Source organism: Brachycentrus maculatus, unplaced genomic scaffold, assembly GCF_059751285.1.
Source record: "Brachycentrus maculatus isolate JH-2025_06_01 unplaced genomic scaffold, ASM5975128v1 h1tg000115l, whole genome shotgun sequence".
NCBI classification, from domain to species: Eukaryota; Metazoa; Arthropoda; class Insecta; order Trichoptera; family Brachycentridae; genus Brachycentrus; species Brachycentrus maculatus.
Window position 1 is genome coordinate 1,167,815 of NW_028280868.1, and position 72,089 is coordinate 1,239,903.

The following is a 72,089-nucleotide window of genomic DNA, read 5'->3' on the forward strand; positions in this document are numbered from 1 at the left end:
GATACTCTAGAAAGAAAAACAAAAAGTTTTCGGATGTTACAAAATTATTATGTAAAGATTATGTATTGTACATATTCATAAGTGCAACGCGAGGGAAGAAATGCACCAGTGCATGTAATTTCTATTTCACGCAACTGCTGTAACCAAATTGCCAGAAGGCTTCACGAACCCCTAATCCTTGGGAAGCGTCTTGTAAATTCAATTTTCTTTTTCAGGATTCCAATCTTCTTTCTTTCAAAGGATCCAATCTTTGGAAACTGCATCCCGGGAATGTTGTAAATGTCATGTTGCATTAATTTATATTACCTGTACAACAATATTGGTACAAACATAGTTCTTATAATTGGTATTAAACTTTCTTTAGAGAGCTTCTTTTTATATAATAGATTTCCCTTCAAAGGTTACTACTTCCTCATTTATCAACTGACTGGTTCTTATTTTTAAAAGCTTCTAAAGAAAACTTACTGCTTACAATTTGTTAAGGTTTTTTGATGAAACTCTTTTTATTTCATAATAATTAATTATATAATATAAAAAAATATATAAAATACATCACAGGCATCCACACTAATTAAAAATTAACCTTTTTATTTTATTTATAACTAATCACGTTGCATTTCCAAATCTTTCGTTGAGTTTTAATAAATGTTATGAGTTCTATAAATATGGCATGTAATATGTTTTATACACATACATATGTTTGAAAATATTTTTTTCCGTATATTCCTCTAAATTAGTAATTTATTGCAGTAGTCCTTAATTGAAAATGTAAAAATTTTTGACGGAAAAATCTGAAACTCACCCCATTTTTAAGTACTTAATGCACTTAAAAATGTTTGCACTTCAATGAATCGAAATATTCGTTAGTTAAAAATATACGTACTTCAATGAACGAATATTCGTTCTTACAGTTCTCCCTTAGACATAAAAATTAGTAAATAAAGATTTTGTAGGCTGGATCGATGTTCTCATATCTCGATAGTCATCTAACAATAATGTTGAGTATACCAAAACTCATGTTCCAATACATTTAAATAAATAATGGTATTTAAAAAAATATTGTCAAAATATTGTGTTGAACAATCTTCACATAAAATTGAGAATTGTTGTCACATTTTGAAGGCTAGAAAATCTATACGTTCTGTGTTAATACCTTTTGTAACAGAGTTATTCTTTTTATAAAATCTAAATTGAGTTAGTTAATGAGAGGGTTGGCTGAAAAGTAAGCAAGGTTTCTTGTTTCAAATAAAAGAAAACATCAATTTATAAATCGTACATTTTATTAATAATACAAATCTTAACCACAGGAAGGATGATACAGTTTAAATACTATTTCTTAACTTCTAAACTTAGCCTAGTCAGGGATATGCTCGGGAATATAATAAATCAATAACGATCACACTTTTAGTAACTGATTATGTACAAGAGAATATAAGGTATCAAATAGTATATTACTGTATTATATTATGTTACATATTATTTTAGGCTTTTAGCTCGAAAAATATGGATATGAAATGTTAAGCGTTGTCATAAATGGCATTTTTTTTGTTATCTGATATTATAAATAATTTTGTAATATTTAAAATTATTTTCTGATCATCATTAAAAAATCAAATTTATGTATTTAAATCTAACTCCACGAAAATACAAACATCAAATCTTTTTTTTTAAATTAACATTTTTTTTCTTGATATTCAGAGATAAATAAATTTCAGTGATGAATTTCGTTGAAAATTAGAAATTTGTGAAATTACACATTAGTTACCTTAAAAAAAATTATATTAACTATACGGTATAGAAAATTAATAATAGTAACCAGTTAAAATTTTCACCTATTTTACCATTTACTTTTTTGGGCTCTTTGATTTTAATCAAATATCTTGGCTATTTTTGCATCTTTTTTTTCGATATTAAAAATTAATCATATCTATTTTTATTTATTTACATATGTTACATGTGTAAAACATTTCAACGCCCACTCATGAGTCTTTGATATGGTTATCACGTACCCTAAAAATTAAATCTGGTATAAATATTAGAACAATATATTATTATATACACAATATTTTACAAACAATTAAGCTCAACTAATTTTTTGGCGATTATTATTTTTTTCGTAATCATTTTAAACTATCGGATGGAAATATAAATTCTTTTTTCGTTGAAAAAATCGTTACAGTAAAATCTTAACACAAAAATCTAATACAATTCGCAATTAGAATCATTTAAGTAAAAAAGTTAAGTAATATTTGTTTAGTGTTATTATATAATACATTTGTACATTTTTTAACCTACTTAAAAAATATTGACTTGCTTGGATAACTCACATATATTTATGTACAAAGGTAAATTGTGTTTAAAAAAAGTAAAACAAACACTTCATGTAAATCTCGATGACTTGTTTAGAACACTTTTCAACGCAAACGTTTGATTATTTTAGCTGAAAATATCGTTTGTTTTTCACAATTGAGTTCCTTTTCAATTTTTACCATAATTAATATTTTTTATTCACAAATTATTTCCCGGTTCGCTTCGCGTTGACGTGTGATATTCAGTTTCCCTATTTTTCGCTTTGAACGATGCAAAAGCTCGCGCTCCACTCGAGTCATTAGGGGATGTTCTTAAATTAGTGGGGCGAGAATATTGATGATTCATCACCGACATTGGAGGAACGTTTCCCAAACAAAATTGTTCTCCGTCATCATCGAGGTAGGTGTTGCAGCGTCCGGTAGGAAGACCAAAGGTGGGGTTCTCCTGCATTCTAAAATTACTGTGATATGTTTCATTTCTCAGTGAATCGTCTCCGTCATTTGGCTTATTATCATACTTGGATAACTTTTGCTGTCGGTGGCTTCTTCTTTCTGTTCCAAAGCGGTTTTGAGATAGAGTGTACGTCTGATCTTTAGCAGAATTACACGGCTTGACTCCGCAGGAGTAATTGTCAGTTTGCAAGGAAAGATTGGACTTGTCGCTTATTCGCGGACCGTTTGGAATCTTGGAGTTCTGCTGCGAGAAATACGATTCTGAGAAAAGGTTTCTATTGAAGTACCCTCCGTTACTCGCTGGATAAATTTCTTCATCTGGGTCGTCATTCGAATTGTTGGAAACGTTACTTTTAGCGTAGCGATTTGTCCATTCCTATAAGAAAATGATCAAATCAATATACAATATTCTTTCAATATCTTATTATCAATAAACTTCATATCTACGAAACAAAATACTGACCATGGAATTGCTGTTATTTCCCGGACTAGGAACTAAAGTGACTGAAGCGTATGCTGCTGGTGAGTTTGGAGTTACGCATCCATCTTTCCTGAATGATATCATGGATGCATCAACTTCGGCGTAGTCTGGCATATTTCCATTAATCTTGTCGTACTCGGGTAGAGGTATTTGGCCATACTCCGGTTCCTTGTTCCCTCTTGTCCAGGAATTGGACTCCTTATCCCTCCATGATTCAGGCCTGCTCTTCACCCACAGGAGAGAATCTGTTTTGACATTTCCATTTTGCTTATATCCTGTCGCCATCGGGTGCGGAAGACCCATCGCTGACTTAATACTCATATGGTTCACGAGGTTTTTGCTCCCTGACTTTGGATCTAGAATAAAAATGTTGTTTTTAATATTCGTCTATTACTTATACGTTATTTGAAATACGTTTTTAAACATCTATATATAAGTATTTACCGTATAAATTGGGCAAAGGATTTTCTTTCATCATCAAGTGTCTTCTTCGAACTAACAGCATTGCCATGAAGAGAAGGATCATTGTGATGAATATGGATCCAAGTGCAGCCCAAAACCAAGTTTCCGTCAAGAAATCATCAGAAACTATTGTTTGTACATCTTGTCTCAAATTCCTATAAATAAAAAAATTAAATATGTTTTGTCGTTGTTGTAACTAATAAATGCGGAAATAAATAATTTTGGAAATTACAAATATTTTCATTTGAAGTATCAAAATTTACCTGTTCGGATCAAGAAGCCTGGTTGACGGATCAAAGCCATGAGTTGGCACGTAAGGCAGTTGTAACGTTGCGTGATGAGTGTATGGTCCGATTCCTCTAACAGTCGCAGCCGCGAGTTGCAACCAGTACGCTGATCCGGGATTCAGCCCATTAACTCTAGCGTTGTTTCCAACTACGGATACATTCTGAACAATACCCGAATCGTTTCCCGCTTCCTTAACTATAATCTGGTAGCACTGGATCACTCCATTGTGAGTTCCTATAGGAGGTGGTTTCCATTTCAATATAACGGATGAACTGTTGATAAGGGACGCTTCCAAATCAGTAGGTGCGGCATCAGGAACTAAAAAAATGACAAACATATGTATATTATAAAAGCAAATCAATTGAAATAACTTAATTGAAAGTGTTATGATAAATGTGTTGGTAATTTTAGATTACCTGCTTCCAAAGTTCTAACAACGCGAGTATTGGATGGTTTTCCCTCATTTCCTTTATAAAACGGAGTTACGAAAAACTCGTACTTCGTAAATTTTAATAAGCCATTTACTTCATAACTTGTAGTCCCCGAGTTAAACAAGGTCACCATTTTATATTCTGTCGATGAAACATTAAAGCCATCAAGAGACCTAAAATATATGTTAAGTCCATCCAGTTTGGGCCCGTTTACAATCTGCAATAAAGTAAGTTAGTTATGAGGGATGTTTGAAATAGCAATTTCGAATTAAATAGATTAAATAAATTTAAAATCACATATAAGTAAAATAAAAATAGACCATTCTTACCTTCCAAACAAGTTTTACAGACGTAGATTCCGTTGCGATGGCTTCTAAAAGTTTAACATTATCGTTTGATTTTAAATTATTACGAAACTTTGCTAATTTGGCAGTTTCAGCATTAGTGTTTCCGAAGTCATCGTCTTTATGGAAAATAATTGTGTCAGAAAACTCACTAGGAGGAGAGAATCCGTGAGAGTTTTCAGCACGAATGTAAAATATGCAATTAATATCGCTATCTATGAATCGTTGCGTGTATGAAGTTTCTCGGAGGCGACGCGCTACTACGATCCATTTAGCTTCAAATCTTCCCTTGTCTGTATTGTCCCTTCCGAACATTTCTACTTGGTATCCCAGTAAAGATGATGATCCAATCTTATTATTCTGCGACCATGATATCGTAACACTCTTACTCGATTTACTCACTACGGTCGGTTTAGTCGGAGGCCCCGGAAGGGAGGATAATTCGGGACCTCGGAAAAAATTGACGCTAGGATTTGTTGGCGCATCGACCAGTAGCGAAGCTGTCCAAGTAGACTTCCCCGTTTTAGATGACGCAATACAGGTATACACACCACTATCGTCATTATTCAGATCTTTTATAACTATTCCGGTATCAGATACGTTGACTCTATCATCTGCTACAATTGGCATTCCTTTGTAGTGCCAAGTAATCACCGGTTCTGGATTTCCTCCACCGCTGCACGGTAAAAGTGCCGTCGATTTATGGGGAAGCGTTTGGTTAGAAGGACCCATAATAATCACAGGAGGAGGTCTTTCATTCTCTGTCGTTACAAACAATCTCGCACTTTCTAGCGCTGATCCTGCTAAATTAACGGCCGAACAGGTTATGGAAAGATACGAGTCAGCTTTGGAGACATTTTTTAGAACCAATTTTACGGTTCCATTAATAATATTGGAAGCAGAAAACCGTTTTAATGATGTTCCTGGTAATATTAGAGATGAATTTCCTTCTAAAGACCAAAATATGCTTGGATTTGGTGTACCCTTCACATTACACTCAAAAACTGCATCTTCTCCTTCTTCTATTATTTGTTGCTCTGGATGGATTTTTACCGAAGGCAATTCTATAAATTTAAATGTGATTAAAATGAGAATTAATTTAAAATGCAGCTTTATTAAAAAACCTCATATGATATATCTCTTACCTTGAACGGTGAGTGATCCCCACGCAGATATAGTTCCGACGGTATTATCAGCTTCACAAATATAATCCCCTTCGTCTTCAACGGTTACTGATTCTAACTGTAAACTTCTATCTTCTAGTACATGAACTCTGCCGAGAGGCATATTGCCACCGTCTGCTGTTCTTCTCCATAGAACATCTGGAAACGGATCACCTCCCACGCGGCACTCAAATATTACCGTTTTCCCAGAAAAAACGGTCAGATCCTTCGGCCCAGAAATAAGATATGGTTTGACTAAAAAGCAAATTATATATTGACATATTTTATCCATTCGTTTCATAGTTTAAAATGCTAAACGTATTAGTTTCAGTACTTACTATATACTCTCAACTTTGCGATCGCTGATTCTCTGACTCCTACAACATTTTTTGCAATACATTGATATCGTCCATCATCAGACGTTCTTAAATCTTGAATGACTAAATTACCACCGTCTACAATATTAATCCTAGAAATATAAAATAATAAGATATAATTTTTTTTTTTTTAATTGAAGAAAAATTCTGTCATTTCATCTTGTTGTATACCTTTCATTGTTTTCTAGATCAATCTCTTCGCCATTTTTCTTCCAAATGACGGTCGGATCTGGCGTTCCTCGTGGAGGTTGGCACTCCATTAAAGCGCTATCACCAGCTGCTCCACGTGTATCGGCTGGTTCTAACCGGAAGTCTTCTCGAAGAACTAGATAAGACGATACACAATTCAGAAATGCTACAAATTATCAATTCTATGTTGTCTGTGAATCAAACATTAGATATTTAAATGTTATTGTAAATGTATCCACCTCCGTAGTGTAATGGTAAGCGTGTTTAGCTACCGTGCTGGAGGACCCAGGCTCGATTCCCAGGGGGGTCAAATAAATATAAGTGATGTTTTCACTCTTATATTTATTTAATATTACAATGGACAGGTGCCGGAAGCGGAGGGCTGATCACCTTTCCTTCATGTGTTAACAATCAAGATAACACTGCATTTAAATGATGCAGTGCCCTTTGCACCATTATGTGCGGATAAGGGTTAGAATAAGAACAAGTAAATATTTCAAAAGGATATTTTACATACCAGCTACAGTAAGAGTTGCGTTTCTGCTTCGCGCGGTTCCCAGGTGGTTGGATGCCTCGCACCAGTAGACTCCCTGGTCCGTGTCCCTCCTCGCGTGAGTGGCCCTCAGGAAGAAGAGCCCCCCGGCGGGGAGGAGCACCCGCCGCGAGCCCCCTGTACCCCCGTTGGCTAAGGGCGCGCCGTCCTTGTACCAGCTTATTGCCGGAACGGGGTCGCCATCGGCCCGACACTCGAGGGTGGCGGGCTGGTGCCTGATGACCATGGTGTCTTTAGGCTCCTCGACCATGTGGGGTGGTGATTCGGTACTCCCTGTAACAAAATGAAGATAAAAAAAATTAAAATATTTATTGTAGTGTAAATTGATACATGAATTAGATTTCTACTGTAATAACGTAATTTTAAAAGACCTGTTTCGTCTTACGATTGGAATATCACACACTTACACTCTCCTTATCATTCATCTTTTACAAATAGTAATAATTTTTCTTTAATGACCTCATGAAGGAATGATTTTCGCAAACCAGTAGTCACGATTAAGTGTTTTTTAAGTGGTATTACATTTTCTACTTAACAAGATGAATATTGAGAAGAGTGTTATATGTATTACCATACTACAAAGTTATCAATACTTTTTATAAACAAAATAAATCAGTGTTTAAAAAAACAGAAGTACCTACCTATTTAAAATTTAATCAAACTAGTAAATTTAATTGAATCCATCCTAACAGATTATTAATTAGTGTAGTGAGTGCATATTTTCAAAGGTTGTAAGTTCAGAACGTGCGTATCCTTAATACTATTCATTCACATACATGGTTTTATATATAATATGCGGTTTACACACTTTCGTAGAATATAAAAATCTACAGCCTTAGAACGTACTTTAGACACTCAACTTATCCTTTTACATGGAGCCATGTGGGGTGTGGGTGAGGGTGTGCAGCAGGATAGGTGAAGAGGGTAGAAAATTTATAGAGGGTACTTAAAATTTTAACACTTCGAAACTCACACACACTCAAATTGCGCACTTTTATTTTGCCCAGACGCTTTTTTCCGCTGATCTTTACACGTGTGTTCGTTTAAAAGTCTACAGTTAATACTATTTGAAATGACGACAATAAAATATGACATTTTAATAAGCGTTATGGATGTATTTTGGGGGATATAGAAATAAATATTTATTTGGAGATTTATATTCATTCGTGCTAAACCACAATGAATAAAGATTAAAGGAGAAATTTGATAGTGAATGTGGATCAGATAAAATTCAGAATTCACGATCAGATTAAGGCAACGCTTAAGGTTTAAAATGTCAACAATTTGGGGAATCCAATTATTTCTGAAAAAGTAGGGAAATTTTATTTTGATTTTAGGCAGAAAATAAATTTCAAGTCCTCGCTAATATTTTTTTGGGTAAAATTTGTTGACAGAAAAGAAATGAACCGACCGTCATCCCCTTTTTTAAATAAGGTAAATAAATTCCCTTTATGATTTAATTAAGAAAACCCCCACTTTGGATGAAAAACATTCCGCGAACTCTTGTACGAAAGTCACCACTCGACTGAAAACTTCCCCTCTCCATTTCTATGAGAGAATAAGGCTCTGAAAGTTTTCTTTTTATATGAGATCAGTTCTTATTGCGGTATGAATATAAAACGTAGCGGGTTGTTCCGAAATATTTGGGGTGGTTTAAAAACAGGGTCGGGCATGAAATCGCGGGAATGAAAAGACACTGGCAACATTAATATATACCATATGTAATGTTTTAAGTTTTTACTGTTTTGTATCATAAATATTTTCTTTAGTAGACATTTTTTAAATATAAGGCGATGGTTATTCACCTTAAATAAAACAGTTGAAGTAAACTGTATTATCGGATATCTTGTATGATTTATGTATTATACTTCTAAGTTTTTTTCTCTAAAATCATTGACACATTATAATAAGTTTACTGAACATTCCCAATCAGGACGATTTGCGAGTGTTTATTAAACTAATTATTACTGAAAACTCGCAAATATGAGATATTTTTATGCTCTTGATCTCCAATTATATTGCAGGAAGTATATGATTAAAGAATACTGACCACTTCTCTTCATCGCAAACGATCTTGTGAGGTATACTTTTTTCTATGATTTTGTATTGAATGTTATCTTTACAGGTTTTGGAACTATTCAAATATTTATTTAGCAAAGAAAAAAGTCTCATTACGAATTGCGCCGTCATTTGTTAAAAATATGATGGCGCATAATGATAATGGAGCTGTCCATTTGACATTACTTACTTTATATTACAAAGAAGCTCATTTAACCTCACGGGATATCTTAGCAGTGTTAATGCGATACAAACTAATAAGAGTACGGCTATACTATCTCGAGCGCCCTATCCATTGCTGCCATTTTCTTTTTTCTACCTTGACATTCGTTATATGAATTCCTCAAAATATATTCTACTCCTCTTTCAGATCGGTTAGCAAGACTGATAACCTTACCCTCTATTTATCATCGAGTTAACATGTCAATCGATGCGGTGCTTTATGCACCATTTAAGTGCGGAGAAATCTCAAAGAAGAAAAAGCAAAATAATGTTTGTTTATTGTTTAAAATTGCACTCATATTAGACCACTAATTGCGTTTTATTTCAAACAACTAGTTTTAAAAACTATAGATGTTTTCATCGACAGGTGATCACAAGAACTGTGGTTTTCGAAACTACTCGAATGAAACAAAACTCAAATAGTGATCTAGTACAAGTGTTTCATTTTAAATAATCGACATATTATTCCACAATATTAATGCCAAATCTATAAATAATATCATGTTTACAACATTTTGAGTGTGCTCACATACTTTTTCACAGATCTGGATTATCTCCTCTTAGGAGATTGTTTTCTTGACATTTTTGACATCCCCATATAGATGAAGAAGAATACGGAAATCCCGAACATCCATATTTTTTTTCAATTACATATGTTAAGATGTCAAAAAATGTAAAATATAATGTGTTTTTTTAATTTTTTTTTTGAATTAACGTTTTTAGGATTTCTTGAAATTGAGGTACATTCAAAAAAGTTTTAATGCTTTTTTAATCGGTGAAATTACGTTTATCTTGTATTTTAATACATACTTAAATTTGACTTTTTTTACTAGCGCACTCGGTGCGTATCTGCCTTCGCGAGGGGTGAGACACATCTGGTCGGGTTTTTATGAAAGAGGGAAGGTTAAGGAGCGGTCGCGGGAGGGGTGAGAGGGGGGGGGGAAATAACAAGAAACTTGACTTTTAGTGGACACATTACTCGGGTGAATCCCATTCGGCGGAGGGCCCGAGGATTTGCAAGCGATCTTCCCAAATATTCCCCAGGGCGGAAGTTTTCGCCGGGATATTTTGATTTTATTTGGGGATTTTTAGACGATACACTTTATTTTAGTATGCTGTTCACATTTTGTACTCAGCATTGAGGAATTTAAAAAATAATAAAAAAAAAGCGATGTATAGAGTTGGCAAAAGAAGGAGCAAAGTAGACAGAATGCAGTCGAAATGCGATCGCTCAAACAAATGTGTGTCAAAAAACGATGTATGATAGATGTTTTAATGGTGAAATAAGGAAAGAATACAAGGCTAAGATAAGCGTTATCGATAGCGAAGCGTTGAGATAGTATGCACACGTGGAAGGAATGAGTAAGAAAAAACGGAAAAAAATTATCATGTGAATGTAGTTGGGAAAAGAAGCTGAGAAAGACCGAGTATAACTTGGCACGATCAGGTATGTCAAATACTTAAATTCAGCAGGGTCAGGAATCAAAATAATCGGTGAGTATGTATAAGGAGATGTATGAATGTGGAAGAGGCGAAGAATGCTTGCAAAGACAGAGAGGTATGGGGTTCTATTCTTTTTGCCTACCCCTGCGGGGAAGTAGCATGGTAGTTAGTTATTAATTAAAAAATGTTTGTAAAGAAAGGCATTTCCTTTCTGAATTTTTTGTTACTTGAGAAAAAGAACCACCTTTTGATGAAATATAAAAACGCGAATATTCCTGAAACAAATTTTAGAAAGAATTCCATAATTGGCCTTCTTTTTTTAGAGAGATATTGATTTTGTTGAAATTGAAACGGTTCGAAGCTCATTGAATATTTATTAGAAATACCGAGGATGTCTCCATCACTGGTATTTACATTTTATTACAGACAAGAAATAAATTCAAAATAAATTATTCAAAAGCTTATCTGACTAGTCGAATACGTAAATTAGTAAATAAAGGTTTTTTTTTTAAATAAAATATAAAGAATTGTGCAGGACTTCCAATACAAGAATTTCATCCCTAAATTCATAAAATAAGGGCCGGTTAAGGCTGAAGATACTGAGCATGGTGTCTTAAGACGTCAGGGGAAGGGGGATGAAATATAGCGGGAAGAAAAGTATGGAGAAGTAAGGAGAAGTATAGGGAGGCTTGAGAAGAACGATACAATGTCACCAACAACCCCAAGACGACGGTTTAAGTGGAGAGTAAAGTTATGGGATATTTTGTAAGAGATGCAGTATAATGTACGCACGGCTTTATAGAGCTTTAGAATGCATTACACACCACAATATGAGGCTCCGTTTTGTGCTTGTATTACAATATTTTCTTCATTTTCTCATCATATTGTGTTGGTACATAAGATAATCTGAGAAGATTGCAGTGAATCCGGTACATGGCTCCTGTATGCCATCGAGGTATTACGATAGTAAATGAACACCATTATCCATATTATTTTTTGACATCTCAACTTAAGATGAAAAAGAATATGGAAGTCTGAAAGTATGAAAAATAACAAGTATTTGGACACACTCAAAATGTTGTAATATTAGTTAAATTAATTTGGAGTTTTGTGAATCACTTATCGACCTAACTAACGAGGTATCGAACGAGCGTGTTCTGTTAACTGTTGAGAACATCTCAATCAGACTTCACGCGTTGTTACTCGAAAGTGCCACATTCCGACCACTTGACGGTACGTACTCCCATCGCGGTGCATTCCTCCGAATCCTTCCCACTGCGACTCTGCCAACCCTCCTTGCCATCCAGTATTAAGAGGGCGTGCTAAAACAGGATTTACGAGACGTGCTCTAATGTAGTTTTAAAGTTGTTTAGACGATTTTGCTGCAGAGTAATTTCCTCTAAAACTTTATTTTAATGGCATCCTATTCTTAAACGTCACTGCATGCTTAAGAAATACAAAACTTTGCTGATGCCGAATTGAGATAGGCACAAAATGAACGTAAAGGCATCGAGCCATTGTCAAACTAAAGTGGTCTCATATTAAAACTTCATGATCGATTTGCTTGAAAGGGAAGAGTTTGAAGAATCTGAAATGTGATTAAGGAGTTGTCATATCTCAAAAGATAATTACGATAAAAACTTATTAAAATGTTCAGTATGCAATTTTCATATGCATTACATTTGATATAGTATTTGGGCCAAACAATTGTATTTTTTTGTAATACTTTTTTATTATCAATAATTTAGTGTTTTTTAAGAGTACCGTTCGTGCTTTTACTATGTAACCAAATATGTATTTCGATTTCATACTATTTTAGTAAGCTTAAGCAACTCATTGTTTAAAATATGTATCAAATTGTGGTAGAGTGGGTTCACCACCCAGAAATTCAGAGAAAAATAATCACAAAACCACGGTACCAAAACCCGACACAAAAAAATACTACACAAATATTCTAGAATAGTCGTTAGCGCATTTGTTTTCAATACTGGAGATCCTAGATTCGATTCCTAGGGGGTCCAAATAAATATTTGGGATTTTTCACTGATGCGTTTACATTAAATCTTTCGGGACTGCTACCTGTGAAGCAAAGGACTGTTGAGCAAGAAGTATAAGTAAGTCTCTTTTCTACCGAACGTTTTTATGACTAAGATTGAATTAATTATATAATAATGTTTAAAATAATTATAGTTTTAAATATCAAAATTACTTTTGATTAAAATCGTTCTTAAGGAGGTTTTTCATGAATTCGGAGTTGTACAAATCGCCTTTCATTATTATATTATTATTGGGACACTATTTTAACTTTAATAAATGACGTAGCACATGAGTGTATCCCAAATTTGTATAAAATTCTAGTTGTTTATTACTTTCAACTTCACAATCTAGATAAGTCGTGGTTTTCGTTTTGTAGAGTCATTCCATTTGTTTTTCGTAATATTTTTTATGTAGACGATTAAAAGGGAAGGTAATTGAATTACGTTGACTGAAAACGATAGTTTCCTTTGTTTCACGATAAGTAATACTGTCGCGGGTGCATCACGCAACACTCGGGACGTGTTAATAAATCATCGGATTTAAATACAAGAACGCGGTCTTCTGGCGTTCTTGCAGAATAATTACCGAAGGGAGGAAGAGGGGAGCCTCCGACATTCCAGAAAGACAACGTTTAAAAAGAACACGCAACAGGAAACAACAATGAAGGTAGGCACGAATCGATAAATTCTTGGGGGGATGCACCAGGTTTTACCGCACTTAAAATCAAATTTATGGACTCATTGAAGTGATCCCTTAGGGCTGGAGACATAACCCACATCGGATACTTACTTCACTTGCATCGTTAAGTCTTAAATCATTTTTGGGTGGTATCAATAAATGGGTAACATAAATAACAATGATACTGGGGGGGTGTAAGAGTGAAATTACGTTATGGAATTTTTCTATTTATTGTTTCGGCATTAAATTTATTCTTTAATCATGGAATTTTTCTTTTTTGTTACAACTATATACTTATTACAATATATAATATTTTTTACAATTATTTCCGTTTATTTATGTTTAAATTAAAAAATCTCTACGTTATCGGAGGGCATGTATCACTAGATGTGTAGATAGAAGCTAGGAGTGTGTGTCAGGACAGAAAAGTGTAGCGTTCCATCCTCACTACCTACCTCTGCAGATAAACGGCGTGATAGTTGTAGTAATAGGAGTAATTAAAATACACCTTTGTAAATTTCTGTATAGCATTGAAAGCTGGACTATCACCCAAGCTACCACAAAGAAGATTAAAAAAGTATTGAAAATGTGGTCTTGTGCAGTAATGCTCAAAATATCGTAGATTGAAGATATAGAGTATACACAGAAGAGTTATACACTCTGTAAAAATGAAAACTAAAGTACCATATATTGCCATTTTATAGGTGGAAAGTAATTTAAAGTAATACAAGGCAAAGTTGAAGATAAACGCAGCATAAGAAGAATAAGGCTTATATACTGGCTTAAAACGTTAGAGTTGTTTCTTTGTAGCACTGTTTAGAGCGGCTGCAGACAAAGTAAAATTTGCCATGGTAATTGCCAACCTCTAGCGTGGGACTGCATAATAAGATGATGAAGGATATATCTACATTTTGTAAAAGTATATGAAGTTTGTTTTAGTATTTTATTTTCTTTAGTTAATTAAAGGAATGTTTAAGCAACTTGTTTGATTCGAATTTACCAGCGCCAAGCTGAAAATGAAAGTTTAGAACTTTTGTAAACTTTCATGATACTGTCGTCATTATTCGTAATATGAGTATCAAGAATAAGTTCGTGGAGGATGCCGACAAAGGTCACCACGTTTAACCCCTATCCATACACAATGACGACATGTTGACTTGTAATGTAATTATATAAAGGCGAGATTATCAGTACTGCGACTCACGTGCAGTATATTTTAAAGGAGATAAAGTACAGATATGTATGAAGGAATTGTAAGTGAAGGACATCACTGCTTCAATAATTTTTACATATTTTTTTTTGAATTGGTAAAAATGTAGGTTTATAACCACTCACCGATACTTAAGTCTACCAGTTTCGAGATGTTCCTGTCTTTTCATCAGGAAAAACACTACACCAGCATACAAACAACACTATAAGTCACTACCATAGCACTATTCACATACTTTTATCTTGTATTATCTTAGAATTTATTTTTAGGGTAATTTTGAAGGATTTCAAGAAGTTTATCTTTAAAATCCCTCCAAATAACCCAACAAATTAATTCGAAGATGGTAGCTGTAAGTATGTGAACAGTGCTATGGTAGTGACGTGAAAAGTTTTGTTTGCATGCTGTTGTAGTGATTATCCTGATGAAGAGACAGATAGATTAAAATCTCAGTTATTCTGAGATTTTAAATATATATTTATATTTTTATATTTATATTTATTATATATTAACATTATTAACATTTTTGTTTTAAAAAAGGAAAATATGGCTAACCACAAAGTACATACTATGAATATATATAAATTTTAGATATTATTTGGTTCTCAGGTGTTATCAACGAACTGCGAAAGGAAATAAATTCCTTCAGAAAATATATTAACATTATTAACATTTTTGTTTTAAAAAAGGTAAATATGGCTAACCACAAAGTACATGCTATGAATATATATAAATTTTAGATATTATTTGGTTCTCAGGTGTTATCAACGAACTGCGAAAGGAAATAAATTCCTTCAGAAAATACAAGATTTTCGCAATACAAGATTCCTCTATAACGCATCACGCGTGTGGTATATAAATCGGGCCTTTATGTGTGCCTATCGATTTTCCCATATCTGATGAACATGGGGATAAATGGATTTGTAGAGGAAGGGTATCTGGAAGAAAATGGGAAGAAAAACGGTCTCTCGGGGCGCTGCACCGCCATCAGCTGGCACTGTCGCTAGTGTCGCGTGCAATGCCAGCCTGTAATGGCGGCGTCGCGTGTTCGATTCCATTTTACACTCTTTTGACGGGCCTTTTTCTTTTTTGCCATCGGTCTTACATGCACACGCCTAGTACAGAACCGATTTTGTTTGGTCGATTAGAAGGCATGCCTGATGGTTTAATCAACACTACACTTCGTTTAATCGACTTTTAGCAGTAATGACATCAGATAAATCGACGCAATTATCTCTCGTAGTTTTGTAAAGTTTATGGTTTGCATGAAATAAGGAGGCATTGATTAATTGTACCATTTTTTTTGCTTTTTTACTGGTAATTATTTTGAATAATTTATCAATTTTATGATTGATATTTTAATCAAATAACTTCTCAATAACTATTCATATTACCCCGATATCACAGATTATATTAGATAATATTTTTTCCATTTCAAAATTTGTCCTTAAAAACAATTCGCTTCAATTCAATTTCAGCACATTTTTTTTAAACGATCACATCTTCAATTTAATAAAAATTATTTTCTAATTGCCAGAATGAGTGATTTTAGTTTTTTGAATTTACAATTTCAAATGAGTAAAATGTTGGGTAGCAAAATCCATAGCGCGCAATATAGAGAGCATGAAATTACTTACCCATGAACGATTTTTTTTGCAGGTACCCGAAAGGCTGATCACCTTCACTTCATGTGTTTTACGATCAAGATACCACTGCTTATATACTACGTAGTTCCTTATGCACCATTGGGTGTGAATGAGGGTTCGAGAGGAAGAGAGAGCAAAGTTATAGTAATTTGATACAAATAATGTTATAGTGATCATGTCATGTATTCTTGATATTTCTTCACTTCTTCTTCTTCTAAATAATAATTAAACAAATATAAATTCGAATAATTTATGTAGCGTCATTTTCGTAAAATACTACCTAAAGGGCGCTTATTCAATAAGTTATGAATATTCAACAAGATGGTGGTCATCATCATAGAATATTTTCATCTAGAACGGTCCTGCTACGATTTTCGGAAGGATTTTCGATTTTTAGAATGAAACGTAGACCGGACTCAATTTTTTTATTGCCAGCTTGAAGGCTCTTTAATTTCCACAGTTTGTGTATTTTATCGGGAAACGAATACCATATTATTTTCTAACTAGAATGCTGTTCAAATTACAAAGACAGACGTTGAAAAAAGTCAATCTTATAATTACAGTTGTCTTATCGTGCCAAGTCTTTAATTGCACGTTATACCTGACACCAGTTAGTGGGGGTTACTTGTATTATTACGGGGGCAGTTACACAGAAAAGAAACGGGGGAAGGATTGAACAAATTACTGCTGTAGAAGCACGATGTCAGGGGGTGTGGGGGGAGGGCCAGGGGTAGCTATAGAGCCGGCAACTGGTAATTATCACGTCGCATATTTGTCTTTCGTGATACTATTCAGCCAATTCCTGAACACGAAGGGTAGGTTCAGAATGCATTCAGCGTTTCAGTCAGACACATCATACATTTTTCTGGCATGGTGCACAGGGCACCGCGTCAGTTCAAAGCGGACAAGCAAACCTTGACGTCATAAAACGTGATTTTAAATCAGTAATAGGAAGCAGACTTTTAATTTAAAAATTATTTTAAATTGAGATAAATGGATATAGAAGTGGAGTATGCTTGATGATACGCAGATCATGTAAGTAAAGGAGCTCAGGGTCAAGGACATCTTTAAAGATACAAAAAAATAAGCAGGAAATACAGTTTTTTATTCAAATCTCAACATATATGAAGATGAATATGGGAATAAAGTGATTTTTTTATACACGATGAACATTCGCCATTCTACTCACGATTAACAACCACACTATTAGGATGTCGAAGGATACTATACCGAGTTTACTACACTATGTAGCTCCCCTGAAAATATACTCGTTCGACCAAGTTCAAATCTAAATATTATGAACGTTATGTTAAGTTAAATAACTTATGTGTTAACATTAATGATTTTAAGAGACACATCGCTGGTTAAATGCTTAAGGGCCTTAACGCAAAAAAAAACTTTTTATTCCAAAAATAGTATCTTAATCGTCAACATTTTAACTAACTAACTTACCATCACGCCGTTTCCCCGCAGGGGTAGGCAGAGAGAATAGAGCGCCACACCACTCTGTCCTTGCAAACATTCTTCGCCTCTTCCACGTTCATGCATCTCCTCATACATCATAGTCCTAACCTGACCACTTTCAAGTATTTGGCATACCTGATCGTGCCATGTTTTTCTCGGTCTTCCTCTGCTTCTTTTCCAATTACCTTCGCATCATAAATTAGTTTTACCGTTCTTTCCTCACTCATTCGTTCTACATGTCCAAACCATCTCAACACACCTTTCTTAATTTTATTGATAATGCTTATCTCAGCTTTGCATTCCTTCCTTATTTCACTGTTCGTACATCTATCATACATCGTTTTGTCGCACATTCTTCTGAGAGATCGCATCCGAAAAAGATACTTATGATTCTAAATGAAATGGACATCGGTGTTTTTTTCGAATATGAAAATGTTGACGATTTAGTTACCATTTTTGGAATAAAGAGTTGATTTTTTTTGCGTTGTGGCCCTTTGGCATTTAACCAGCGACATGTTCATATTACCTGTAACTTAGTTTTATATTAAGCCTCGACAAAGCCTTAATTATTGATTAAACCCTTTTAATCAAAAAAATTATGCACAAGTTTTTAATTAAATCGTCTTGGACTTGCATTCTTCGGTCATACTTGTTTTTTTTTTATCACACCGATCGTGGTGCTAGTAATGCATCATAATAATGCATTGAAAGCTGGACGTAGGTACTGAAGTAATTCACAGCATTGTTGTTTTCGGTGTAAGCTTCGAACCGCGCACGATACCCCCATTAAATGCAAAGTACTCTGACCATTGCCGTGTGAACGGAATTACACCATCCGACGGTATTACGAAACCTTTATTCCATGCTCCATTATTCCGTCCAATAAAAATTCACGTAATTCCGTTCTAAAATTGCATTTTCAATTTAATGACGAATAATGGATCAATGCACCAATAGGCTGTTCAAAATGGGGAGAAATCATATGGTCATAGAATTTAAATGACCGGTACTACCATCACAGCTTTAGGGGTAGGCAGTGAGGACAAAACGCCAAACTCTTCTCTCCTGACATACTCCTAATTGTCTTTACATCCAAATACACTAAACTCCCTTATTACACGTTTTTAACAACATTTTGAAATAACACGGTGCAAAAAAAGAGAGAAAAAAATCGAATATTAATTTAATAATGCTTAACAGTAATTTGAAATTTCGTACATCCCTCGTATGTACTTAGATAATTCTCAGTTCTATTCGCGGATAAGGTGAATATATTTTACTATATGTAGGTGTCTCAACTTGTCTGAAACATGTATCGTTCCTCTTTATATGAAAGAAGATGGAAGTCTGAACATCCCAGGACCTATGACCTGGCATTTTTGTGGCTTAAACGATCACTTTATATACCTACTTGTTTAACGATCACCATTCTGCCCATTATTGAACATCCGTATTACATTTATCCTTGAAACCTACATATGCATATGCAGTTGTCTTAGAACCTTACACATGTCAGTACAATTTTCGATTTGGTTGGAAAATGGCTGACTATAGCGCCATCAGTTGAGAAATTGATGAAGTATTTATTTAGCTTGTTCCGGGACAAGCTCATCCGTAGGGTGAATAATCCAATGTCTGATATAAAAAGTAATATTTATATTATAGATATTTTTTAAATGAAATTCAGATGCGATAATCAATACTTAATATTTATACAAGGAAACCTGTCCATAACATATTTTTAGCGTACCTTTTCTTACACGGTTGGTATCTAATAAAAGGTATAAATGGGGAATTCTGTATACTCCTGTCTACCTCTATATCAGGCGATAAATGTATACAAACTCAGAGTCGTGTTGCGTTCTATTATCTTAGGTAGAAAACCTGATCTAATTGAGCAACAGACTTCGGTATGATTGTCATTCATATTGTAAATTATACTTTATACTGTAAATTGTTATTGTATATATTATATGTAATGTTTATAATATAATAATAAAAAATAAAAAAACAAATAATAATAAAAAAATTAAAAATTTAATCAACATGTAAGTATTTCGGCTCAACACAGGCCATGCCTAAAGAGCCGTAATACATATAGTAAAAAAATATGTATCTATAAAATAAATAAATAAATATTAATAAAGCGGCATTCAAGTGCATGTTGCCAATTGAATAGTTTATTTATTATTCTTCATCTCAAATTTCCATAATAAAAGGATATTTCAACTTTCCTGATGCCTTTAGGGCACGCTGCAATTTTATATTGACTGCAGTTAAATGCTTGACACTTTGAATCGCTCCAGCCCTTGATATCGGGATCACGCCGTCATTTAAGCGCGGCAACGTGGAGATTCCGTCTCACCCCATTCGAGTGAAATATCCCCCTGTCTGATTTCCCGTGCCTTTTCTGTTAGGATAAGCGCCTACCCTAGTATTAGTGCAGGTAGGTTCTTCAGGTAACCATGGCTGCAAATAGAGCAAGGGTGTGTCGGAAAACACGGTAAAAGGGATCGCGTAGCGTAGCTTTATTGTAGCCGATTTTGGAAGCTACAAATCAAAGATACCCGATACTGCAACTTGAATGATTAAAAATACTTACATACCTGTTACGTATTATATTTCTCAAAAACTTTCCACCCCTACTGTGTACATATATTTATTTTTATTCGTTCTTTTGATGTTCAAATTTATTAAAAAACCAACATATAAATTACATACAAATTCACATGTTTTAAGAATTAGTGCAATATAGATGTTCAACAATGGGCAGAATGGCGAACGTTACACAAGTGTATAAGGTGATCGCTTAAGCCAGCTGAATGCCAGGTTGTAAGATTTGAGATGTTCATCTTCTTTCATTAAAAAATTGAAGATTGATACTTTTTTCATGTCAAATTAAGATACCTTTAAATTAAATACGGTATTCGAAGTTTATGATAATTACACAACTCATTTTAGAAAATAAGGATCAATGTAGCACATATTTTACTAACAACAAAAAAATAACTGACGAAAATTTGAAAATGTAACACACACAAATATAAAAATATAACTCAAACCTCAGCAGCCACCTTTGTGGATCTTTTATCTATGTATAGTAACTAGATTAAATGAAATTGATTGCGTTACATAACTATCTACATGTGAATATCAATTTTTAAAATTTAATATAATGTACATAGTAAAAAAAAATGAAAATCGTCCTTTATTATTTACAAAATCAGCTCTATATAAATTGTCCAATAAATAAAATATAACGTTTTTTTCTCTAAAACGTATGTTGTCTCTTGCAACATTATGTCCAACTTTTAAAAATTAAGTTATGTGGTTGTCAATCACGGGCAGAATATCGAATTTTCTACAGATCTAAATAAATCTACTCTTATAAAAAGATCACTTTATTCGCAATCATAGGTCGTTAGCTAGACCTCCAAATGGCCGTCTCAATAATCTTTTTCATCTTTGTTAAAATATCACTAAATTATTCATAACGATTCCTTAATGTTATTCTTTTTTCGTTTGTTTTGAAAAATAAATTTTGGTAAAGATCAAAGGGCTTTAATTATGATTCTTGGATGCGAAGAGACGTTCAATGCTCCATTGGACCAAAATCTGATCACTGTGATAACAGTTAAGTACGTCATCTCAAAACTCAATTTCCTTTGATATTTTCCTTGGTCTATTAAGAGATTTCCAGTTATCAGATGGTTTTCAATACACCACTGTTATCACAGGTTTTTCCACGTCCAATCTTTATACAGTGTATCAATGTTTTACCCTTGTTTTTCACTTCTCACTACGTAATCTAGCATGTCACAGGTTGATTTATCTCTATAGGTACAATCGGACCATGTCTTTGTCTCGTATAATACACATAAATACAACGTGTCACTCGTTTAAAGTAGAGATTCTTGATACCTTAATCCGTGACATCTTTGTGTCTTAATTTTGGAACTTGTTCAGTTTCCAAAATATTCTCGTATTAGTGACATTGACAAAATAAGAAGATATTTCACAGTCAATCTATTTAAAACAATATCATCTATGTGGATAAAAATATAAATGTTTGTTAGTTTTAAATCTTTGAAATATCGACACAACGTTTCATCAAATTATGCTCATGTTTTTAAATACTGTACGCCTGTCAGGGAAATACGTGTTGTTTTTGAAAAACAGTTTATTTACCTCAATGGCAGTGCTATCTGTTAAACTAACTACAATAAATGTAATACTAAACATTGCTCATGGTGACAGCTTGCTTCCTGACAGCTGATCAAATATTAATTATTTAATTGAATTTATCCTTATGTTACTATTGTAGGCATATAAAAATTAAAGTTTGCTTGCAAAGTGTAGTAGTAAAAGCGTTTAAATACATTTTTTACTGAACTCTCTTTGATATTATATCCATGACTTTTTTTAAATCAGTTGTTCTTTCATCCATTATTAATTTGATCAATTAATTCACCTAAATTGTTTTATAAGACCAGAAATATTATCATATATTATATGATTTATCGGGTGATAATCTCTTTTAGTTTACTGATACACTCATATAGCAGGGCATGAAAAGTATTACATATTCATGTATAATGATACATCGCCGTAAGTTCATTACTATATTATGAATGTGGTGTGATGTGTTTTACATCGATTTACAAGCCATAGATACTAATCTTGATTGATGGGCAGGAAGGAACACCACTTGTGTTACAAAACACCATAAACCATGTATTAACACGCCATAGCTCATTTATAAGCGACTAAGTGCTATGAAAATATTACTTCTTGTGAATTTTTATGTGCCGATTGTACATTTGTTTTTATCAACACATAATTCAAATATATGAACACAATTTAAATATTAAATAATAATTCTTCATAATTTATGTAGCGCCATTTCGTAAAATACTACTTCAAGGGCGCTTCTATATGATTGTATAGCATATAATATATTATATTTTGTATATTAAAAGCACTGATAACTTTGTGGTATGGTAATAAAACACTCTCCTTATCATCCGTTGTTTTTTTGTCTTGTTTCTCTCTTTCAAAATTTTATTTTTATACAAATGTCGAATCGTGATATATTTTGTTAATGACCTGACGATGGAATTATTTTTCGAAGCCGGTAGTCAAGAATACGTGTTTAAAATACTGGTATTACACAAAGTAAGCAATGGATCATAGGGAGAGTGTTTTTATTGTACACAAGAATGATAAATGTCAATGGAAGGCGGTTTTTCGTTGATTAAAATCCAGGATTTATATTTTAAGTGATTATATCCAGAAATCGGACCTCACATACTAATAAAAGAGTTTCTGCTCAATAAAAAGCTTCTTTTCATCTCAACAACAGATGTCTCTTATGACGTTCTAGTGATTCAAGAACAATGTTTCTAAATTGGTTCATTTATATAGAACTTCCAAGAATTTGAGTAGTGTGGTTGTCAAAAATGGGTAGAATTGGTGAATGTTACACGTGTGTAAAATGATCACTTAAACACGTCTATGACGATCGCAAGCCCTGTAAATGCCCAGACTTCTATATTATTATTAATCTTTTTTTAGATGACAAAAAATAATGTTAAAAAATTGGTGCGTTTATTTACATAGAAAATATTTAAAAAATATTATACCAAATATGTTTGTTGACGTGTACCTACCTACTTACAAACGTATTGCTTTTATGAAGGGTTTTTGTTCGAAAAACCTGAAATATATTTTCTATTCCGAAACTCTTTGATCTGACAGTTTAATCCCGGCCTTTCCAGAAAATTAATGTCTCGCAACAATACTACAACGGTTTACTTTTGAATACAAAACCGTCGAATAGATAGAGATAAGGGGAAACGGCGGAAGAAGCCAAGAATACGAGCCCGTATACATTACTCTTTAAGTACAATTGACAGCTGAGACAAGCAACTAGAACTCGGTTCAATTCAACTTACTGAACCTAAGGTTAAGCGGGTTGAGCCTTTCTACGGGGTCAAGTCAATTCACATTATTCAAAATATATAAGCGACTTTTATCTTTTGTCGACTTGAGCTCAGATTAAAACTTGTAATCAGTTAATAAACTTTTTCTGATTTTTTTTCAAAGTCGGGCTTGGGAAATGTCTCCCTCGAAATTGGATTAATTTCGTGACAGCGGATTTCAGTAAAAAGTAAAAAGAATCCCTTTGGAATTTCAAATTGTAAAACATGGAAGAAATGATTAAAGTTTCGAAGAATGGAATTATTTTGACGGTAAGCGAATGGGAAAAGAGGAAACGGTTTTTCAATTAAGAATCCATTAAACCGTTTTGTAAATTGAAAACTCACCATATCTGGCCTGTAGTATGATGACAGTAAGTGCGAGTAGTACCTCCCGAAGAGGCGCCATCTCCGTCGCACTCACACCACGTGACTGCTCAACTGCAGATTCACCTCATGGTCACTTTGAAAACCTTATGTTTTTATTTATCCAATAAAAGGAAATTCTCTCACTTTACTTTCACATTAAAATTGGAAACTAATATCCCTCAAAAAAAATTTCACTTCACACTGGTGTTCACAGCTTATCACCTGAAATCAAAATTTAAAACATGTTATTTAAAATAATATATTATTCGTCATTTTTACAATGTAGTAGGTACCTAGATTGAGTTAGTCGCTGTGTTGTTAATTTGTTTTTTTTTTTTATAATTTATAAATTAAAAACTAATTTTGTGATATTAAAAACGATCAATGCTAGAAATAGAGTAAATAGTGCTTTGAATAGAGTGATTGCAAATAAAAATATATCCATGGAAGCCAAACTGGCAGTTCACAGCGGAGCATTGGTACCGACACTGGTGTATAGAAGCAAAACATGGAACTAGCAAAGGAAGGATGAAAGAAGAGTGAACGTCGTTGAAATGTGTTCTCTCAGACGCATGTGCGGAAAATTGTTGATAACCAAATCGGATTAATTAAAAACGAAGATATTAAAAATATTGCAAGGTTGAACTAGGGATTAAAACGAAATAATGACTATGAAACTAAATTTGGCGAATGTGAACGGGAGAACAGAACGAGGACGGTCGAAAAAGATTTTGAATGACCAGATCAATCAGAGCCTAAAATCTAGTGGTGTCGAAAGTCTACGTAATCGGGGGGCATGTATGACCAAATGCATGGATGTGAAGGAAGCTAGGACTAAATGCCAAGAGAGAAGAATGTGGCGTTCCATCCCCTTTGCCCACCCCTGCAAAGAAACGGCGTGATGGTAGTAGCAGTAGTAAAAACGATCAAACTGGAAACTAGTTAGCGACTTAGCCGTGTTTGCTTCCAACCGACATATGATCATATTGATCCACGTTACTGACAATATTCCAGATAGAATGGAATCGTTTCATGTTCCATAATGTTTATTCTGCCTAACAAACACTCCAGCATTACACCTCACCCCGCCCGGGGCGTTTTTTACCATTCCACGCTGACAAAAATGAATTCCATTAACCCCTATTTACACAGGCATATTTTGACGCCTTTAAGTGCCCCTTCACAGCGTACCACGCGCTGTGTGAGCTTTCACACCCATTCACATTATCAGCATATGACTTAGAAAATGCATTGTCAAACGCATTGATGGATCGGTAAATATGACTCGATAACAATCTTACGAAGGTAACAACTAAATATCGTGTAACATGGATTTACTATTATAGATGTATGGAACGATAAGGTAATTTAAAAAATGTAACTGATAAGCATTTTGTTGCATACATGGGGAAGTTTAATTATTTAATTATGTGACTTATAGTCAAGCTTTAAGTGCTTAATTTAAGAATACTTAGAATGATCACAAATACTGATTCAACTTTATAATATTAAGTAAGAATGGGAAACATAGCCTAAATTTAAGCGTTGCACCCCTATGACGTTGAAGAATGAAGCCAGTTTCATGATAATAATTAAACAATTATGAAAAATTGTACTTTTATACATATAAATAATCGACGTACGAGTATGTCAATTAAAAAAGAGGATATTGAAAAGGAATGTAAGACTGTTACGAGGAGTTGAAAAGATTGAGAAAGGTACTTTGGGTTGGTTTAGTCATGAGGAGTGAAAGGGTTATGAGAAAACAACTATAAGATTATATTTGACGAATGTGAATGGGGATACCGAATGAGCGTGGCCACGAAAGACTCGTCATGACCAAATCGAATTGTTGGGTAATATATCCAAAATAAAACAAAGTTACTGCATTGAGTTCTATTTTTATTAACATATATATGATAGTACGTGACTTTATTTCATAAATAATAAAACAACTATACAGCTGTTTCTACTTTTATTTTATTTGACCAGAAACCGGGTTTAGTTTAGTCGTAACCGACATCATCAGACTAGAATGATAATGTCGTTTACGATTAAATTTGTCGCTGGTCAAATAAAATTCATGTGGAAAAAACTACATAGTTTGTATTTTATTATTTAAAACGAAGTTCCACCAAAAAATGTCAGTACCAAACTTAAAATTAATTATTATTTTATATTCTTGCGACCAGATTGCCTTTAAGGCTCTCTTTTTTAAGTGTTTTAACACATTCCAAGGACTATATGTCCCTTTTACTTTTGCACCACTTTTCTCCGCAACAATCGAAGCTGGTATTACTAAAGAAGGTCTTAGGAGTATTTTATGGTAAGTAATTCAGCGGAGGGTAAGGGTTTGTATTGAAAAGGTCGGGTATGGTTCGGAACGACATTGGCTATTGTAACTTATCAAGGAATGTGTCGATTCCGAATTCTGAATTCGGTTTGTACTTTACTAGGTTAAGGGCTAACTACGTCCTATTCGTGTATAGGTAGAAAATATACTGCAATACATACACGTGCGTAGCATATTTTTCTGTATTTAAAAAAATCTTAATTAAAATTTATTTAACAGTAATTTTTTATTTGAAATCGAACGAATATACCATACATCAAAATGGACGAACTCATCAGTGGAGAAACGATTTTTTTAATAAATAATATTTTTTTAAACAATTTAGAATTCGTTTTTTTGGCAAAGTACATAAAATTTAGTGATACATAATAAGTTCGTATTTATTCTTGTTAGTTGTGTTATAAATGTTACCTTTGGGAAAAAATGTAACAAAATACTCCTATGTTAATCTCAGTCTAAGTTTTATTATTATCATGTTCCCTATTGTGCTCATTATTGAAAATACATATTGCATTAGATTTTGAAAAATATATAAATATGCACTATTGTAGGATTCATTTCAAATGTTGATAGATAAGAAATTTTATCTGATAGTGTTGCTATTAGTTGCTTAGACTTCCATCTTCTTTTGTATAAAAAAAAGACAGACGCTTTTTCTCAGATGAGACATTAATATATTATTAGATTAAAACCAATATTTTTAGCTTTTCCACTTTTTTTATTGAAACTTTTGTCCGACCCATCATGACGTATGGAATCGAAAGTAGAGCAGACACCGCTGCCACAAAAAACACGCTTAGAGTGTCAGAAATGATGACTCTGAGAAGCATAACAGGCAAGAGTCTTCGAGATAGATTGAGAAATGCCAAGATCAGGGAAATATGCGAAATCGAAGATGTCGTTAGGTGGGGAAGGCAACGAAGAAGACAATGGTATGCGCATGTGAGGAGAATGGAACCATCCAGACTCCCTTACATCGCATTGTACGACCAACCCCATGGTAGACGACTCCCGGGCAGACCACCAAAGAGATGGGCCGATAGCTGGGAATCGACGTCGCAGGAGGCTAATCCCTCTTAAAAACAGGCCGTAAGGCCTACAATAAGAAGAAGAAGAGAAGAAGACTTTCTTTATTTGACCAGCGACCGGGTTTCGTCGTTACCGACATCATCAGACTGGTATGTCGGTAACGACGAAACCCGGTCGCTGGTCAAATAAAAAAAGTGGAAAAGCTAAAAATATTGGTTTTAATCTAATAATATATTAAAAATGCAATTCCATCACGAAGTGTCAGTGGATAATATAAATCAGATGAGACATTTATAATTTATTTTAAAACATCATCCATGGGGTAAAAAATCACCCTATGGATGATGTTTTAAAATAAATTATAATACGTTCTAAAATCAATAAAGTGCCTGCTTAAAAAAAATATTTTTTGAAAAATATTTATTAATAAAAATGAAGAAAATTACATGCATTTGAAATAAGTAATTTAGAAGCCCTGGATCATGTATGAGTATCATAACTGTTTAAACACTGATATATCTATATTTATGTTATGCATATCTGAAAACATGTGTATTATTTGCTTTACACCCCAAACTGTGATATTTATCATTCATCTGTGTAATGGACTCCCATTCACACCATTAAAATTGCGTTCCATTAAACGTTATTTACTCTTTTCCTTTTTTACAGTATGTAAAAGAATCTCGTCTCCTCACACATGTGCCACACACGTGATCGCTACTGATCCCAGACCATGTGCGCTGAAGCAAACGTATGGATATATTCTTTTAATATCATCATATGTTATTCTGTTAACGAATAACGAGATGACGTTAGGGTATTCATAATCTCACATTTAAGGCGATGACACATATGAAAAACGTAACGGAAACCATATATAAATGGGTAAGTTGAACAATGTTGTAACGTCTTTTCGTTTACTTAGATTTTACTACTACTACCATCACGCCATTTCTCCGCAGGATGAAACACCACCTCGTGTGGATATGACGAAAGCTAGGAGTGTATGACAAGAAAGAAAAGTGTGTGGCGTTCCATCCTCTCCGTCTATAGTAGTAATAGTTAAGGAAGAGTGGAACCGCGTGAAGCGAATGTGTAACGAGGAAATGCTAAAAATAATTTGATTATCAAGAAGTTTGACTTAGAACGAATAATTTAATCAAAATTTCAAATATTATCCAAAAACAATAAAATGATTCGGCTGCAATCGGTATGTTTTAATGTAATTTTTTAAATTCTGATACATCATTCCACTGCTTTAAGAGCTTCATTAGTAACGCTTTAACGAAAGGGTAAAATAAAAAATCTGCTTATCTATAAATCGATGCATCGTAGTGTCCCAGAGGAAAAAAAGATAATTAAAAAAAAAACTGTGCATCCCAGACGAATAAGGTAATACACGTGTCACACTTCATCCCAGACGAATAAGGTAATATACGTGTCACACACTGCCATGGGTAAAGTGATCTTACCAGCTCCCAATCAGTAGTTTAAATTTGTGGAGCGTGCCTTTGCTGTTACAGGCTCTATGACATGAAATATTCTTCCACCAGCAGGTAGAAACTGTGAGAGTGAGTTTATCTTTAAGAAAAACTTTTAAAAACACATATGATTTGCAGTATCATTATTGCAATTCTCCCTTTTTATTGATTTATATTGTGCTGTTTGATTCAATGTAGCTTTATAAAATATCATTTATTATTATTATTACTACTACTTTTATTATTATTATGGTTATTATTACTATTATTATTACAACATAACACAAGATATTTAAGTCTTAATGTTAATCTTTAGTTTGATCAAACCATCTTATAACAATTGACACACTTTTATCGTTTAAAATTTAAGATTTTTCGACTAGTGAGTACTCCTAGGGACTGAAACGTTTTTCAAAAATCTTTTATTATTTTACATCCCCTACCTACAAATTTTGTTCAAAAATATTTTACATACCTATCACATAAAAGGAAAACGAAGCATTTATTTTTTTAATCTGGAAGTATGTTTATAAACTGAATTAAAACGGGGGATTCTATTTCAAAGGAAGTAATTTGTTGTGTAGCAACTTCGCATTAAATGAGTTTCAACAAACTTCAATACTTTGTAATTCCGGGAATTTATTGCCCTTAGGCGAGATTGTCTTGTGAAACGATAATTCACAATTTGAAAAATGAATAATGAAATATTAATAAGTAAATAAGTACAAAGGTACATTTGCCAAAGGTATGAACACATTTTAATTCATACCTAAATCTCCAAACCACCTCAAGGAACCTTTTCAAATATTTTTAATTATCCCTAAATCAGGATGATATTCTCTTTTAATGTTCAAATTTTTCGTTATAACATACATCGTTTTTCTCACACGGTCACTCTGCTTTTTAACTTATTTTTACATTCCATATTTCTCAAAAGTTGAAAATATAGTAATAGCAATATGATGAATAATGTTGTTTTAAAAAAACAAACACTTAGGCGACGTAACGTGGTGTTATATACAGTTACAATTTAAAAAAAACTGAAATAATCCCCTTTTTTTCTTCAAATTATAATTGAAAAATAAAAAGTCAATCCAACTTATTTTTTTGAAAAAAAAAACAAATATAATTTATTGTTACCGACGGAAGAAATAAAAATGGAGACGTTATTCAAGTAAAAAAGGAAAAAGTCAAGATGGTCAATTTTACAGTTTGTAAAACACCTTTTAGGTCCTAAACAAATAAATCAGTTTCAAATAACACAATTTGACAAATAAATCTAGCTAATATTTTCCTAAACACCAGAAATTTCACGTCAAATTGCAACATATTGATCACATCCTGTGCCGAAATTCCTCCGCCATGTCGAGCAGGCAAGGTAACCCTGAATGTAAATCACTTATGGGACAGATGTTTCGGCTTTCTGGCGACGCGACCCCGTGTTTTCCTGCCCCTAAGTCAACAATTATAATATCCGAGACAGTTTGCTAAATACACATGCACCCTTAAATGTTTATTGCCTCGAGTTCCTTAAGACAGGCGGTCGCCCTTTCCAAAGGTTAAAGTCAGCCTCGAGAGCTCTAATGCTGCGTGACCTATCCGTCGTTTGGTGTTTGCCGACATAAGTGTGTTCTGTGCTCATAATATGGTGACACTTTAGTTTAAAAAAATACACTAACTTACAAAATAAATAAGCAAATATCGCATACCACAAATAAAACACCAAGAATAGATCAGTAATGCAATGTATTCCAGGGGTTCTTTGTGAGTTTTCTTACAAACGTGAGTGCGGTAATTAACCATCTGAACAAAACGTCGTAAACACACATTTTTTGTGAATACACCCTAATCTATACATTAAAAATCAGCATTGCCAATAAGTGTTTTCATTTAAATAAGAGTAAGAGCATTAACATATTTTTATTATTTTTAGTAAAAAAATTAAATATGTGTGTTTTTATTATTTACAAAAATATTTCAATTTCATACAATTTCTGTGAGCCTAAGCGGCGCATTATTAGAAATAGGTATCAAATTGTGGTAGAGTGGGTAGTTTGGGTGAGTCCGCGACACTAATCATGGGACCACAATCCTACACTTTTTTTATATTTTTTTTATATCTCAACAAAGATGAAGAAGAATATGGAAGTCTAGGTATTTACATTAGGACCTATCATAGGCTTATTAAGTGATCACTTAACCCACGTTCAACATTCACCATTCTACCCATGATTGACAACCACACTACTCTAAATGTTGAAACTCCTACATTATTAAAATCAAACACTGACTTTTAGAGTCTACTAAATTGTATTTAATTGTTAACAATATAACAAAATTAATTTTGGTACAATTGTTTAACCTTGTTATGGCATTTTTAAATTACTGTTTGAGTATAGTTATTTAAACTTAAATACAATGATTTTATTTCAAACAAATTTGTCTTTGTTTGTATCTATTTATACTCTCTATAATTCATATCTGTGAATTTGTCAGCGTTAGTACTTGCTAGCATCATTCAGATAATATGTGGTTTTGACTCATGTGACAATAGAAAATTAATCAGAAACCGTTTACAAAAGATAAGGTGATCATTTTTTTTTCAAACCTCGGCATCTGATGTATTTGGTGTCCAAATTACTCGTGTAGTGATCGAAGTATACATTACATAGTGATAAAGTTTAGAGATTACAGCTGCAACCCTTTCTATTGATATAGTAACTGTAAACACACTACGTAAACATATTACTTGTGTTTTTGGGATGAAAATATAATAATATATAATTTAATTACCATATTATAAAATCATATCGAATTGTATTTGATATCTCAATAAAGATAAAGATGAATATTAAAGTCTGAGTATTTGCAGGGCTAACTACATGTCGTAGATAGGTTTAAGTGATCACTTTATTAACATGTAACATTCACCATTCTACTCATGATTGGCAACCACTATTCTCTATGGTTGGGAATATATACACATATCAAATATTCCCGTTCTTTCATGTTCAAGAGTTCTCAGCACCATCGATGGTTAATTTGATTAAGCCTTTTTATTATTACACTTTTTAGACTCTTATTTCTCAAATGTATGCAAGATTCCTTCCGAATCATTTCACATTCTAGGAGACGCCTGAAAACGTGATTTAACATTTGTATAAAGCTTATAATTTGCCCAGTTATTTTATTCACAGCATTTCGGGAGTGTCAAAATCTTTGTTCACAATTCTTTGTTTCTTCACATAGTATAACTTCTAAATGGAGAGACCCAGATTTGTAAACAAGGCATTGGGCACACTCAAAAATGTTATGAATAAAATTTATTCGTTCATTGCTGCGCCTTATGCACTGCTTGCTGTAGATAATGAAACAGAATGAACCCAAATTGTATAAAATAAATTTAAAATAACTGAAACCAGTCTTCATTTTTTTATTTCCATCCATTGTATCCTTGTTCTGCCTTTTTTAAGAATGTGATTTTTTAAACGCAGTGTCATGTTTAATGTCTAGTTTTTTTTTCTTGGGTATTTTTCTAACCAACGGATGACAAAAAAACAAGCATTGATTGCACAAAGAATACAGTACCCAAACTAGAATTCATTGTCAACAAAATGTATCGACGCGTGTTTTGTGTAGGGTAGCATAAAAAAAATGTCCCTTATATTCAATATCTTCAGGGGTATTCATTCAAGAAGAGGGTTCTGTATATAATATTTTTTTGTCATGTATAAATTTACTTCGGTTATATATCTTTTGCCGATTACCCCATGACATCACTTAAGATTTTTTCAACCTTCATCTATCATTTTCAATAAAAGAAATTACATTTCTTAGTTTGTGTATCTTATACACTGGTAATATGTAAAAATCTATTGAATGAGATAACTTACAAACCATCACGCCGCTTCTCCGCAGGGATAAGCAGAGAGAATTAGAACGCCACACTAATCTGTCTTTAAACATAATCTTCGCCTCTTCCACATTCATACATCGTCTGAGAGAACGCATTTCGACTGCATTCAGTCTACTTTCATCTTTATTTTGCTAACTCTGTGCTTCAACTCCTTTAATTAAGGTTGGAACCAGGACTCCATTGCTTAATTTATTATTAGATTAAAACCAATATTTTTAGCTTTTCCACTTTTTTTTTTTTTTTATTTGACCAGCGACCGGGTTTCGTCGTTACCGACATCATCAGACTGATGATGTCGGTAACGACGAAACCCGGTCGCTGGTCAAATAAAAAAAAAAAAAGTGGAAAAGCTAAAAATATTGGTTTTAATCTAATAATAAATTAAAAATGCAATTCCATCACGAAGTGTCAGTGGATAATATAAATCTCCATTGCTTAATTCCAATTTTGTTATCGTTGACTTTTTAATGATATTTAAAAATAAAATAATCAAAATTTTCACCAGATATTTTTTTGTTTAAATCTATTGCTATTTTTTTAGTGTATTTGTTTTGAAAGAAAGCAATAATAATTACCTAAATAAATAAACGTACCATTTTAACTAACCCCTACGGAGTTGCCTGAAGTGAAACGACCGCCTCGGGGTAGAACATTGATCACAACTGACTTTAGGTGCCGAACTAAAAATCGTGGGGATGTTTTACAATAGAGACATTGTAAATAACTGGGTGGCTTACAAAAAACGCTATTTACACTATTACCCCTGACAAAAGGATCACAGATACATTTTACGAAAAACTGTGACGCCCCATACAAGGCTTGAATGGAAACAAAGTGTGCCCCATCCGAGGTTCTATTTTTTCATCATTATTTGTAAGGGCTTATAACAAAGATGAGTTAATGAACAGAATAATACCTATTTTGTTAAATTGGTTTTGTGTACTTAGCTGGAAGCCTTGAAGCAATGACATTGTGTAATCACTTACGCGTGTCATTTTATAGTTTTTTTTTATTATTATAGGTTTTGATAACTTTTGTGGTGCTTACTTATGTACTTAATGAATTGCCTGTGAAGACTAAGTATTGAATGTTATTTTTAAAAATATATTTACTATTTACTTATTTATAATAAGTGTTTTAAACTATTATTTTATTATTATATATTGATTTAGATTTTCATTTAAAAAAAATTGAGTGTGTGCGAATTTTAGTTCACAAATCTATGTTTTTTTATATTGTAGAATACAATATGTATATAAGTCAACAATGTAATAAATGTAATAAAAATATTGAAATATTATTTATCATATTATACATACGTTTATCACGTGAGATATGTATATTTTTATCTCAACATAGATGAAGGAGAATATGTCTGGGAATTTACAGGGCTTAAAACCTATCGTAGGCTGGTTTTAGCAATCACTTTACACATGTTATATTCACTATTCTACCGTTGTCAATCATGAGTAGAATGGTGAATGTTACACGTGCAAAAAGTGATATTTTAAACTAGTTTATGACAGGTTGTAAGCCCTGTAAATACCCAGACATCCATATACGTCTTTATATTCATAAAGATATCAATTTAAATATTTAAAAAAAAAATAGGTTTTACTTAGTAAATACCAGAATTCATAACATTAAATGGTATTTACCAAGTAAAATTTAAATTATAAATTAGATACATTTTACCATAACGAGGTTGCAGATCTTTTTTTTTAACTTTAAATTACGATTAATGACAATACGCGACTTGGTGATAATTAAAACATTTTGAGTTATAAATCTTGATCTCTAAAATGAGCGATATACAAATGTACCTGCTTAAACAATATCATCTATGCCCATTGCATTTGCTAATGGAAGATATTAGAGTACAGTTGTTTTTAAAATTCCTGAGCGAAAACACTCGAGCATTCGCACGAACAATGTCTTGGGAGGATAAAAATTCGATGCGGTGAATGATGATTCTTAGAAAAGGTCACTAAATGCGTAATCCCTTCCATGTGCGTGAACTGAGTCGGCTACTTTTCAAATAATTTCAATGTTTTGCCAACTTACACAATTATTATGTTAACACATTGTTAAACGGGCACAACACAGAAAAAATGCATTGTTGCGTTTTCGAAGAATACCAAGGTATTACCTACTTTAAAATGAATGCGTTTTCTAACAATTCGTTCGGAGTGTAAGTACTAAAATGTTCACAAAGAACATTTCAGAAGACAAAGCAACGAGCAGAAACCGTACAAGCATAATAATATTGTTATTCAGCACCTTTAGTGTGTTCAAATGTGTTTCACTGTAGCCCGGTAAATATTTTGAGTTGTCAGATACAGAAAAGAGATTAATTCTGATTAATTCTACATGTGTATTTTAAGATGCTCAGAAAAGAAGTGGTTTAAATCCATATTTTTATATTAAAACTACTTAAAAATTTTAAAATATTGTTTCATTCGTTTAATTAAAATCTATATACATATCAAATTCTAATTGTACTTAGTATTTACGCAGCATACTTGTAATCATTTTATTTTTTTGTTTGAGGTTAAATATTTTTTATTCCTAGATATGTATTTTTTAAAACATTTTTTTTTTATTCATTGTTTTTAAACGTTGTAAGTTGATCAACTGATGAAATGATTGACCCAACAATGGTCGATTAGAACACTTTAAGTTAGAAATACATACTTGTAAAAATGTTTTTATGTTGTTATTTTTTAAAGTGTAATACATATTTCTTGGGCTGACAAAAATTGATCCGGTAAAACCGGTTTGAATTGTCAAAAAGGGAATAAGTACCATACGGATGTATAAAAACCCTGACTGCTTAAATCTTACACTATTTTAATTTAAAACTGTTTTATTTTTGTAGTTTTACATCAAATTAATAGAAAAAAAATACACTAGGAGAGCGTTTGAGATTTTTTGTCCATAAAAAAATATATGAAGATTCTTTTTTGTCATATAATGCCAAATACTGTACACGCACATTAATAGCATTATTAAATTTTATGTTTAAACATTATTATATTTCATAACTAGCTATCGTGGACATGGTTCTCTTTTATTTTGAACAACCCATATATTTGAATAGAGTTAATGATTTTACTTATGCTCCCACATTATTCAAATTGAGTATTGTTGGAGTTATTTTAATTCTTTATCTCGTGTAGGTTGACATTACAAGCTTCCGACTGCATAATGCAGGCAACTGTTGTTATTTTAATTTTGTGATCATTTACATGTGACTTCTATAGCTCTATTTCGTTACTCGTGCAGGTTTCGTTTAATTTATGATCGTTATCTTAAGGAAATGACATACCGAAATACGACTTAGCAATACCGCATCATACAGTTTTTAAGTTTTGTCATTTTTTATTAATGATTTCATATTTTATTATTTCTCAGTTATTGTTTTTTTCATTTTTTTTTACAAAAAATAGTACATAATAACTCACCGTGGTAAAGTGATTATACACTAATATTACTAACATTTTTATTTTAAAAAAAAATGATTAACCACAAAGTACAGAAATGCTTTAAATATTAATAATATTGAGAATATTGTTTTATTATCCTATGTTTATGATACAAGAAAACCTATCTACCTAAATACGCATTACAGAAATTTTATGCATAAGAGTCCTGGTACCAACCATTGTGTATGAATGTGAAGCATGGAGTTGGAAAAAATTAATAAATAAAAACTGATTTCTGTTAAAATTTAAGCACTCGAATGTGCGTTAAAACTATGCGTAGTAGGTGTTTGAATAGTGAAATAAGAAAATAATGCGAATCTAAGGATAAGCATTATCGATGAAATTAAATGCGTGTAGAGATAAGTTGTATATGTAGAACAAATAAGTAAGGAGAGAATGATAAAATAAATGTATAAGGCGAATTTAGATGGAAACTTGGATAAGATTAAGTTATTTAAGTACTTTATAGCGTACAGATCGGGATATAATATAATCGGTAAGTACGTATGAGTAGATGCATATGTTTGCAGAGAGATATAGGTGTGGGGTTCCTCTTTTCCTTAGCCCTGCTGAGATGCGGCGTGAAGGTTTGTTACTAAGTAATATGTACCTAATACACATATTAAATGCACTATGAATCAATCTTCGATTTTAGTGGCGTGGCTAATCCATCGAGGCCTTTCATACTAAAATACATTGTACAAAATCCTCACGTTAACAATGGATTACTGCAGCATCGCAGGACATCATTGTGACGCAAAATAATATCAAGGAAGAAATGTAGGCTTCTCACACTAAATCCAGCATTTTTCAAAATAAAATCAGTCCAGGAAACTCCCATCTAGCCAGCAGATGTTCGAGACTTTTGTTGGTAAATTTTGTTGTCGTGAACGGGACACTGGTTGCTTTGTCCCACCCATCCCGACGGATTGTTACATCGGAGCGAAAAAAATGGTTACACCCCATAAAGAAATGTTTTGAAAGCGAAACGGACCATAGGAAATTATGCGATTTTACATAGTTTCCAATTTATCGCTTTGCCGCTCGAGACGCTAGGATCTTTTGACAATTTAACACACCCCAATAAACTGGGATACAGTACGGAGAAAACCAGAGAAGCTAAACCCATTACCACTATTTAAATATTTAATAAGACCCCGAACGTAATAACACGTCATATAATTTTATTGAGAAATATGGTTTTGAAGTTCTTACACCTTTTTTCGAAATAGGAATGGTGTTTTATTTATTTGTACCGAACTCTATTGCCTAATAAATAATGTTCTTGAAACTCGAGTTAGCAATATAACATTTAAAGCTGCTCTTTGTATGCATGTAATAAAAAGGGGACTCTTACTCGAAATAACCTTCGCTTTCTATATTGTCCGGAGCGCTTGAATAGTATACTAAAATTTATATTGTACATTTTGGATGAACATTTTATAGATTATATTTACTACAAGTTATAAAATCAACTGCATGACATGTTTATAAATGGCTGAAATATGTAGAAAGTATCACAAAATATATGTTATTTTTACACTTTTTATTGTATCGAATAATAAAAATAAAAGTGAAGTGAAGCATGGAGTTGGCGAAAGAAGTATGAATGTAAGCTGAATGCACATAGCAGTAAGACTACAATCTGTATGATTTTATCTTGTTTACTTCATCTTTAGTTTGGAGAATGTATAGAAGAGGACCTAGGACTGACTTTAGGTACATCAGTAAAATGTGAATTTTGAAATATTACGCTCTCGAAAGTATGTGCTTTTTATCTTCCTTGCTCTAAACTAAGTCTCTATAGTCTTTGTAGACTGTTGGAGTCAGATCTAAAGATACCTAACCCCAACAAAAGACAAAGATTTATAGGTTCTACGTCTTTGTGTGGCCTGTGACGAATTTCAAATGTGCCTTTTTTGTATATTTTAACTATCTAAAGTAAATATAATATAATATAATATAATAAAGTGTATGATTTAAGGGAGCTGCACTGCTCATGACTTAGTTCTCGACTCAAACTCTCGCCCAATGGTACACATACTATAATAGAGTAAGGGTTAGTCTACTATTAGTTTTACAGATCATAGTAGTACGGCAAATATAACATTTCCTATTATTTACACGTAACCAATGCAGAACAAACCCCAAGAAAATACAATTTGAGAACTGCTGATTTATGTTTTCCTTTATGCCCATCGGATAATGGGCGAGGAAGGCTGCAATGAATATGCATGGGCCACAGTTATGTAGATGGGACGCTTGGTACAGTGAGGGTAGTGCGAGGGGGGTAGGGCGGCCGCCGCCCACAGCCACCCTTCCGGGTCGGGACCATAATGATGCATCTCCTTATTTACATGTTTATGGCCCCAGGTGGAGACAAACAGATTTTTATGATGACAAAACATCTCCCGAGCAGATTACACCAGATAGAGAAGCGGCGTTTAATTTATGGCGGGTCGTAAAGCCGCTCTTGTAGATGCGGCAAACAAATACCGGACACTTAATTCTTGTTAAAGTGTATTTCTTCAGACACTTTTACTTAATTATGTTTTGTTCTTTTATTTCTCTTAAAAGTGCCGACTTAATAAAAGAAAATAATAATATTCCATTTTCGTAAAATGAAAGCAAAAGTGTTTCTGTACAACTTGAGGTAAATTTTACGAAAATGACGCTCTTTAAATTATCCAACAATACCATTATTTATAATCAAGCTTGCTCCTTTTACGAGATTCCCGCCGCCCAGGACTTCCACTGCTGACAATCCGTTGGCAGTTCTCCTCTGAACTATGGAACGCGGACCTGATTTGGGAGGATGCAAGGGCGCTGGTAGCCGATAGAAGAGCATGGAGGCAGTTTGTGGATTTCATATGCTCGACATAGAAAGTGGATATAGATGAATAAATCAATTTTTTTTTAAATATTTATTTAACACGATTGTACAACTCACACAAGCTAGTACAATCCGAGTATACACCCCGAATGCCTTAGAGATTGTTGCTATCCTTCTCCATTTACAAGTAGAATTATTCTCATTTACCCTGAGCTCCTTCACCCACGTCATCTGTATCCGATCAAACGAATTCTAGTAATATATATAAGAATCTGAAGCATAGGAGTGCTCACATTAGTTCTACACTTCAGGTGCCAGTCTAGAGTAATGTAAAATAAACATTGGCATGACCAATTGCTTATATTTATTTTGACGACACTGGGAATCAAACCTTAGACCTCTTGCAATGTAGCCAAACATGCGAACCAATACTTAAGAATTAAAAACAGATTTAGTTATTGTACAAAAAAAATGTAAAGATTTTGTACCGGCACTTAAAATGCAAGTCCCATGAAAAAACGTGTTTAAATATGTGTTTTCTGGATGAATTTGATAAAACGAAGTAATATCCACCTAACAAAAGAACGAACGCGGTATATCTAGGTTAAAAAGTCTATTACAGCCTGATTGGCAAGGTTTGTATTTACGGAAGGCGTAGTTCAAAAATCAACAAGATGGCAAATATTTTCCCACCTTTGAATTTGCATAATTCTGCAAATTTAAAAATGGGATGAATATGTATTTTTGTGCCCTCAACGTCTGTGTGAATAAACAGCCCTCGCTATCACCAGTAAACACGCGCATTTTTCGCCAACTCACGGCGCGCTCGCTGTTTATTCGATAAAGCCGCTTAGTAATATGGCACAAAGATTAACAGGGCTGAATATCATTTCACAAACAACAGACCTTTAGAAATATTATTGAAACAATAGGTCCAGGAGAACAATGGGGAGCTCTCATCCCTCCGACGGAGCCGGGCTTTATACTTTACGCGTATTTATCCTGAAACTCAAATGCTACAATTAATAACTTTAAATCTAATAACATAATGAAATCATTTCATTCTTATTTAATTGGTTATCAAAACCACTTTTATGGCCCAATATACGATAAATCACAACCTTATTTTTTTCAAACCCAGGTAACATTTAACATAACTTAAAACACCGTTTTTGTGTTGAAAAAAAAACAAATAAATATTTGGTTTTGAAAAGAAATAGTTATTGAAAGGTTATTAAAATCGTTTATAAATATTGAAACATATAATTATTTTTCAATACATGTAAAACATCTTACTACTAGTGTTTTAACTAATGGTGGAAGAGCATTCCATGCCATCGGTTTCGCAACAGCAAAGGCTCGCTTGCCAAATTAATTCTGCTAATAGATGAGATCACTTTGCACCCACGGCAGTAGGTATATTCATAGTGACTTGTTTGTTCAATTTAATCAAAGCTATACGCGTGAGAGCGCCAAATGCCCTTTCCATTTATGCTCGTCTTTTCCTTTTTTTTCTCATATACCAATCAAGAAATTCACCCTTAGCTTTTTCACATACGTCATCTGTATCACATCTTATAAATTCTACTCGTAGATAACTAACTAACTAACTATCACGCCGCTTCCCCGCAGGGGTAGGCAGAGAGAATAGAACGCCACACCACTCTGTCTTTGCAAACATTTTTCGCCTCTTCCACGTTCATGCATCTCCTCATACATACTCGTACATACATACTAGATTTAGGTAGTATTTTACGAAAATGTCACTACAATATATTTATTATTGATTTTTTTATTATTTTGTAAATCAGTATTAATCACCATGCCTTTATGCAATTAATCATCAAGTTAATGTAGTCCCTATTTAACAAACATTTGTTTTTTTTTTAAGAAGCCAGTTATCTTACGTAATTTGCATACGCTCTGGGAGAGGGCTAGGTTAACTACTTATTTTGCGGCCTCAATGAAAACAGTAGCTATGATATGTAGATAAACAATAAAAATATTTTCAGCGGTTACTATATAACATCCATGAATAATTATTTTGTGGTCAACGCGACGCGACATAAGGAAGCAGATGCGGTCAGTATTGTCATAAAAAATATTATAAAAACAGCCGACAAAAGTACTTTCCCTCTTCAATCTGCACTAAAGATAAATAAAGTAAAGATCCAGATGCCCCAGACATCCATATTCTCTACGAATAAAAATGTACTTCGTCTTTGTTGAGACTTCTATAATCTAATTACTTTCATCAATTGATTTGTGATAATATCAATCAATTTGTTATTTGAATTTTACTTGGTAAAATACCACAAATTTTTTTAAATCTATTATAGCACGTGTTTCGATGCATTCAGCATCATTATCAAGTGAAGCTTTGTCTAAATTTAAGGTTATGTCTTTGGAATCGTGAAGGATGAAAAGGGAGTAAAAGCTGTTTCTTATTTTTTATCAGTGAGAACTTGGCCCCTTCTATTATACATTATAATATGTACAACAAATATGGTATTTACAAAATAAAATAATAAATAATAATTATTCACAAGCTTAAATCCAGTTATCGTCCGCCTCCGTAGTGTAATGGTCAGCGCGCTCGGCTACCGTTCTGGAGGTCCCGGGTTCGATTTCCAGAGGGGGGTTTAATAAGTATAAGTGATTTTTTCACTCTTATATTTAAATAATATTACCCTGGACTGGTACCTGAAGCGGAGGGCTGATCACGTTTCCTTCGTGTGTTAACGATCAAGATAACACTGCGTTTATATAATACAGTGCCCTATGCACCATTGGAGTGCGAATAAGGGTTCGAATGAAATAAAATCCAGTTTCTCAATTTCGTCAATTCTGATCGAAAGCTGTATTAGAATTCAATAATTTGAAAAATATATATTAGATTTGAATCCATTCAATAATTCATCTGGGTGTGTGTTCTTATTGTATTTTATTTTTAAATATAAATTTTAAAAAAAAATATCCAGAAAATTTAATATCCAGAATTTTGAACATGAACTGTTCAAATCTCTAAGCTGATAACAATATTAAACACTTACAAACTTAACAAGTATTTACTAGCTATGTAGATACATGTAAAATTCATATATATTAATTCAAATAAACATTTATTTATTAAAACTTCATGGACAGAAAATAAATAAGTACATTGGCGGGCTTATTGCTAAAAAGCAATATCTTCCAACCAATCAAAAACAGACTAGTGATATTAATCAAAACATTTGATACCATATAAAGCTGTTTGCAATTAGAGGGTAGATAGTAAATTTCTTTAAAAAACTCTTAACAAGCTACGGTACCACTTTTATTTAAAATAATATTGTACTAAAAGGCACCGTATTAATTATCTTTAAATATGCATATAAAAAAATACAAAACTCTCATTATTATCCAGGAAAGCTGGTTTTTGCTAAAATACTTAAGAATTAATACCTTTACGTAAACTGCAAGTTAACATTAAACTGATTATAAAAGTTGTTTAATTTCATTACCTAATAAAATATCATACAATTTTGGATAATTTATGTAACGCCATTTTCGTAAAATACTACTTGGCGCTTAGATACTGATCGGGTAGTTTGGGTTAATATTTTTGCCGTATATTGTAAACAAATTTGGGTAAAGCATATTTTGGAATACATGGTACCGAAAATGTCAAAATAAAATCACTTGTTCACCAAGCCTAGTGATAGGTACGATTTTTAGATTATCACCTTCATAACTTTTACTATTTTTCAATAAAATCCATATATCATTAACAATTTTGTACTTACCCCACATTTTCAAAGCATAAAATTAGTTACAACATTTGAATTATTTATTTTGTTTCAATCTTCTATTGCCCGAGGGATGAAACGGTACCTACCTATCCAAAGCGAGAGAATTTATCTACCCCTCTTCTATAGACCACAAATACAAATTTAGCTATTAGTTCATAGTTTTAAAAACATCCCTCTAGCGTTCCGATACGCCTAAGGGGAGTAAATACATAATCACCGCATAACACTTCTTTAAGGGTGGGTTTGGAATATTTGAAAGGAATCCGTTCTCTAATCCGGGCATCTTGGGAGTCGAAAAAGATAACGAAGTGCGACATTCGAGGGATTTTATAAGTGCGAACATATGCTCCATATGGATGTTTATTTGAAGTGGTAGAATTTAATGAAGAAATGTTTTTTTAGAATATTTCTTCTATGAAATAATCTGTTTTCAAGAAGAAAATGAATGGGACCCTTGTGTGCATCTATGTGTATCTGTGTATATCAAAACACAAAACTTAATGATAAAAGCTTATATTTGCCTATTTTTATTTCTATATTTATTTATTATATTAACAAAATTACTCTAGGTAATTCAGTACATGGTATAATTAAAATATATGAAACATAGTATGAAGTTTAAAAATAGTCTCGTTATTGCATGATAAAAAAATTTATTTGCTAATAAATAAACATTCGAAATGAAAGATTACTAATCATCAAAGAGTATTTTTTTGAACTTACCAAACTGCAGTTATCCTCGAGTGACGTATTCAAAACAAAACAAAATTTTCACAATTCGTTACCTTTGACAGTTTTCACTAAATTAAACTTGAGTTTAACAACAGTTACTTTTTTTACAAATATTTTAATTTCAAAATAGTCCGTTGCACTTCAGTCGAAATAACCAAATACACAAATTTTATAAAAACGATCGCGATGTTTTCAGCGCGTGATCCAAGGCGACGTGGATTCCAAATGACGTTTCTATCTCAACTGGAGCTTTAGGAAAGCTCATTGGCTGCGCAGGCCGGGTTCGCGACGGTGGAGGTGGGCGGAGGGGGGAACAAAGGAAGGAAGGGGGTAGTTTTGTGGGGGGGGCGATGAAAATAGGGAAAACTTGATGCATTAAACGCCAGGTACATAGAATCCGGTGTTGGGATATAAAAAGGTAACGCATTTTTATCATGAAAGCTTTTCGCATCTGTCAGCTTTTTTGTTTTAATGCTTATTTTTTTACATGAACTGTGGATATATTTCTGGTAGGTACGTAGCTATAAACACGAAGCATCGAGATGATGTTATCGCTCTCTGACACGGATGGATGTATTATTTTTATAGCTATAGGGTTGATTAGAAAATTCCATTATTTGTATTATCTTTCGCTGCATTTTCATCATGGTGAACGAGAAACAATTTCCATAACGATCGTAAAATTTCTCATACGAATCAAACGTTTTAGATAGACAAATTTAATCTGCTTTATAGACGTAAACAATACCTAAAAGCTACGTCATTCTAATGAAACTAAATATTTGGTATATATAAATAAATATACATTATATTTAGTTTTAGTCGAATATATATATTTATATATATATATATATATATATATATATATATATATATATATATATATATATATATATATATATATATATATATATATATATATATATATATATATATATATATATATATATATATATATATATATATATATATATATATATATATATATATATATATATATATATAAATCTTAATTTTTAATCCTTCGGATGTTTGTTAGGTATATATTTTTCACACCATCTTCTTTATTCGTAGCATCCTACATGAAGATAAGACTTAAAAAATAAAGGATTTTAAAATAAATATGTATTCCTTTTTAAGATATATGATTTTAAAACCTAGTCTTTTTACCCTTTTTTGCACAGGATTACTACAGTTTAACTTGATATTTTTATGTGTATGTTGAAGAGAACTATATTTATCGGGATAAATAACGTGAGCGTTTATTCAAACATTTACCACTACACCAGTAGATTCATTAAAAAAGCTAACTTATCATGACGCCGCTTTCTCGCAGAGATACCCACGCCCACGCCATGTCACTCTGTTTTTGTAAACAATATGCGCCTCTTCCACATTAATGCATCTCCTCATATATTGCATACATGCCGATTATTCCAAGTCAAAGACCACATTTAAAAAAATGTATACATGTACTTTATCTTGCCAAGTTTTTTTCGGTTTTCCTTGTCTCCTATTAGCCTCATAAATTCATTTTACTTATCTTTCTTCACTCATTTGTTCCACATTTTTGATTTGGCATATGAAACAAATACGTAAGCAAAGAACGTTTAAAAATCATAAGAGATGAAATTAGTTTTTTTTTCATTTTCTTCTAATTTTGTATGTAGATGGAATAAGAATAAACGAAAAAACTTTAAATGAGCAAGTCATGTAAATACTTGAGAGTAGACATATCAGATGTCGAATTAATCGAAGAGTGTGTATGAGGAGATGCATCAACGTAGAAGAACTAAAGAATGTTTTGCAAAGATAAAGTGATGTGGCATTCTAATAATAGAATGCCAAGAGAGTGCATCAGAGATACTCTGCCTAACCCTGGAGTGAACCGTCATGCTGGTAAGTTAGGTACATTATCTTACTCTATTCTATACTCTTATCTTTGATTTATCTAGTTAAATTTCCGAATTGGATTGGAATTTTACATATAAAAAATACAAAATGCATAATTGTGTTGCTTTTCAATTCTGATGATAGATATTTCCCTTTAATTTGGCTACCACAAAACATTCATATTTCATGGCCGAATTTCAAGGGTGCATATTATTATTTTGCGATGAAATGAATTTTTCGTGAAACTGATACATTGTATTTACAGGGAAATTTCAGGTGAGCTCTGCTCTCCGTCATCCCCCTTCCACCGCCCTCTGCCGACCCCCTTCTCCAACATATAAACAATGATCATTATTCCGGGGAAGCCTTCAAGTGCCCGAGCCACCCTAGCTCGGCCCTTCCAGGGGTGGATCCCAAATTTAGATTGTTTTTCGTGTTTCAACGATTAAAAATAGCAGAAAAATTTGGTTTGCTTTTAATGAAACGTGATTTTATTTTCAGATATTAACTTTTTTATTCAACACGTGATGATGTAGAAAAAATTTTTTTTTCCTCTTTATTTTTAATATTTTTGCATTTCACAATATAATTTGTATAATTACGAGCACAAAAATTGTATGGATACAAAAAAAAGATCACACTAATACCTGGCCTGTGTGTAGGTGTACATTTTATTTAAGGTTATATATAATAAAAGGTACTGAAAAGAATACAATAGATATCGAAAATATAAATAGATCAAAAGTGCTAATATAAAATAGAAATATTTAATTTTAACAGAAAACAAAGAACCAAAAAGTTAACAATATTAGGTATATACTATATGCGTAGTAAATTAAAAGAAAATGCTACTTAGATCTGTTTTTTAAATAAACAATTTCAGCAAAATCTTTAATCGAAACAAATTTAAATAATTAGTGTTTATCATATTGTCATTATGGAATGGATTATACAGTTTTGGAGCTATGAAAAATATGTGCCTTTGTACGAGTCAGTATTTTTTGTACATTATTCTCTGACTAGATATTATATTAATATTATCAGGAAATAAATATTGGCGAAAAAAAAATTTTTAACACATGTATTTTTTTAAATTCTCTTTCGTTCGCCTAACCCATAATTCTTTTTCTTTTGCCAACTTTAAACCAGTATGGAGACACTCATCTTCTAGACAGACAAACGAATATCTGTCAAACTGAACCCTATACAGCCTCTCAGCTTGCGCCACCATAAAATACAACATCATTCTGTGCTCCTTAATCTATTTGTTTTTACTTTATGATTTTTTTCTAATCTTATAATATAATCAAAATATTTGTGTTACTACTCTGAATACACTTCTTAAGCGACGGCACTAGGTCATAAGTTCCCAACCTTTTTTGGTCCATTAACCTCCTGCCAAAATTTCTTACCGACGTGTCACAAGGAAGGCAAGGATATTGACAGAGTTTCACCTAATAGAAAAAGGGGAATAAAATTATTTCGCCCTCAACACAACCTGCACTATAGATAACCGGGACACAAAAATATGCACTCATCTCAGAAAACGCCTGAGAGAACTTCACTGGTTGAAGTGTCAAGAAAGTATTCATTTCTGATTTTGCCGAACAATTTTAAAGCAATTCATAAAATGGCACCTCTGCATATCTTAGAGCTCTGTTATCGTAAGATAATCAACGAAAGACCGGCAACCCTTCCATCAGCAAATACTTCAGCTATTACGACTAACGGACGGGAGACCAAATATTCTACAAATACAAATTTCGATAATAGAGCCTTTGACCTACCTTGTAGGTTCTGGAGCGTGGAATTCTTTACTCTAAAAGTGATTTTCCTAATATCCATTATTATTGCAATATTATATTAAGGGTCTCTTATGCTCTGTAGTATCCCATAGAAGACCTCTCTCGGGGCGGTAGCGTCACCGTTTGAAGTCAATGCTCTAGGTAGTCAGTAAAATAGAAAAAAAATAACTGGTTTGGATGTGTAAATTTATGATGACAATAACTTTGATAGCGTCCAATTCTGCATCTTGACTTATGTTTTATAAAGATAAAAAAAAACGCATGGAAATACATATAAAAAAGTATTGTATTCCAAATATAAACTTATCTTCAGCAAATCACGATATATCACTGTTATTTTAACCATTAAATCACATACTAGCATAGTAATAAATATGTAGTGTATAATAACAGTTAGAGATTTCAATCATGATATTTTCGAACCTGGGCACAAACAACGAAATAACTAAGAACAACTTCTGTTGCATTGTTCATTTATATCACATATTTTTATATTTTACAGTATCTTTTTTCAGTAACACCTAGATACATATTTTTTGTAATCTAAATGAACATCTTGTAACGGGTTCTACTTAGTGAGGTTTACATCCAAAAATAATAATTTACCGTAAAAACTCTCGTGCATACATATTTTGATTTTTTAAAGTAAAAGATCTCTGGTGTGGAATTTATGCAGTAATTAGACATACAATACAAGAGAATTATTTTAATTAGGTATTTATTTTTTTGAAATTTCTGTAGGGCCTCATTTGAGGCTTTTTTGTATTTGATAGAGCATAATACTGAATTGTAACACTTTTATGAAGATGTTAATAAATGACAATAAATTTTATATATTTCTTGATTACAATTTTCCAAACAGTGTTTTGAATACGATGAATGTAATGATTCACTAAACAAATGATAATAATATTAGAAATAAACAGATTTTGTATTCATGAATTGAAATCTTCAAAACGCTCTGGGTACATTGGTTCTTCGTTACAAATGTAGTTTGCAAACGTAAGGATTTTTTGCCTACAGCTGCTGTACAGTTATGATGAAGCAAATCTTTCAATAATTTAGTGCAAATAAATTCGTTAAATAATAAAGTACTATTTTAACAATTTGGTCATCCTTTTACTTGGCTTTTATAAAACCTCATATAAGAGCTTAAGTAGGAGAGGGTCAAGAGGTTTTAAACTGAAATAATAATTTAAACGTTTCAATCAATCAATCGATGAAATTTTCAATTTTTGAATCTAATCTTTTTTGATGAACACAAAATACTACTACTACTACTACTACTACTACTACCATCACGCCGTTTCCCCGCAGGGGTAGGCAGAGAGGATGGAACGCCACACTCTTCTGTCCTGACATACACTCCTAGCCTCCTTCACATCCATACATCTAGTCATACATGCCCTCCGATTACGCAGACTTTTGACACCGCCAGATTTTAGGTTCTGATTGATCTGATCGTGCCAAGTCTTTTTCGGTCGTCCACGTTCTGTTTTCCCTCTCACATTCGCCACATATATTTTCTTAGTCATTCTCTCGCTATTCATTCGCTCCACATGTCCATACCACCGCAAAGAGCTCTTTCTAATCTTTTCAATTATTCCTCGTTCAGCCTTACATTCCTTTCTTATATCATCGTTTTTAATTCTGTCATACAATGATTTTCCACACATTCGTCTGAGGGAGCGCATTTCAACAGCATTCACTCTGCTTTCATCCTTCCTTTGCCAGTTCCATGTTTCGCTTCCATACATTAGTGTCGGTACTAGCACGCCGTTGTGAACCGCTAGCTTGGCTTCCATGGACATATTCTTATTCCCAATCACTCTGTTAAAAGCACCATTTATTCTATTCCCTGCATTCACTCTTCTCTCAATATCCTTATCCACTTTTCCATCCCTTGTGAACATGCTTCCTAGATATAAAAATTCTTGCACCTGTTCTAGGGATTCATTGTGCACGATAATCTTGCATTCTGTCAAATCTTTCTCTCTTTCAAACACCATGACCTTTGACTTACCTTCATTCATTGCCAGATCATTTTCCATACATACATCGTACATTCTTGACACTATTAGTTGCAAGTCCTCCGCGCTGCTCGCTAGCAGTACGGCGTCATCCGCATACAGCAAGCAACTAACAGTTATATTCATCATTTTCGCTCCGACTCCCATACTTTCAATCTCTTTCATACAATGGTCCATATAAAGATTAAACAACCATGGTGACATTACACATCCCTGCTTTACGCCTTTGGATATTGCAAACCATGATGTAATGTCCCCATTCACTCTTATACTAGCTGTGCTGCCCTCGTAGAGGGAAGCAACTGCTTGTATAAGTTTATTGTCTACTCCATATTTTTCCAGCACGCTCCATAATTTTATCCTATCAACCTTATCATACGCTTTCTGCAAATCCACGAAAGCACAGAAGAGTTTCTGATTTTTAGCCAAAAACTTTTCCGTCAGCATTCGTAGTGCAAAAATTTGATCTGTGCAACCTCTTCCACTCATAAAAGCACCTTGCACATCCCAAATCCGTTCTTTCGTCACCATTCTAACTTTTTCAATTATAATCTTACTATAGAGTTTACTGACAGAGCTTAGCAGGCTTATCGCCCTATAATTCCCACACTCTGCGCGAGATCCCTTTCCCTTGAATAGAGGCATGATTACTGCCCGTCTCCAATCCAGAGGTGTGTATCCTTCCTCAAGACACAGGTTAAATAGTCTGTGAATCCATGTGAGGGTGGTCAGTCCACCACATTTTACAAACTCTATAGCAATATTATCATACCCAACAGCCTTACCGTTCCGCATTAATTTTAAGGCATTCGTTATTTCTGACATACTTATCTCACATACCATACCCTCACTCACCCTTGCCTCTATGGGTGTCTCGGTGGAGACATTGCCGTTACAAAATACTACAAGAAATATAATTCTTATATCATCAACCACAAAAAAAAGTAAAAACCTAAATATCGGTTTTTTGTGTAATATTTAAACCAGTGCGTGAATGAATACCACCCCTGTACAAATAAAGGCCGGCACTTGAGATCAAATATACCTCGACTATAGACTGGCTACACTGGGTAGGTACTAGACACCGGGTACCGCCTGCCGTCTACTGCTTTCCGCGGCTCCGTCTACTACAGTCTACGTTTACTCCTTCATCCCTTCGCCGGAGAGCTGAGGAGGGACCGTGTTATTGCCCAAATTAATAGCCCTGAAGATTCCTGAGCTCCTGGTGCAACAACTTCGTTGTAACAATTTATTCAACGCACATCCTTCAAGTAATTGGGAATATTTTTGAGAGAAAAAAAACTCGCTTCTCTAAGGGGTTGTATAAAGATAAAAAATAAATTATTTTCATGGAAGCATTTTTAATTTTTGATCAATCGCTGACGATGAAATTTGTAAGTTGATCACATCCCTTTTATAATATTTATCCAGTTTTAGATATTTTGTTATAAAATCTTTGTAAAATATTTCTCCAAAAAAGGTTTTATAATTTATTTATATACATATTTTACCGTATTATATGTGTTCATAAATGTTGCTTTCAAATATTGTTTTATCTTGACTTTAATCAGGGGTAGAATAGAAGATTATCGCATAGAAACCTTATTAAAATGAAGTGTAACTAAAGAGTCCCTACTTAAATACAGTAAAGTAAAAATATGGTATATGTATAGATCACACAAGTACATTACCTTCAAAAAATAATTTATTCGCACACCTTCGCGGTAACTTTCACAAGCTTGTACAAGAACGGATATGTATCTCCGAGCTCCCTAGCTATTGTTGCTATTCTCCGTTTCCTACCCATTATTGTTTCGCAATTTCTCTCTAGTATACCTTAGTCTACTTTACTCAAGTCACCTTTCACTATTGAATCAAATTCATTCCATTCCTAGACCGTGTATTTGTTACTGCAGGCCCAAAAGCATGGGCATTCCTTAATTTTTTTAAAAACTTCTCGGTATTTAAAAATAGTAGCTACCCCTACCCATTTTTTATTCTGGATTTTTCACACATTGGTCTCAGGGAAAACATTTCAAAGGCGCTCACTCTGCTTTCATATTTTTATCAAATACCATGCTTCGCTTCCATACATCAGTGTCAGTATTAGCACTCCGTTGTTAACTGATACTTTGGCTATCATCGAAATATTTTTACTTGCAATCACTCTATTTGAAGCTCCATTTATTCTATTCCCTACATTCACCCTTCCCTTAATATTTTTATCCACTTTTTGATAAAGTCTCTTTTCCTTATTTTTCGTTTAATTCTGGCCATTTTTAGCTGTCAGCGATGTTTCTAACACATTGAGCGATGTTTTTATATTCCCATACAGACTACCCTATTCATTTTTCAGTACGATATTTGAGTCGCCGTAAGTCTGGTTCATATCAGGCTATGTGGATCTTAACGGCCGATTGTGAACTGACATTTTGGGTAACCTTTGCTTTGTACTCTTAGCCGTAACCCTTCACCCTCATGTGTTGATCTCTTTAGCGTTTAGTGTGCCACGCAAGCGCGTTTTAACGCGAATTTCACGATATCGATATGTGAAAGGAATGAGGGTTCTATCGAACTTTGTTAAGATGCGTTGGCATGAATTGAAAGTACGTTTAGTAAATTGATCGTCAAAAGACGAATGTCCAGCAAAACAATATATGTAGCATGTTAGAAAGATGAAAAAATTAAAAAAAACATCGGAAATTGAGTCAGAAGAAGACCGAGAATAACTTGGCATGTTCAATTACTTCTAATACTTGGGCAAGGATAGGTCAGTAGTCGGTATGTATGAGGAGATGCATGAATGTGGAAGAGGCGAAGATTGTTTTGAAGACAGATGGTTGTGGCATTCTATTATCTCTGTATACCACTTTTGGGAAGCAGCATGATAGTTAGTTAGTTGAATTTGGCATTAACTTTGTGGAATATTATGAAATGAAACACTTTGTATAAAATCACTTTTTGAGTTTATTAATGTTAACACAACAATAGTTTTTAATAGTTTTTATTTTTCTTGACGATAAGAACATCTGTAGTTCTCGGATTAGTCGTACTTTCATTCAAAAACTCAAGAAGTGGTGTTAGACAAGTGTTTTTTTAATATAAATATAATACAATTATTTATTTAAGTAACTATGACTAAACATTAATGATTTTATAATTTTTAGGTTATTTTTTGTATAAAATATTCAATATTCGTAGTAAGTTATAAGTTTATACTGACTATTTTATTGAATTGATGCTTTGAAAGCGAGAATACAACTCAACCTCAAAATAAATCTTCTCACGAAACCAATAAAAAGTAAATGAACGACCATAGCTAGCGGAAAAACAATAACGTCTTTGTAACAAGGCGGAGTGTTCGCATTGTTCCTGAGTATCGTCAATATAACGCAAGGAATACTTGGAACTGAACTTAGAACTAAAATAAGTTCAGCAGTTCAGACCATTGCAGAAACCAGTGACAAATCGTGGAGACATGGTTAGTCTCCAGTAATTAAACCCCAATAAGCAAAAGGTCTAAATCGACAGTTTTATAAACCCAGGGGAGTTACTATCTTGTGTATGCCTTTCTCCTATATGGCGTATTTTGATAGTCTAGATATTATTATCTGTAGTGGTGTACTCTACCGAGTAGTGCTTCTGAGAAATTAAGAAGATCAAAGGAACAAGACAGATCTTATCCATTTCGCATTGTGTGAATTTGAATGTGATCGCATTGCGATTAAGATAAGTGTTTTGTTATATATCTTCCAGTTCATCGGATGGTTAAACGGATATACAAAGGTACGGAAATACATTATTAAGTCTTCTCCATAGAATTCATTATTGTACATTATACCTTTAACCCGCTTATCTTTCAAATAATATATTATACTCTTTTTCTACCTGCTTCCATATACAATTCCAGGGAGGTCATCTAGCCTTCGAGTTGTATACACATTGAGTATATTTATTATTCTTATCAGCTTAGAGACCAAATTAAACTCGGTTTTGCCTAGTTCCCAACAAAGATTAGCGATGACTGCTGTAGATAAGGTGTCTCTTCCTATCGATGAAACGATGTTTAAAAAATGACGTCATATGAATGACTACCGCTTAATTAGATGAAAAATAGGAATCTAGCTATCAAAACGTACAGAAGATAGAATACGACGTATAGCATCTTTTCCTGCGATCCTAATAAATTTCCAAAATAATATTTGTTTAGCAATACGTACCTTATTGGATAACTGCACACAAACTTCCATATTCTGGAACCTTAATCAAACATCAGAAATATGGATATTTTGGACTTTTACGCTAAAACTTAAAACGTCATGTGATTTATGAAATATGTATGTGTTCTAAAAACTTTAATTATGTTGTCATTCGTGGGAAGAATGATCAATGTTACACTTGTTTAAAGTTATCACTTAACCAGCCTAAGACAGGTCATAAGCTCTGTTAATACCCAGCCATCCATATTCATATTCATCCATATTGAGATGTCAAAATGTAAAAATAACTGTAGTGCAGAAACCCAGATTTGTGAACAAGGATGACAAACCCAAAAAAATGTTGTGAATATTGAAATAATTTTCATCACAGAAAAAAATAATGATATCGTAAAAAAAGGATTGACGTGTATTTTTGAAGGAGTATTGCTACTGACAAAATTTTAATATTCCACCTTCATTTTCTAAAATTCATATTCAGCGTCCAAATGTTTCCATTGTAACACTGCCACAGTTACTGTAACCTTTCCATTGTACGTCGCTATAAATATGAATAAATCTCGCAGATACGCTTCCGATAAACCTTTTAAACATCTCTTTATTCTCTCGCGACCCAGGATATTTGCATTACAAAGTTAACACGTGTTAAAAGTTTTTCGTTTTACTTTAATGCGCCAACTTCAAATTTGACGTACATATGTATGGAGACGAATATACTATACTACAGGCATTTAAAATATCGTATTACCTCGCAACGGCACACAACCAAATGAAGCATATAATTATTACAGTCGAAACATCTGCGCGGTACGAGTGGATTTTTGCTTTACAATTTGTATACAAGAGGCGCTTTCAATATGTAAACTCTTCACGAATCAAAAAAATATTATGAATTCTAACCGACCACTTAACGCTTCCTGATTTAGTCGCTAATAATAGTTATTAAATAGAAAAGTTTGGCTATGTTGACGGCGGCATATTTGGAGTCGCGTGTTTAACAAAGACCTCAAGGGGTGGTCGGTAGCGTATTATCCTTTTATTATATTTGCGCCGATGCCAATACAACGCCATATTTAATTTTGTTATAGGAAAACTTGCGTTATTATGTACACATGTACATTTCTAGGTGGGCCACCGAACACATATTAAACAAACAATTAACAGTGGACTTGGGTCCAATATTAATCCACTGTTGGTAGTTCGAAAACCGGGTTTTGATCTGCCTTGCAAGACGTGAGTATAACAGAACAGAGTAAGAACGGAGCAGGGTTTTTTTATCATTATAAGAGGTCAATGGTTGCATCCCTTGTATTACTGCGACCATATTAGATCTATTGCGACGTCCCTCTGTGTCAGATCTCACTCTCAAGATCTACGTGAGTCATTTAATTCACGACCTGTCTTGTTGGTAAAAGCTTCACATTCTTGGAGTCTAGAAGTGGTTCTCCGAGGATGAGACTTCGTTTGCGAGCGAGTGCGTCACAATTATAAAGAATGTGGACGGATGTTTCGTTATCCTCCATACAAAATCGGCAGACTGGGGAATAATCCAATTTTTGACGTGTGCATCCTCAGTCTGCAGTGTCCTGTTAAAGTCCCAGTTATGATCCTTATTTGTTTCTTGTTAAGCTTTAGTGCTTCGGTGGTAAATTTCCCTGTGATTTCAACCCTAATGTATGGAATTGAAGCATGGAGATGACAAAAGAAGAATGAAGGTAGACTGATTGCATTTGAAATGCGATCTCTCAGATGAATGTGTGGCAAAACGATTTTCGATTTATATTCTAATGGAGAAATAAGAAAATAATGCGAGGCTGATAGGCATTATCAATACAATTAAGGAATGCGTGTTGAGATGGTTTGGACATGTAGAATGAATGAGTGAAAAAAGTACAGTAAAATATTTTTGCTAGACGAATGTGTGTGGAAATAGGAGCAGAGATATTCCTAGGAAAACTTGGTAGGATCAATTATTGAAAAAGTGGTAAGGCTAAAAGAATTAACCTGCCGATATGTGTATACAAGTATTTGGAGATAAATGAATGAGAAAGAGGCAAACTAACTAACTAATTACTACGCCAATTCTCGCAGTAGGCAGATAGAAAAGAACGCCACGCCACTCTGTATTTGTAAACATTATTCGCCTCTTCCACATTCATTCATCTTTTCGTACATACCCGGCGATTACTCCGATTCTTGGCTTTTAAGTATTTGAAATACTTGATCCCGTGTATGAGACCGATATTTGAGATATTTTATTTATTCTTATTTGAAAACTAGGACATTATTACACATAACGTGTCTCTTGGAGTTTCATGTCTCAGTTCAATTAACTTCCCAACTCACACTTATAATTATAACCTTATTAGTTTATAACTGTTAATCCCTGGAACAAACTAAAACAAACAATAGTGATTACTCCTTGCACCATAATATTTGCTTATTTTGTCAACACGCCATTTCACGTATCACACGTCATGACAACGTTCTACAACTTTATTTCTATTATTGGACCTTTCATGATTTATTAATTTTTATGATATTCATGTCCTCATTTATGCCGTTTAAAATATTTATCACGAATGCCAGAATGGTTGTGATTACAAAAAGATATACTTATTACATTTTTGATATCCCAACACAGATTAAGAAGAATATAGAATTTTTACTTAGTGAATCTACTATGACACGTGTTTCGATGCATTTCGCATCATTTTCAAACACTGTATGTGAAGCCTTTTCTCAATTTTAGAGTTGGGTCCTTGGGACGTTGAAGGTTGATGAGGGGGTACAAGAAAGTATTTACTAAGTAAAATTTAAATTAAAAATAGATATATTTAACCACAAAGTGACTGCCAAATTATTTTTTTTAAGGAATAATCCGCAAAGTCTCTATTAGAGGCTTGTTTGCAGGTAGGATAGTAAGGTAAGGGAAGGTAATGTGAAAAATACATCACAAACACCCAGACCAATTGGAAATAAATATTTCTTGAATTTATTTTGCACTTGGCAGGAATTGAACCCGCGACGCCAGTTTCGCAGTCGAGCGTCTACCCAACTACGCCACGGCGCCTGTGATGAAAGATGATGAAAGGCGCCATTAATAAAAGAATATGGAAGTCTGGGCATTTTCTTTAATTAAATACATGTAAATGATAACATTTTGAGTGCATCCAAATACTTGTCCACAATGTGGGTTTCTCTACTATCTCAACATAAGTATATGAAGAAGAATATTAAAGTCTTAGTATTAAAAAAATCGTGGTCAAATTATAAGCTCCATAAAATGTTTTAGGCCTTTCCCAGTATATAAAATAATCCAGTTTGGATCTTGCATAAATCTAAATAAATGGATCTCTGCTAAATAAAAACTTGACCAGTCATAAGCCGTGTAAATACCCAAACTTCGATATTCTACTTTATCTATTGTATATAAAGACGTCAAAAACATCTTAATGAAATTTCACTGTTCAAATTGTAAGCAATTTTTATTGACTCCGTGGAAAAATTATGTCATACAGATTTAAAATCGGCAAAACGTACGATTTAAAAATAAATATCTAAAATAAACCATGTTTTTAAATACACTTCGTTTTAAATCTAAAATGCATGATTGTACAACTAGAAGGACAATAATTTTCAAAATCCTTGAATAATATTAGAATCGTATACCTGGAACTGAATAAACGTATTCTTCCTTTGTTACCCGAACACTGAGGCATGTTAGTAAATCTATAACGCGCTACACCCACACTAACCGTAGTAAATTCAAAATCGTTTATGACATAAAATTTAAAATGCAACATTGACCCAAACAACAAACACAATCAGTATATTCCTTTTGTGCGCGGCGATATTGACTTCTGAGCCATTGTGCCAGCCAGGACTCTGTCTATAGACTCCATTGTCCCTTTTGTCCTCATTATGGAGTCCTTCAGTCTGTACTCTCCGGTAGAACATTATTACAATGCAGTTTGAAAAACGAGCGCAGATGCAACTCTGAATGCAGTTGTTAAAATAGGCGCAATTTATGACGCTTCGAGTATTATAACAATAATTGATCGATGACAATGAAATTGACGATAAAAAGTTATTTAAGATATAATGATATTGCACAATATACTATAAGTTAAGTACCTAGCACACTTTCATAAAAATACTTGATCTTTTATAAACATATCGCTCATTCCTTTCAACAACATCATAAATCAAAAATCGGTAATTTTGAGTTGTGCATGTTTTTGGAATGCCCATAAAATGAACTTTATCCTAGCGAAAGCGGCGTATTTTTAACTTATTATTTACCCGCTATAGGGCAGAAAGTGTTGTTTTTGCATTTTGAAGAAAAAGTATTATTTAATATATTTTTTTTAATTTACTAAATATTTTTCAAATGGAGAACAAACCTTTAGGTTTTACCTAAAAAGATCTGTTGCATCAGTTAAAAGTTCAATAAGAGGCTTGTTATTTATTTTAAATACATTTCATTACAATAAACTTTAAAAACGATCTCTTGAAAAATAAAGTTTTTTGATATATGACGTTGTTGAAAGGAGTGAGGCAGTATTTTGTATTTGATTTTATTTTTTATTTTTGCAGAACAATACTTCTATATAGTAATAATCTAATATAACTATAATAAGAAAGATAAAAACAAACCATCGGGTTGTAGTTCCTTGATTAATGTCGCTGACTCTAAGTCAAGAGTTTTTGGATTCGAACACATTACCACAACTTGATACCCATTTTTAACAACAGGCTGCTTATTCCTCCAAAAACAGTAATGACATTTTTGATTATATTCAATTTATTTGTATTTGTTTATCATTCTCATTGGGTTATTTTCTCTTATCTGAAAACGTGGAAAGTTATAATTTTATTAAATGGTAGGTATGCTTTGCAATACATAACGTAGTATGTAGGTATATTCAGTATGGCTCATTTTGAATTTTGATATTTTTCTATTACACTTAACATGTGTTTACTTTTACATACAATCTGAATACAATTACAACATAGCTATTGGTAAATTTACATTGAATCCATAATTGTATACTTTTAATTCGAACCCTTATCCGCACCCCAATGGTGCATAGGGCACTGCATCATATAAACGCAGTGTTATCTTGATCATTAACACACCAAGGAAAAGTGATCAGCCCTCCACTTCAGGTACCAGTCCAGGGTAATATTAAATAAATATTAGAGTGAAAAATCACTTATATTTATTTCACCCCTCTCCCTGGGATCTGTAGTGCCGCAGCCGAGCGTGCTGACCATTAATTACACTACGGAGGTGGACAGATTGTATACTTACAATATGTATATTTATTAAAGCTTTTTTATTTTGTCGATATGAAGTAAAAAAAACATTATTTTAAATATCTCATCATTTTTTACTTTCTCGGTTTTAACGTCCTTCTTTGTAAACCCGACTCCTCCATCTACTTCATCTCTTCTCGAAAACTTAATTTTTACTTAAATCTGATTTCTACCTTACAGGGAAAAATATGGTAAATTATACGAAAATTTATTGCTTCGTATTCGTTTACAACAAGTTATCTCAACATTAAATCAGGAGTTGGCCAAAGTTTGAAGACGTGAAAAACCAGCGATACATCCCTCAACACTCCGTATTTATCGAACCCCGTGAAATTTGAATAAGGGTTAGTATAAACACAATTTACATCAAACTTGTTCTCGCTCTGAGTCAACAAACTTCGCTTTGAGCTTCAGTTTGATTTTACTGTTATTTCTGATTTAATATCATGACTAATATTATTATAGCGCCGTTTTTACGCAAATAATGCCGAATGGCAAAGGAAATCGATCGACCTTTAAATTAACTGGAGAATATGGTAATTACTTATTATATTAACATCCTTATTCTCCTTATCTCTACCACCGCATTGGAAACTGGATGCTCATATTACACTGCGGGGTGTAAAATCGAGTTACTCCTTTGTCGATATTGTGGAACGTTAATACAGTATTAGGAGTAAATCTCAGCATCCTTTCAATAATATCTAATCTTCTTTTGTTTAATAAGCATTATCGATAAACTTAAGAAAGGTGGGTTGTTTTTAATAAATTTATGAGACGACGGGAAGTAATAGAAGCAAAGGAAGACCGATGAAAACTTGACACGATTAAGTATTTCAAATACTTGAAAGTGATCAGATCAGAAGTCGAAATAAATAAAATAAATATGTGTAATAAAAATAAATTTTAGTGATTTTACACTCCATTATTTATTTAATATTAGCCTGGACTGGTCTCTGAGGCGCAGGAGTGATCACCTTGCATTCATGTACTAAACGGTGATTATAACACTGCTTCAATACAACGCTGTGCCCTATGCACCATTGGGTACGGATAAGGGTTAGAAGAAGAAGAAAATGTATGAGGAAATGAGGAAGAGGGAAGATTGCAAATACAGATTGATGTGGCGTTCTATTCTCACTGCCTACCCGTGCAGGGAAGTGATGTGATGGTTGGTTAGTAAGTAAGCTTTAATTTTGATTGTTAGCTAGGGTTTTAATGATATATCTCAACAAAGATGAAAAAATTGGAACATATTTCCAGGAAAAAAAGTTGTCTCTAGAATGTATCCACCAATAAATAGCATTTGAAGCGGTAGTAGGTTATCCATACATACACAATCAAGGCAACGGTACAATTTCAAAATTAAAAAAAAAAACATAGCAGGTATGTTTTCCACAAAAGAAATATAACTCGTGATGTTTAATAATTTCCAGTGTACGTAATTTCAGCTGATATACTCGATAGCTCCATAAAAGGCAGTTCGTATGGCTACGGCTCTCGCAATATGCAAACATATCAAAATTAATGACGGGCATAACACCCTGTTCCGCGCTATCGTGGGATCACAGTAAAGTTCGATGGAGTATCAACTGGTCCGCTATTATTTCCAACTACCCTTACAGTCGGCTTAACGGGAGCGATTTTGTGAAATAGCGGCTTAACCGTTTCCATACCGACTGCTCAGAGCGACGGATAGCCCGAAATGCCTTTAGCGTGTTCATTCTGCATAAACTTGCAATAAGTCAAGGCAGTCAAAGAAATATTTTTCAATTTTCAGAATAATTTTTATTTTACATTTTTGACATCTCAACATATGTAGATGAAGAAGAGTATGGAAGTCTGGGTATTTACAGGGCCTGCGACCTGTTAAGTAAGCCTTACGGCTGGTTAAGGCCTAACTATCTGTCTATATAAAACGATCTCAAGGTTGTCTCACACGTTCAAATCAGAATGTTTTTTAGAATTTGTAAAATATTTGTATGTTTTTTTAACACTTTATTTCTCAATAACTATTTTCTTTTCAAAACCATATAATTATTCTGAAAAAAAAACAATTTTGTTCAATGCAAAAATGTTGCTTTAAGAAAAAAAAACAATCACGTAAAATGTTACCTGGAATTAGAGAAAATTATGTTGCGACTTAATGAATGACTGGGCCTTTAGTGATCACTTTACACACATACATATATGCCATACCTTCAAATATGATCCATCTCATGACGTTCCGTACAATATTAAACACATCTGTTTCGTTTTATCCTTGCTGTGTATTTAATAACATTAACCTACCAACATATGCATAGTACAAATATTAAATATTATTATTAAAAGGAATAAATATTTATAGATCGTAATCTCCAAATACGTGTATCGGTTACTCGAATATAACGCACTGAAATGCTTTAAACCATTCCGATATAATACAATTAATGTATATGCGTTATGTTGCAGCTGCGCAAGGGTTAATATAGAAATAACTGGTGATTTCAGGAAATATCCCTGAAGAACAATAGGCCGTTTGCTGAATATTAGCGGTGGCGCGAACCACAATCGGTAATTAGCTGAAACTGCCGCTATTCACAAAGCGCCATCTAGCGCGACCACTTAGCTAACCAAAGCTGCAGTAGCAGTAGCTGTGCAGGAGTATTCGCTGTTCATTTTTCTTATTTTCATCACGCTGGCATCGACCTTCTTTCTCCCCCATGTTGATCCAATTTTGTTCATTAAAATTGCCGTGAAGGTAATTACAATATTTTGATCGGGCGCGAGGAAAGGTTGCCTTAATTTCCTGTTTAAACACGCTTGCGAGAAGAATGCTGATATGGATATGCTCGCATTAAAAATATTAAATTTAAAAATAAACTAAATTTTGCCAAAAATAACGTACGTTGATTTTGTTTTGTTAACTCGTTTATGTACATTTTTACTGTCATTTCCTAAATACCTATTTTAAATGCTGAATTTAATTCCTCTAATTGGAATTTCATCATATGATATTTTGTTGAGTAATATATCCAAAATAAAACAAGGTTTGTTGGATTGAATTCTACATTTACATTTATTTATGTATATGTTAATACGTGACGCGTTTCGTCTTCTTAGGACATTATCAAACACTTCAGTGTTTGATAATGTCCTAAGAAGACGAAACGCGTCACGTATTAACATATACATAAATAAATGTAGAATTCAATCCAACAAACCTTGTTTTATTTTGGATATATTACCCAACAATTCAATATGGAACTCTACCAACTGTCTGCAGTTACAATAAATATGAAGTTTTTCCTGTTAGCCACATATGCAGCATATATTATTAATAAACCATATCCGCTCCCTAGGTGGAGCATATGGAGTCCACAAACTGTCTCCAGGCTTTTCTGTCGGCTGCCAGCTCCCTTGCATCCTCCCAAGTCAGATCCGCGTCCCGAAGTTCTGACGAGAACTGCCGACGAATTGTCAGCAGTGGTCGTTCTGGGCGGCGCGAACCTGATGCCTTGTAAAAGAGGCAAGCTTGATTAAGGCTCTCAGGAGGCATGCGGAGTACATGGCCAAGCCAACTGAATCGCCTTTTCTTGACGACAGTTGTGACCAAGATTTGCTGCGTCCTACGCCTTATCTCTTCATTCCTCACAAAGTCAAACCACCGCACGCCTAAAATTCTCCGCAGACACCTGTTCTCAAAGCTTAGTACACGGCTGCTCTGGGCCCTTGTAAGGTGCCATGTTTCACAGCCGTATAAGAGAACAGGAGCAATGCAGGCATTGTATAGGCGGCATTTGGTCTTCACCGAGTATAAATCCGATCTCCAGACAGCCTTCATACTGTTAAATGCGGACCCTGCGAGTCCTAATCGCACTCCCAGTTCCTTTTGAAGGCTGCCATTTTCAGTCGCGTACACTCCCAAGTACTTGAAACTCTCGACCCTTTCGATGCGCTGGTTACTCAACATCAAGGGTTGTTGGGCATCTAGGCATGAGCTGTTGCACAACACATGGGTTTTTGCAACATTTATTGTTAGCCCCATGTGCGTTGAGTACCTATTTACCCTGTCGACGATTAATTGAAGACCCTCGACGGAGTCATCAATTAAAACAGCATCATCTGCGTACTCTAGGTCGCAGAGTTTCCGGGAGGGGGAGATGGTTATACCTCGGTCAGATGGTAATGACTTTCGAATAATGAAATCCATGAGGATGATGAAGAGAAACGGCGCAAGGACGCAGCCTTGTCTGACTCCGGTAGAGACCCCAAACCAATCCGTGACAACATCGTCAACTCTCATACGGCATTCACTATTGAGGTGAAGGGACTTAATTAGCTCCACTAATTTCGCAGGCACCCCATAAGCTTCCAGTACTTTCCAGAGTGTGGGCCTGTGCGGACTATCAAACGCTTTCTCATAATCTACAAAACACATCGCCAGAGAACTGTTAAATTCCTGGCTCTGCTGTAGAATGTGGCGAATATTATGGATTTGATCCGCACAGGACCTGCCAGGCAGAAACCCTGCCTGGTTTTCTCTGAGCACCTGCATAATGGGGGCTCGGATTCTCTGCAAGATTACGTGGGCAAGCACCTTCCCAGGTACGCTGAGTAGCGTAATGCCGCGGTAGTTGTCACAGTTGAGTGGATCACCCTTCTTATGTAACACGGTAATCTCCCCATTTACCCAGTCTCTAGGGCATCGCTCTTCTTCCCACACACTGGACATTAATTGGTGTAAAGGGCCAATAATGCCAGTAACGCTGCATTTCAAGAATTCCGGGTGGATACCATCAACACCAGGGGCAGTCCCATTTTTCAATTTCGACACGGCAGCTATAATTTCTGCCTGTGTCGGTGGACCATCAGGTATGGCGACTGCCCGCGGAATGCTTGACGCAGCCTCCGAGGGAATATCGAGGATGATTGGTGGAGGAGGGCGATTCAAGACCCCGTGGAAATGATCACGCCATATTTCCTTTATACGATCCGCGTCAGATTCGATAACTCCATTTGTGTTTTTCACAGCTCCAGGGGTTATCGAATTCTTTCCGCAGATCTTTCTTGTTATTTGGAATAATTTCCGCGTGTCATTTCCTTGGGCAGCATGTTCCGCCGTTACAATAAGAGAATCGAGATGACGGCGCTTATCGAGTCTACATGATCGTTTGACTATACGATCTTAGCATATATTAGCATATATTATTAACAGTCAATATGTTTGCTTACATACTAAAGGCTACTTTTTTCAACGCGAAGATAAACAGAACCCTTCATATCATACAAGTACTTCTCAATAGGTAAACCTGTACCATTGTTCCATTAAAAATAAAAATCTACAATAACATTTACTTTAAAACCCATTGTTTAAAGGTGCTACAATTAATAACTGTGAAATCGGATACCCGTCTTATATGCAAAAATAAGTAAATTTAAGTGTTGCTGCAAGTATTTTAAACGTATTTTACTGCCATTTAAACGTAATTTCTCACGAAAAGGGTGCTACATAAATTGTCCAATAAATTAATAAATAACAGATTTTCTCATCCTGGTTTAGAGACTAGCTGCTAGTACCTAAATCTGATTCTATATTAAATAACTTTCCTTTTCCTGTGGGAAACCAAGGAACTGTTCTAACCACCATTCTCTTTCAATTTCCAACAATCAAAGCCGTATCTCCAGTCGGCATTGAGGTCTGCCCCGGTGCTAGAGTGCTAGAAGTTTGACACTAGCCTGACATAAAGGGTTGGGCGTCCCTCGATGGGGGCCGGAGTGGAGAGCATCCTGCGGCCGCCGCGCAGGACGAACAGTCCCCCAGAGACCAGTAAAAACACTAAATCCTTTCCGCCTACCTGCTCCCGAATCCTGAACCCATTCGTCCTGCCGTGACGGAAATAAATTCCCACAAACGGACTCTGTCTTAGTTTTTAAAATGGATAACGATCGAGTATTTTGTGTAGTAATACCTTTTTTACAACAGAAATGCGTTTCTAAACCTAATATTTATATATATATATATATATATATATATATATATATATATATATATATATATATATATATATATATATATATATATATATATATATATATATATATATATATATATATATATTTATATACACATATATATATATATATATATATATATATATATATATATATATATTTATATACATATACATATATATATATATATATATATATATATATATATATATATATATATATATATATATATATATATATATATATATATTTATATGGCAAGAAAGGTGTGTTTGGAGATGGTTTGGACATGTGGAACGTACGAGTGACCAAATAACGCTTGAGCAAATTTATGAGGCAAATGTTGTTGAAAAAAGAAGCAGAGGAAGACCGAGGAAAACCGAGGCACAATTAGGTATGTCAAGTACTTGAAAGTGGCTGGGTCAGGAGTTGAAATATTCGGCGGGTATGTATGACGAGATGCATGAATGTGGAATAGGCGATGAATATTTGAAAATACAGCGTGGTGTGGCGTTCTACTCTATCTGCCTACCCCTGCGTGATAGTTAGTAATAAGTAGGTTATTTTGATACTCAACTATAAACATTTTTATCGTAGATAACTCTGTATAATATATGATATTATTTTACTCACTTAGTAGGTGCGCATAACTTATAAATTGTGTCCGAAAATATTACAATAAAATAATAAAAATAAAATGTTGAATCCATAAACATTGGTGAATGACATTGTCGCCCAACAATAACGTTAAAACGAGGTTTCGTTCAAAGAGATAACGTTATCTAACTGTATTCTTTTTATTATATAACTAGAAATATGGTCACATCTTTATTTTAATGGGAGCCTTTTTTATAAATAAAACTTGGTCATTTTGAAGACTGGCCCTTATTCAATATTTTTATCAATGACGTTACACACAATACACAAATTCGTAACCATAATTCCTTTGTCATCTTTATTCACTGGAAGCCTTGCTTTTTTATAATATACTAACTCCGACAGGACCACCACGATGACGCTTTTGAATGAAATAAAGGTTAAGAAATTATTTATGGCATCTGTAAACCGCATTCATTGATGATGAATTTTGATAAAAGACTTCGTAATTATAAAGGTGTATCAACTTGATATGAGACATTTATCGTTTTTCTCTCTCTTATTTTCCCTCTGCCTATTTTTTAACATCCATATTGCATTAATTTTTGAAACCTGTATACATATCGCTTGCTCCTTTCAACAACGTCATACATCAAAAACCGCCAATTTTCAGTTGTGCATGTTTTTGAGATTCCCAGAAAATCTACTATATCCCAGCAAAAGAGGCATATTTTTAACTAAATATTTACCGGCTACAGGGCAGAAAGTGTTGTTTTTGCATTTTGAAGAAAGGGTATTTTTAATAATTATTTTTAGATATACTTAATATTTTTCAAATGGAGAAAAAACCTTCAGGTTTTATCTTAAAAGATCTGTTGTACAGTAAAAAGTTCAATAAATGGCTAAATATTTATTTTTAATACATTTTATTGTATTCTTAAACTTGAAAAACAATCTCCTGAAAAATCAATTTTTTTTTTATTTATGACGTTGATGATAGGAGTGAGCGATATATTACATCCTTCCGCATACCAATTAGGTTTTTGATATGCTCATTTGTTGTCCGTCTCCGCAGTGTAATGGTCAGCACGTTCGGCTATTGTACTGGAAGGCTCGGCTTCGATTCCTAAGGCGGGGTGAAATAAATTTTCACTCTCTTTATTCAATTTTACCCTGGACTGGCTAGACCTGAAGCGGGGGGCTGATCACTTTTCCTTCATGTGTTAACGATCAAGATAACACTGCGTTTATATGATTCAGTGCAGATAGATTCAGATAGAGGTTTGAAGATGAAGAAGAATGAACTCATTTTTCGTTATTACAAACCTTTAAATGTATACTAATGTATACACTTTATATTATTTATAATATAAAGTGTGAACGATAGAATCGGCATTCGACTACTCAGATAATTTGAAGCCATATAAAATACGTAACAATGCATACTTCGGAGAACGTTAGGCTTCGTATTCGTCCTTTATCAAATCCCAACGTTTACCACTGCACTATGGGGTGAACAGTGAGCGCAAATTCTAACGTAATTAAATTCCTTTTGTTTCCATATAAAACCAAACGAGGCTCGCTTTCAGTAGCGATTCTGTTTCTCGGATCTGAAATACCTTTTATATTGCTTGGGGTGCCACTTCTGGGGAACTATAAAACACTTTCACTCTCAGATAAAAGTTCAAGGGTGGGATACTAGGGTGTGTTTCTAGTTCCTTCTTACAATGTATCGATTTTTTCCTGAAAATTGTGGAAAGACTTTCAGTGTTGAGTAAGTTTACGGTGATAAAACTTATCTCTTTTCAAAACGGTTACAATACATACAGGTGTTAATACAAAGAAAAAAAACATAAATATTTTGTACCTACAAAAATAAAATTATTTATTAACAAAATCACATACTTTTAAATTAAAATTTTACTTGTAAATTAACACTATTTCTTGACACTTATTGTGACTTGCGTTTTGATGGATTCCACGTCACGGTCAAACTCCATAAATGAAGATAAGTTTTTTTTTTTAATTTTGCCCTTGGAATGTAGATTTTAAGATATGGTGGTATTTACCAAGTAAAATGTACATAAAAAATGGGCATATATAACTAAAAAGTTACTGTCAAATCAATAAATGAAAAGTTTAAATTTATTGTAACTGCAGACAGTTGGTAGAATTGCATATTGAATTGTTGGGTAATATATCCAAAATAAAACAAGGTTTTTGTTGGATTAAATTCTACATTTATTTATATATTTCTTAATACGTGACGCGTTTCGTCGTCTTAGAACATTATCAAACACATTAGTGTTTGATAATGTCCTAAGAAGACGAAACGCGTCACGTATTAAGAAATACATAAATAAATGTACAATTCAATACAACAAAAACTTTTTTTTTATTTTGGATATATTACCCAACAATTGAAAAGTTTATTTGCATAAAAGTTTATTTTTCATTATTCTTTTTTTAATTTAAGCTTTGTAGGATAGTCAAACGCTTTATTTCTTTGTAATTTGATAAAATGTAATTTTACCGGAATGTACAATTTACAATGAACAATCATTATTTATTTATTTTTTGCTACAGTCATTTCAAAAAGCAAACAAATTTAATGTTCAAATGACTGAAAACAAGCCTTTTATTTTTTCAAACATGTAATCTTTAAAAAATCATATACTTTCATCAGTATCACCAAATTGAAACTTAACTTATAGAAAATATGTATTATTTAAAATTGTTATGCATTAAAGTTTTGTATCTCGTTATTCTTGTTATCATCAAATATTTCAAATATTTGGATGTGTCAGGTCAGTAGTAGGAATAATCGGCGGGTATCTATGAGGAATGCGGAATAGACGAAGATTGTTTGAACGACAGATTTGTGTGTGAGTTCAATTCATTCTGATTTGCCATGCGGGTGAACGGTGTGATGTTTAGTTATTTTTCTTTATATATTTACACACAAATTTGTGTAAGAGAAAGTAACTGATCTTAACAAAATCCTTTCCCACAATTCCATAGCTAATAAACAGAAAACACATCAGCACATGGTAAAACGTAAATTTTCCCACCGGTTCTAATGTGTTTCTTAACAACCGAATTATTACTTAATAAGACGGGGATAACCAATAGTACGCCCAGCACTCCCTTCCACATACTCGTATGGCCCAGACATTAAGTTCATAAGGTAAACAAGATCGCTTGTTTGGTGTTTGCCATGAGGTTACATGAGGCGTTTATCATAACAGGAGATGGTTGTGCTTACACAGTACGAGTAGGTCCTGTTGGAGGTACCGTTACTGATTATAAGTCATTTGTTTACCGTCCCAAATGAGAAACATACGCGATTATAAACACTCAAGACAGTCCTGGGAAAAAATATATAAGGACAGAAAGCATATGCATACAATCACTACTATAACTAGCATATTATTTATTGATTTGCTATTAACTTTGAGAAATAGCACAGTGATTTTAATGTTAAAATAAAACATTTTTAATTACATTTTTTCTTGAAAAATACCACATTATCTTAAAATCTATTGTGACAAATGTTTCGATGCATTGCGCACCATTTTCAAATCCAAATTCTAAGAAATAGTGGTATTATTTCTACCAAGAAATCTTTTTAATTAAAATGGATAGGTATTGTCACAAAGTAACTTCCGAATCAATTGATAAAATTAAAATTAAAACACTTGAATAATTTCATTTTTTAATTATAAATGTAAATACGACTAGCTTCGAGAACTATAGATATTGTCATATGATCATTGATGCATCAAGAAGTGAAAATAAAAACTTGTTTGTATTTTCCTAGTTTTATTTCCAAACATGTTGTATTCAAACTCATATATCGCTCACTCCTTTCAAGAACGTCATAAATCAAAAAACTTAATTTTTCAGGAGAACGTTTTTAAAGTTTAAAAATGTAATACAATGTATTAAAAATAAATATCAAGCCACTTATTGAACTTTTTACTGTGCAACAGATCTTTTTAGGTAAAACCTGAAGGTTTTTTCTCCATTTGTAAAATATTTACTATGTTAAAAAAAATTATTAAACAATACCTTTTCTTCAAAATGCAAAAACAACACTTTCTGCCCTGTAGCGAATAAATATTAAGTAAATATGCCACTTTTGCTAGGATACAGTACATTTTCTGGACATTCCGAAAACATGCACAACTGAAAATTGACGATTTTTGATTTATGACGTTTTTGAAAGGAGTGAGTGATATATCTAAACTTAAAATAGAATAAATCTAACGTGAACTATACATGTTCATTTATATTTATATTGGACTAAGTCTTACTGTAGCAGCTATCAATTTTCAGTTTCTTAGCAACAGATCGATTCCCTGAAATCACTATCCCGTACCTGCTATCAAAACTGCGCAATTCTGAACCAAATAGCAAATGAAGGCAATAAATGTTTCGCTTTGCCACTCGTCTGTTTGTGTTTGATTCCCTCACGTCGGTTCAATATTTACCCTCTCGAGCTCCCTATCCTCCCCTCCTACTTCTACTTCTACTTACAACCTCCTACCGACCACCCGACCAACCAAACTTCAAACCGCACCTTCGCCGAGATCCCTTAATCCTCGGTTGAACAAGTCAGCTGACTTAGACTCGATTCCAGACATTCGAACATTTCAAACAATGAACCTGTATTTTCAGTCATCAGTTTTCTTTTGAAATTCTAATCAGAACTCCCTGAAATGACAAACTCTATTTATTTTGTAAAAATTATTGGCACACCACGTCTGCTGCAAAAGCAAATAGTATAATGTAAACATAATAAATGAAGATTACTCTCCGCAAATCGTAGAAAATCTGCTGCGAAAACAAGTCAAGGTATATTAAAATATGAATAATGTAACACATGAAACGTATTACAAATAATACATTTATATAATGATACACGGTATTCCTGGTGGTTTATAAAATGATATGAATAATGAAACATTCAAACCAATATACGAACAAAAGTTTTTCTGTTGTAAATTAAAATAAAATTTTGTACAAAATCATAAATACTTTTACATTCCTTAATTTAAAACTCCTAAATTTGATTTTACTTGAAAAAATATTTAGAGAAAGCAATGGCAGCGCCATCTGTTGAACTTAAGTAATAACTAAAGTAATACAAAACATTTTTCACGACAGACAACGTGCTTCTGTTAACTACTGTTTTTAATATTTTCATTACTTCACAAGCATTGTAAAATTAAACTCATTTAAAATGTGTGGTCTCTGTTTAATGCTTTTTAAATTTTTGCCTTTAGTGTCCAGTCTGATAAAAAAAAATTAACTACTACCTTTGATCAGAAAAGAACATAAATCATACCATATAACAAAATTGTGATTATGTTAAGATTATATATCAAATGGTTATACAAAAATATGTTTTAAAAAATATGGTTTCAAAATGGAAAAAAGAGCTAAAAATCTCATTTAGTCACGAGCACACCAAATTCATTTTAAATATTTTTAAGAAAGATAATTATTTGGGTTCTCATTATAAACAACAACATTTGTGTATCAAATTTATTTTTGTACCTAATTTTCATCCACAAAAAACATAATTTATACTCTTTTCTCTACATAGAGCACTACATGGATAAACATAGGTATGTACAATAATACAAACATAAAAAAGATAAGGAATTTTAATCATTTGTAAATACAGTATAGCGTTAATAAAGCTGACGCGCCTTTTTTATTCCGATTTTCCAAAATAAAATAAAAATAAGGTATTTCAAATGGAAACGTTGCCAAAACAGATCCAAAAGTATATCTCGGAATATATGTCTGCATTTTATACGTATTTAACGCGGTGCTAAAGAAATCCTTTATGGTTCTCGTTTACCAGCTTTCGGGTGAAATCCTCCCGAGCCACTATTGAAGCGTTCATAAAGTCGTATAAAGTGTAGCATTTCCAGAAACGGCTAGAGCAATGATTACCGGATATGCGGATATGCAGCCCAGAGCGGGAGACTTCCGGTTTTACTGCATTTTGTTACCCAACTCGGAAGGAGTGCCGCTTTATGTGATCCTGGCGGGTCGCGGAAATTAGATGTCGAGAAGGAAGGTCGCTATAATGGATAGTTCTTCGAGATTTTTAAAATTATTTATTATTTAAGTAATATTATTTTTTCTCACTTTCAAAATTTTTTTTGTTCCACAAATATAAAATCGTAATAATTTTATTTTAATGACCTGATGATGGAATAATTTTTCGAAACCGGTTGTCACAAATAAGTGTTTATAAAAGTGGTATTATACAAAGTAAACAATGGATGATAAGGAGAGTGTTTTATTACCATTCCACAAAGTAATCACTGTTTTTAATATACAAAATATACTTCTAAGTGTTGAAACTACGAAATGTTTTATTTAATTTCATTTAACAAGTAAGCATGTGCTTTGAAATTAACAGAAGAATTA

The 72,089-nt window shown here is 33.4% G+C and overlaps 1 protein-coding gene across 1 annotated transcript; it reads right to left on the reverse strand.

Annotated features, from left to right (window-relative positions):
- Window positions 1–1,666: 1,666 nt before the first annotated feature.
- On the reverse strand, window positions 1,667–44,023 carry LOC148309921 (roundabout homolog 2-like). Its single transcript, XM_088259283.1, has 12 exons — window positions 43,770–44,023; window positions 24,132–24,374; window positions 7,015–7,323; window positions 6,480–6,633; window positions 6,270–6,400; window positions 5,914–6,186; window positions 4,754–5,832; window positions 4,410–4,641; window positions 3,969–4,311; window positions 3,688–3,860; window positions 3,226–3,599; window positions 1,667–3,138 (listed from the first exon to the last, which is right to left on the reverse strand). Exons 2-12 carry the CDS (start codon window positions 24,190–24,192, stop codon window positions 2,509–2,511), a joined length of 3,759 nt encoding a protein of 1,252 aa, XP_088115409.1. The 5' UTR covers window positions 24,193–24,374; window positions 43,770–44,023; the 3' UTR covers window positions 1,667–2,508.
- Window positions 44,024–72,089: the final 28,066 nt, after the last annotated feature.

Excerpts from the sequence above, each read along its gene's own strand:
- LOC148309921 (XM_088259283.1), bottom strand. The coding sequence starts at position 24,192 with ATGGCGCCTCTTCGGGAGGTACTACTCGCACTTACTGTCATCATACTA. Across the intron at positions 6,187-6,269 it reads CGCAAAGTTGAGAGTATATA|TCAAACCATATCTTATTTCT; the intron begins GTAAGTACTGAA and ends TTTGCTTTTTAG. Across the intron at positions 4,642-4,753 it reads CTGTAAAACTTGTTTGGAAG|ATTGTAAACGGGCCCAAACT; the intron begins GTAAGAATGGTC and ends ACTTTATTGCAG.